General features: G+C 35.8%; 1 protein-coding gene across 1 annotated transcript; it reads left to right on the forward strand.

Moving 5' to 3' along the window:
* The first annotated feature begins 12,900 nt into the window (after positions 1-12,900).
* Positions 12,901-53,092, forward strand: LOC145277668 (DNA replication complex GINS protein PSF2-like). The gene is made up of 5 exons (XM_080129332.1): positions 12,901-13,134; positions 31,800-31,914; positions 37,505-37,604; positions 46,706-46,832; positions 51,297-53,092. The coding sequence occupies exons 1-5, from the start codon at positions 13,021-13,023 to the stop codon at positions 51,420-51,422; spliced, it is 582 nt and encodes a 193-aa protein (XP_079985458.1). The 5' UTR covers positions 12,901-13,020; the 3' UTR covers positions 51,423-53,092.
* Positions 53,093-68,380: the final 15,288 nt, after the last annotated feature.

Here is a 68,380-nt window from a genome sequence, read left to right on the forward strand (position 1 = left end):
TGCTGGGATTATAGATTAAAATAAAATTTTCCATCTCAAGCAGTCCTTATGGAAACTGATAACTAGTGTTGTCGTTAGACCATGTCTGTAGTTGCAATTATTACTGAATTTTTTAAGGTATTTTTTTTGTTTCCTTTTCGTTGTTAGTGATTCTCTTTATGCTTAAAGATTTGTTTAAGGTTTTTTTTTTTTTACTTTTTATTTTCACTTTTTCTTCCTCAATCATTACATTAACTTTGAAACAACAACAACAAAAAACAATTTTATCATAATTGAATGAGTTGCCAATAAATACAAATCTAAATGAATTTTTAACATTTATCCAGTTTGATTCCAATATTAAAAGATTATAATTGCACAAAAACTTATGTATCCATTTGTTAGGCTAAAAGAAAGGCTGCACATCAAAATTTATACACATTCATTCAGTATTATATTTTATTTTATAAAATCAAATCCAATTTAATCAGTAAACAAATTCTAGCCAGTATTATTATGATGACTGTGATATTTGAAATATTGAATTATGTCCCTTGGACATTGACATGATGTAATCAGAAAATGACAGACAAGGCATTTTGTCATTAATTTTTTTTTCTTCTTAAATTCTTTATGAATATGAATAATTTTTGGTGTATTTATTTATTTTTCATTTTATTTTTCTTCAACCTAACACATAATTACATAACCAAAATTTTTATATTCATTTTGTGAACAATTTTTAATATTGGATAAGGATAAGCACCAGATTTTCTGTATCAGAATGAAACTAGACTCTACATTTGACATTTTCAAGCCAGTCATTTTCCAAGGTTTTAAAAAAAAAAAAAAATCTGGTTTCGTATTTTGGATCCGACTCTCTCTCTCTCTCTCTCTCTCTCTCTCTCTCTCTCTCTCTCTCTCTCTCTCTCTCTCAAATTATTGGCATGTCATAGCAAAAAAAAAAAAAAAAAAGAATTAAGCCATATTTCAGTGTTTTTGAAATAGACTATTATTTTTAAAAAATTTTTGTGTGTTTTTAGATTATACTTACTGTTGCAGATACATTCATGTTTGAGCTGTTTTACTCTTTGGCCTTTTTCAGGTTCCTTCTATTGTTGTTGGTAACTTCCAAATTTTTTAGTGCATCCTTTATTTATCGGAATAGTTCCGTGTACATTCCATGCTTTTAAATGTGTCATTCGCTGCCTTCTTTGGGCGATCTCATCTTGCCATTTTTATTTGGTCATATGTGACTGCTTATCTTCAAAGTCATCTCTCTGAACAGTCGACGCTATAAGAGCACTGTTTTTGTTTATTTTTAATTAAGTTGAGGTCATAAATACCTACTTTAGAAGATGATCAGTATAGACATTCTATATGCATATCCCACTCACTTGGAAGTATATTAGAGGGCATTTATTTTTTTGTTCAGCTTCAACCATTGAAAAAAGGATATCTAATCTAGTTTTCCTATGGCATTATTATAGTCATATGTATCCTCATTTCATCCTTATAACTCCCTTGTGTTAATCCCCACATATACAATGTAAAAAGAGTTTCTTTTTTTTTTTTCTTTTCCTTTTCCTTTCTTTTCCTTTTCCTTTCTTTTCCTTTTTCTTTCTTTTCCTTTTTCTTTCTTTTCCTTTTTTTTTTTTTTTTTTTTACTTTTAAAATCTGGATTTGGGAGAGATTTTATATTCAGTTCTTAGGTTAGAAGGAACAAAGAACTTTTGGTATGTATAAAATTAAGATCAGAGGTGAGGGAAGGGGGGAGGCTTATCTAACATGGTTATTTCCTTTTATCTATATTGTATTGGAATACAATGGCCAGTTCTGATAATTTGAAACCTGTTGATGCAAATCAAATATTAAATAAAAATTAAATCTTTGACTTATTACATCTTTGATCATTCCTAAAGCCTTAAAATGTAAAAATGATATTTTACTTTATAATTAGTTTTTATTATATTTTTATTGTTTTTTTTTGTTTGTTTGTTTGTTTGTTTTGGTGCCTCAAAAAATGTTTTTTTTCTTTTCCTTATTTTACATACTATTATAAAATTGGGTCACACCCTTTAACCTTGTATTTCATTGACCAAACTGATCAGTATGGGTAAGGTATCAAACCATATCTCCTTTCTCTATAAAAGAGTAGACTAGGCCTTGCTTATGCAACAAAACTCTGAAATAACACTAGCATTTCTTTACTTGCGCCAAAATTGTTTCCAGTCAAGTAACTTCTCATACTTGGATTCAAGCAATTCCTTTTCTCAATGGGTGAGTGTTGTTAGAAATTGTGCAACCCTTTTTTGAATATCAACTCCTTGTTCAGCCACCCTTACAGGGTTATCATTATTTTTTGAAACTGACGGAGGTGTATATATATATATTATATACACACACTCATTTTCTGTTGTATTTATCATTTTTATAAATTAATGTACTCTTAAAATGCTGTAATATCCCCATCACCCCAACCAGTTGAGGAGAGGGTGTATAAAATGTGATCAGCATTTAATCTAGCCAAAGAAAATACAAATTTAATGTGATCTTTAAATTAAATCTGGGAAAAAATAGAAAGGAAAGAAAAAATATTTTTCCATATGTTTGATATTTGAAATGTAAAATAAAATTTGAATTTGACATTTTTCTTTTGTTCTTGTTTTTGTTTTTACCATGTTGTCATTCATTTTGATGTGGAAAAAAAAACTTCTCGCCTATCATTTCGGATAGGATATTAAAGTGTGAAGGATGGTTATGAGGATTTCAACATTCACATTTATTTTTTTTTATTACATTTTTTATTACAAAAGAAATAATACCTGTTTCCAGCTGAATTATTCCACTACAAACCTGCACACAAAAAGGGAGCTTTAAGTACTCCTAATATTCTCTGTAGTTTACATTGTTTCTTCATAAAAAAAAAAAAACAAATCTTACACCAACTGAAAACAAACTTCAAATCTTTTGCTATGTTACATTACAAATTAACCAATCAACTGTTGTAGGATGATGCAGTCCAAGAAACTACAGGGTCGGTAAATACAGAAGTACCGAATGCAGCAATAGATGTCTCATTTTACTGTAATTAATTACTAGGGCTATGACAACAGAATATTTTTTTCATTATGACTCAAGTATATATCACTTAATATTTTATGTTTTTAGATAGTGATGTGGTTCTCGATTGATTAACTGTGTCTAACTACGGCGGATATATATTCGAGAGTCAAAACAATAAGAATATTCTCTTATCATAACCCTATTAATTACCTTCGAATATCTATCTATAACAAATAACCTTGGACCAATCACCTTTAAATATTTGAATCTTTTGTTATTACTTGAATTTGTAACTTAAAAAAAAATTATTTTTTATTCTTTTTTTTCATTCCCAAACAATGCATATTGTCATTTGGACGTAAAAGGGCTACTATTTGGGATCATGTCTAACAATGGATTGCAGGGAGTTGAGATGTTTGTTCACATTACATTTCAACTTTTGCATGTTAGTACAGAGGGAACTCCGAAGTTTAGCAGTCTGGGTGGGGAAAAGCTATTAGAGTATAAGGCTTCCCAGCATCTAGGAAGCTTAAGAGTGAAGGAGTGGGATTTTGCTGCTTGTTGGGTTGGTTGAGAGCATGTATGTCAAGAGGGCACAAGTGCTATGAGTTCATCAGAGCACATTCTATTAAAGTACATGGAAGTAACCGACAAATTTTAAAAGTTTTGGTATGTAGGTAGGATCGAACCCAAAGCTGAGGTGAAGTTGGCAAATAAAATGTGAAAAAAGCATGACACTTTAACCAATCGAAAGAGAAACGAGAAAGAGTTACTGAAAAGAACCTTGATTCCAGTAAAGCAACTGGCCCAGACGGCATTCCAATTATAGTGTTGAAAAAGCTTCGACCAGAACTTGACCCCATACTTACAAAACTGTTTAAGCGTTGCCTTAAGAAATGCTTTCTAACACCCTGGAAAACCTCGTCAGTATGTCCTGTATTTAAGAACTTGGATGATAAGTCATCCCCCTCTCAGTACAGACCAATAAGTCTCTTGTGTGTCATGAGTAAGTTACTGGACTCCATATTAAATAAAGAAGTAGTCAACCGCCTCAGCAGAAATAACCTCCTAAGTGACATGCAATATGGTTTCCGTTCTGCTAGATCTACAGCTGATGTGCTAACAGTTATATCCCATAGGATTAGTGAATCTCTCGAAAAAGGCTTCCTTTCTAGGGCAATTGCTCTTGACATATCAAAGGTCTTCAATAAGGTTAGGCATAAGAGCCTACTTCACAAGATTTCCAGCTACGGTATAATTGGAAATGTTTTCTCAATAATTAAATTATTTCTCTCTGATAGGTTCAGAAGAGTAGTGGTTGATGGGCAGAAATCAGAGGCCCACAGTATTAATGTTGGAGTCCCCCAGGGGTTCATCCTGGGCCCAACTCTCTTCCTGATCTACATGAATGATCTCCCAAAACACATACTTAAGTCATTCGTTGACATCTATGTTGATGACACAACCATCTACAGCAACACATCAAAGGCTGTAAATGACAAAGCTCTCTCTGATTCCCTCTCCTCTGATCTTGAGCACGTGGTTCAGTGGGGAAAGAGATGGCTGGTTACTTTTAATGCATCTAAAACCAAGCTCCTATCTTTACATCATCAACGCTCTGTTCCTCATTTAGCATCAATTGAAATGGATGGCTCTCCTCTTGGGGAGACTTCATGTTTTGACAAGCTCCTGGGTTTGACCTTTACTCCTGATCTGAAATGGAACACCTATATCAAGTCCGTTGCCCGGGCCGCTAGGAAAATGGTAGGATCCTTCTACTGCTTCAGAAGATATCTTACTACTGATGCAATTCTCTCTCTCTCTATAAAAGCCAAGTACGTCCAAAGGTGGAGTACTGCTGCCACATCTGGGCAGGAGCTTCGAAAAACAGCCTATCCTGCCTTGACAAAGTACAAAATAGACTTTGTGGCTTAGTGGGGGATGTTCTCTTCTCTTCCCTGCAACCTCTCTCCCACAGAAGAGACGTTGCGAGCCTGTCCTTGTTTTATCATTATTTTCATGGCAAGTGCTCGTCCGAGCTCCAATCTCTTGAACCTCCCTCGCCAATCCTTCACGATAAACACCCGTCTAGCTAAAACCACTGTCAGTAATTTCCCCCACTCTTTAACTGTGCCTAAATCAAAACGTAGATTCCATGAACATAGCTTTTTTCTGAGAAGTGCACGCCTGTGGAATTCTCTTCCGTTTGCCTGTTTCCCACCTGACTACAACTTAGACGTCTTCAAGTCCAACATAAACAAATTCCTGATTAATCGCCCCCTTAAGTAAGACACTCTATTAAATCTCCAATACCAACTATTACTACAATATTATCCCATAGATTATTGTACACAAAATAAGCCTTATCCCCGAGTGGCTTACGCGCCTTGATAAAAAAAAAAAAAGTTTGAATTTATATAAGTTGGAAGAGAATTGACAGGTGCCCGCACCTAATGACTTAATGAGGTCAAGTGGAAATCGTGGAGTTAACATTTTCTGCGAGTGTTATGACGACGTAAACAATAGCTAGTCAGCAGTTAACATTTTCTGCGGGACAGTTTTTAATGAGGTCAATAAGATCTACCGCAGATGTGCTAACACTTATATCTCACAGGATTAGTGAATCTCTTGACAAAGGCTTCCTTTCTAGGGCAATTGCTCTTGACATATCAAAGGCCTTCGACAAGATATGGTATAAATGCCTACTTCACAAGATTTCCAGCTACAGTATAACTGGAAATGTTTTCTCAATCATTAAATCATTTCTCTCTGATAGGCTCATAAGAGTAGTAGTCGATGGACAAAAATCAGAGGCCTACAGTATTAATGCTGGAGTCCCTCAAGGGTCAATCCTAGGCCCAACTCTCTTCCTGATCTACATCAATGATCTCCCAAAATACCTACTTAAATCATTCGTTGACATCTATACTGATGACATGACCATCTACGGCAACACATCAAAGGCTGTAAATGACAAAGTTCTCTCTGATTCTCTCTCCTCTGATCTCGAGCGTGTGGTTCAGTGGGGGAAGACGTGGCTGGTTACCTTTAATGCATCAAAAACCAAACTCCTATCTTTACATCATCAATGCTCTGATCCCCATCTGGCATCAATTGTAATGGATGGCTCTCGTCTAGGAGAAGCTCCATGTTTTGACAAGCTTCTGGGTTTGTCCTTTACTCCTGATCTGAAATGGAACACGTACACCAAGTCTGTTGCCAAGGTCGCTGGAAAGATGGTGGGATCCTTTTACTGCTCTAGAAGATATCTCACTACTGATGCAATTCTCTATCTATATAAAAGCCAAGTACATCCAAGGATAGAATACTGCTGCCATATCTGGACAGGAGCTGCTAAAAACAGCCTATCCTGCCTTGACAAAGTACAAAATAGACATTGTGGCTTAGTGGGGGATGCCCTTTTCTCTTTCTTGCAACCTCTCTCCCACAGAAGAGTCATTGCGAGCCTATCCTTGTTTTATCGTTATTTTCATGGCAGTTGCTCGTCTGAGCTCCAATCTCCGGTCCCCCCCTCGCCAATCTTTCACGAAAAACACCCGTCCAGCTGAATCCACTGTCAAAAACTTTCCCCACTCTTTATCTGTGCCTAAATCAAAATGTAGATTCCATGAACAAAGCTTCTTTCTTAGAACTTGTGGAACTCTGTTCCGTCTGCCTGCTTCCCACCTGACTACAACCTGGATGTCTTCAAGTCCAACGTGAACAAATTCCTAATGAACCGCTCCCTTAAGTAAACACTTCATTAACTCTCCACACTAACGTACTGTACTTGCAATAACCCTTATCCCTGAGTGGCTTCGGGGCCTTGATAAGTGGTGACCACCGTGTAAAAAAAAAAAATCACTTTAAATCAAATCGGGTTTTCACAGGAATGTGTGAACTCAAAAACCAATAAAATTTCTTGTGTGAAATCAACCAAACCTATAAGAGAAAATCCTTCCAGGTGACGCCTACGTGATTTGAATCTCAACATCAACAACACTCATCCTAGAAGAATGTTATACTCTATACTGAAGGTACTTTAAACCTGCCATGAGTGAACTCAGCCACCCCCAAAACACACACACAGATACACACAACAGAACTTTAAAACAAACGTTTTAACCCTTTTGGTCTACTTCATATTCAAAAACTTTAAAACTTCTCAACAAACTTTGATCTTTCAAATTATATTTTACATCTCTGTAAAATTGATAGAAATAAGTAATTTGGAATAGTTTCTGATGAGGTTTTATAATTTGTGTGTTCCTTCTTTTACTGACTGTTATTCTCATCTTTATTGTTTCAACAGCTATACATATACTTTGTTTATTCAGGTTTTCTCCCTTTCGTTCCAAAATTCTTGTTAAGTTAGCACTTGCTAACTGGTGACCCAGTCATAAAATTCATGCTTGTATTCCTCTTTTTTATTCACCAAATTAACTATATGTCTATTAATTGCTAGTGTTGTTCTTGGCACTTTTCAAAATGCCAGAACGGCACTACAAATTTATTTACTGCCTCACTTGTATAGACAGTTTCACACTGTGACCTGACAGTCATTCAAGAGCGTAGCCAGCTGTGCTTTCCATGCTTTTTAGACCCCTTCCTCCCTTGAAGAAGTCAACCAAAATTTTTTTCCCCTAATTTAAAGCCTCAATAGAGCAGTCAGATACAGGCAAGCAGGTATTTGCCTTGTGTCGTAAATAATTTACCTGCTAATGAGGGAATTATTTACTGCTTGGGAATCTATTTTTGCTTGCCATTTCACAATAACGCCTTACAGTTTACCTACCTATAAAGAAATTTTGCAAGGTTAGATTTGTTTCCTTCGAAATATTTACTAATTTTCAGTTTTTCGTATGGAAACAACACAAAACTTAAGTTTTGTTTTATTTATTTTTCATTTTGTTTCGTACATCTATAAGTATTTAATTACAACCAGAATGTTGCAAAAGGTACCAAGGCTTAACAAAAACTATGAAACATAAAAAGTTATAATTAGGGCAACCGAAAAATTGCATTTATTAATCAGTTTGAGTAATTTGAAAAAGTAATTATAAAAAATTTCATAAATCAAAATATTTAAATTTCATGTTTATACGAATATTCAATGAGCATTAATTGCAATTTTATTATGTTGCGGTAATTATAATGAAACGAACGAAACATTTTGTAAAATTTTAGCTGAAATGAAACCATTTGCCCAATCAATATTTTAACTGTAATATAGAGTTGGAAATTGCGTTAGAGACATCTCATGGCTGGTACCACCGACCATGATGGACAGTTCGAATCCCATCTCTTCTAGAACTTTTCCAGAATTATAGGTATATGTATGAATAGATCTCAACTAGTTTCTAACAGGACGATAGAACGCTTCCATCATCAATTGAAAGTCGTTTGTATACTTAACTGAACCAACAGCCATGCAATGTGGACATAGTTATTGTTCTTCTTGGCTATCATCCAGCTAAAAAAAAAAAGAAAAAAAAAAGACTTTATTTGAGAATCTTAAAGTAGGATGACCCCTGGTGTGAATGTAGTATTATGGTGACTGAGAACTCTAGCTAGGAATATCTTAGACAAAGCGACAAGGATGACCATAGGCTTCCCACCTCCCCAATTTTTTTTTTTTTTTTTTTTTTTTATTACATTTTCACCCCAAACAAGGCAAATTGCCACTTTGGTGTAGGGGGCTACTATCAGGGGCAACAACTACTGGGGTACTATGTAGGGATTTGGGCAGCAAGATGTCGGTTCACGTTACACTTGAACTTCTGCACGTCAGTACTGTTGGGGAAGCAGGGACCTGGAATGGAATTCCAGAGTCTAGCGGTTCTGGGGAAGAAACTATTGGAATAAAAAGATCTTTTACATCTAGGGATCTCTACTGTGTGGGGGTGGGATTTAGCAACCTGTCGGGTTTGTCGAGGGTGCTCACGTCGTGGGGGCACAAGTGATTGCAGTTCGTCAGAGCATTCACCACTAAAATACTTGTAGAAAAGGCAGAGGGATGCAACATTTCGTCGATGGGACAGAGGCTGAAGCTTAGATGCCAGTTCAGGGCCTATCAGGTTTGCAACTCTCTTTTGAACCTTGTCAAGGAGCAAGAGACTAGTAGCAGATGCACCAGCCCAGATGTGACAGCAATACTCCATACATGGGCGAATGGTGGCCTTATAGAGGTACAGGATACTTTCGGGTGTTAGTAGTTTTCTAGCACGGTAGAGAGAGCCCACCTTTTATTGGCCTTGTGCCTAATTTTGTTTTGTAAAACTCTTGTTTGTCAAGATAAAGTATATAAATCAAAGAGGATTTTGGATACTCTTCAGCTGAACTCGTTAATGGAGTACCTCTATCTTTGCTGAAAATTGGCAGCGATGACAGAAACCACGCTGGCTTGGCTAAGTAAAAGGGGTGATAATAGATGCATACATAAATCTTACAATTAGGAATCGCATGCGAAAATTATACAGTTAAGCAGTAAAGTCAATTCTCTGGTTTTTGGTAACAATACCTTCAATGGACTTCAATACCCAGCATGGAAATTTACAACATATAGCGAGAACTCAAACCTAGTTTTGAATATTCTTATTTCAAACTACTGTTCTTATTATATGAATGCACACACACATATTCGCTTATATAATTTATGGACTGTTTCTCTAAAAAATAGCCACCTGGACTTTAAGCCCTCGTGCGGCATTTTCATCATAAAAAAAATATCAGTAATTTCAAGCCTCATGCCATACTTACAAAATCCTCACTTCAGTAATCCTTCATTATGAACATTCAACACAAGAAAACATATGTCTGAACACTTTGTTATACTATCTTTAACACATCAGAAAATATCATTTCTTTTATATAAATTCACCGATTAGAGTTGATGACTCTGTCGTGATGAATGCTCAGATGGAATACGGATTGCTCATTTCAAATAACATCACTAATAAAATAATGACGGTGAACATTTTATTAATTTAATAAATGATTACTCCTGCAGTATACAGACAGTGATAAAGGAATTATCAGACGATAGTTGCGGACTAAAACATTCACACAGTACACAACGGAGAACAACACAGTGTCATTAAATTTGACCATGCTTGAGATAGTAAAGGTCCCACCTTTTTTGGGTAGACAACCCTATGCTTTGGTTCACACATGTACAGACTCAAAGGATCCATACTGAGCTTACCAAGCTCAACCATGTCATGGCTTCACTATCACATGAGGTACTGGCTGAAGTGCGTGATTTAATCATCGTCCCACCTGCATCTGTTACGTACGACACTTTTAAGTCAGAATTGATTAACGAACATCAGATTCACAACAGAAGCACCTCCACCACGTCCTCACAGAAGAGGAGCTGGGCAATAGGAAGCCTTCTCAACTCTTGAGAAGGATGAAGCAATTTCTAGGCGAGAACCCACTTCAACCAGACATTTTGAAGCAACTATTTGTTAGACTGCCACTGATAGACTTTTTTATTCTTTTTATTCTTAAATGTTGAAAGCACTTTTTCTATAATACAAAATCGTAAAATTTAATTTTCTTTAAATCAATCAAGTATATATTTTTTTTTATCTTGTATATTTTCATCTAAGTTTTTCATGTTTGCTTATTAAAGTCTGTTTTCAAACGAAAAAATCCCCCCAGTGTTTTCGGCATTCCCTTTATTAAAAGAAGTCAATTTATTTATTTATTAAATAAGTTAATGTATTATATCGTATTATAAAAAAAGTGTTTTCGACATTTACGAAAAAAAAACAACAGGGTTTTGCAATTTTTGTTTCCAAGTCGATTGTCTGCCCTTGTTGATCCTACAGGTGTCGTTACTAGCGTATCAGTCTCAAACAAGATGGCGTGAAGCAATTCTTCGCTAAAGCGTGATATTTGATTTTCTTAAAAAAAAAAACTACTTGATCGATTTACGTGATTATTGGAATACAACATCTTCATGCAGTGATAAGTACGTACATTATAAAGATTTTTTTCAGATTTTTCTTGTAAAAAATTTTGTTCGGCCCAGGAATAGACAAGCACCAATAAATATTATCAAAGGCAAGATAAGTTACTTTTCTACCCAACTGGATAAGTTTTTAGTGTTTTTATTTAATGTAACATGTTTATTCAGCTCGAAAAACATAGTGTTTACTGATGTATTGGAAAATTTGAAAAGTGCCGGACTCTGTTGAACACAGTAAGTGAGTTAAAAATAAAAAAATAAAAAATACTGTTAAAAACCCACCGAATATATGTCAGCATATGTCATGGTAACATATATGGAGCGAGTTTCGAACAGTATTTTGTATAGTTTTTATTTTTAACTTATTTTCCCAAACTTACCGTATTCAGCAGAGAGTTTGGCACCATTTAAAATTTTCCAATATATTGGTAAACATGTTACATTAAATAAAAACAGTAAAAAAATTATCCAGTTAGATAGAAAAGTAACTTATCTTGCTTTTGATAACATTTGTTATATATTTGTTTTTTTGACAACTTTTTTGAATCTGTGTACATAGTAATACAAACCTGAAAACGATATATAAGTATGACCAAGCGCGCGTATATGGTCGACGCGCATGTGCCATGCACATACGTCGACCACATGCACGTGCTTGCACATACAAAATGGCCACCCGTGATAACATATAGAATTACATGGTTTAATATTTGGAAAACTGCTTGTTTTTCGTCGAATTTTAATTTTTCGCCAATACTACAGTGTGACAAGGCAGTTTGGTACGCGAGTGCACATTTAACAGCCTTCATTTATGCTCACGCGTAGCGTAAACGAAGGCTAAGCTGTGAAATGGAAAAGAGTCCCAAGTTCAGGTGTTAATACCATGCAAAAGAAATCAAACAAAAATCTTTTCGGTTTGTATTACTGTACACATAGATTCGAAAAAGTTGTCAAAAAACAAATATAGAACAAATAAATGTCATCAAAGGCAAGATAAGTTACTTTTCTACCTAACTGGATATATTTTTTGTGTTTTTATTCAGTGTAACATGTTTATTCAGCTCGAAAAACATGCAGTGTTTACCGATGTATTAGAAAATTTAAAATGGCGCCCGACCGTCTCTTTAACACGGTAAGTTTGGGAAAAGATGTTATAAATAATAAACTAGACAAATACTATTAAAAAACAACCGAATATATGTCAACTTATGTCACGGTAACATATATTGAGCGAATTTCTAACAGTATTTTGTCTAGTTTATTATTTATAATACCTTTTCCCAAACTTACCCTCTCCGAGAGAGAGAGTCGGCCGCCATTTTGAATTTTCTAATACATCGGTAAACACTGCATGTTTTTCGAGCTGAATAAACATGTTACACTGAATAAAAACACAAAAAATATATCCAGTTAGGTAGAAAAGTAACTTATCTTGCCTTTGATGACATTTATTTGTTCTATATTTGTTTTTTGACAACTTTTTCGAATCTATGTGTACAGTAATACAAACCCAATCTTTTTTTAGCCAATAAACACACAAAAAATGTCCCCTCTCTCAGGTGGCCCAGAAAGTGAGTGCTCATTTTAAGTTAAATTTACATTGAAAAGTGATCACCCACTTTTCGATAAAGTAATTTCTTTATATCATGGAAACTATTTATTTGCGACGGAAACGGTTTGCAGATTCGTTTTTAACACACTGAAATCTACAAAAAAAATATTTTGTTATATACGAACGTGCGACGGACCTTAAAGTAAAATAATACCCTATTTTTAATGACTCCGTGCAAAACAGAATATAAATATGTGCAAAATTTACTGTTTTGCATAACCACGTGGGTTTCATGTAAACCGGAAGCGGAAATGACGCAAGTTTGACCGCGAAAATAAAACTTCCGACGAATTAAATAACTTGTTTTGATTTCCTTTCGTGGGAAAACTTTTTAAGTTAACAAACTCTATCTTTTCTGTTTCTTTATTTACAATAAGATTTAGCTAAAATGATTTCTTCCATCGCAAGCAAAATGTCTGCTGCTGAAGTGGAATTTATTGCAGAGAAAGAACTTGTCGAAATTGAACCGAATTTCACTTATTCCAAGATTTATTTAATCCAGGTAAAAATTGGCCACGTTTTTCGTTTATTTATGTCAAGCAAATTTTTGTTGTTTTTTTTATCGTTATTTTTATTTTAACTTGAAAATATTTAATTTCGTAAACTGTTTTAAAGATATACAAATGTTAAAAAAAAAAAATACAGATCATTTTTTATCAACTTTCCTGTCTTTTTGTAAAGTTATAATGAAATAAAACAGAAATTGACAAATCTGTTTCGATTTATTTTTAACCAATGTAATAGAAATGTGTAAAAGTTTATAAAGTTGTGGCGGAACGTTTTATTTTTTTAGATTGAAAAATGGGTACTTTTGCATTTTAATCAGCAATAATAAAATACGACCAATACTAACCCTAAGTCCGAGTTCGTAATACGAAAGTTTTCACCTCTTTCAATACTTTGTTTTATGGATTAGTCCACGCAAAATATTCATCGTATGATTATTAGTTGGACAAGTTCTTCGGTAGTATTTTAGGTACAAATTCAGATTACGTATTGCATTCTGGCATTTAAACCCGTCGCGAATTTACCGTTTGCATTGTATTAACCCCTGAATGCTGGGACTATTTTGCGCCATTTCACCGCTTTCGTTAACGCTTTTCTTACATGATGCGTTCGTGTAGTAAAGTGACTAGTCACATCGCGGATGAATCTTTAGCGAACATTAGAAATAAAGTTTTGAAAAAAAATAAATGTTCACTTTTTTTGTGTTGTTACGTAGTTTTTAATGCTTTTGAATTAATCTAAAAGATTAAGTTTTCACGAGCAGTTTATAAAAAGATTTTTATGTTTTTCGTTCTTTTTTTGGGGGGGATATTCAGTTATATAACTTGTATAGTTTTTAACGGGTGCTTGCTTCTGCAGTTTAATTAACCGTTTTTCGGTAAGTAACGCAATGACATTAATCGAGCAGAAGAACCGTTTAATATTTCACACAAATTCTGTGTATACCTGAGAAAATTCACCACATCCTGCCTGCTCATCCTTTGGCAAACATCCACATTTGTGGTGACTTCAATGTCCACAATGTGGAATGGCTGACCCACCCACTCGAACAAGACAGATGATGAGGGGAGGTTCAGTCATGATTTCTCCATTGCCTATGACCTCACCCAGGTTGTTCACGAACCTACCCATATGTGCCCGATACTTCCGGTCAGTACACAAGCCTTCTAGACCTTTTCCTCACAACTTCCCCTGAGCTATGTTCATATTCCGTTCTGTCTTCTCTGGGATCTTCCGACCACTCGGTTGTATCAGTTAAGATAAAAATGAAATGTAATAAGTCTTCAGACGTACCTCTCCACCATACTATATATATCGATACTCTACGGCTGACTGAGTTAGCTTCCGTACATTTATATCTGATATACCCCTGCATTCCATGTTTAAAAAGGATGTCCTCTATAGTATCAGACCTGACTGAATGGTTAATTGTAGGCATAGACCGATTCATACCATCCAAAAAATTCCAACAAAAACCTAACAGCCAGCCATGGTTATCCCCAGAATGTGCTGCTGCTATTGCGCACAGAAATCACTTTTTCCATAGCTACCAACGTAATAGATGCACTGAGACTAAGGCTGCTTTCAGGACTGCCAGCAACCACTGTAAAAGAGTAATAAAAAATGCAAGAGAGCTATATGCTCAGTCCGTTAAATCCAAAGTAGCTGAGCAGCGGTTTGGTTCCCACCAGTTTTGGCAAATAGCAAACAGGATCCTGAACAGAAGCGTGCGTTCTATCCCAACCATCATCAATGGACCTGAGGTCATCTTGTCAGCATCAGACGAGGCCAAACTATTTTCCAAGAACTTTGCAGCTAATTCTACCCTATGCAACCAAGGCCATCAACTCCCTGTATTCCCTCCTATAATAGACAACACGCTATGCAACATACAAATATCTGTGCGTGATGTCGCCAAGCTAATCAAGAACCTTGATTCCAGTAAAGCAACTGGCCCTGATGGCATCCCAATTATAGTGTTAAAAAAGCTTCAACCAGAATTTGCTCCCATGCTTACAAAACTGTTTAAGCGTTGCCTTAAGGAGAAGTGCTTCCCAACACCCTGGAAAACCTCATTAGAATGCCCTGTATTTAAGAATTCAGGTCATAAGTCCTCTCCCTCTCAGTACAGACCTATAAGTCTCGTGTGTCATGTTTAAGTTAATGGAATCCATATTAAATAGAGAAGTAGTCAACCACCTCAGCAGAAATAACCTTCTTAGTGACATGCAATATGATTTCCGTTCTGCCAGATCTACAGCAGATGTGCTAATGGTTATATCTCATAGGATTAGTGAATCTCTCGACAAAGGCTTCCTCTCTAGGCAATTGCTCTAGCCATATCAAAGGCCTTCGATAAAGTATGGCATAAGGGCCTACTTCACAAGATTTCCAGCTACGGTATAACTGAAAATATTCTCTCTATCATTAAATCATTCCTCTCCGATAGGTTCATAAGAGTAGTGGTTGACGGGCAGAAATCAGAGGCCCACAGTATTAATGCTGGAGTCCTGCATTTATATTTACTCTCTATCGCCCCCACAACAGCGGAGTTACTATCTTTCAAAGCATATCTGAGAAAATTGACCAAGTCCTATCTGCTTATCCTTCAGCTAACATTCACGTATGTGGAGACTTCAATGTTCACAACGCCGAATGGTTGACCCACTCAAACAAGACCGATGATGAGGGGAGGTTCTGTCATGATTTCTCCATTGCCTATGACCTCACTCAGATTGTTCAGAAACCCACCCGTGTGCCCGACAATGATGGCCAGTATGCGAGCCTACTAGACCTTTTTCTCACAACTTGCCCTGAACTATGTTCAGTTTCTGTTCTGTCGCCTCTTGGATGTTCCGAGCACTCTGTTGTATCAATTAAGATAAAAATGAAATGTAATATGTCCCCAGACGTACCTCTCCATCGTACAGTATATCGATACACTAAGGCTGACTGGGATAGCTTCCGTACATTTATATCTGATCTACCTCTGCATTCCATGTTTAAAAAGGATGTGTCCTCTATAGTATTAGACCTGATGGAATGGTTAATTGTAGGTATTGACCGTTTCATACCCTTGAAAAAGTTTCAGCAAAAACCTAATAGCCAGCCATGGTTCTCTCCAGAATGTGCTGCTGTCATTGCACACAGAAATCACTTTTTCCACTGCTTCCAACGTAATAGATGTATGGAAACTAAAGCCGCTTTCAGGACTGCCAGCAACCATTGTAAGAAAGTAATAAAGAACGCAAGAGAGTTGTATGCTCAATCTGTTACGTCCAAAGTAGCTGAGCAGCGGCTTGGTTCCCACCAGTTTTGGCAAATAGCAAACAGAATCCTGAACACAAGCGTGTGCTCCATCCCAACTATTATCAATGGACCTGAGGTAATCTCGTCAGCATCAGACAAAGCCAAACTCTTTGTCAAGAACTTTGCAGCTAATTCCACCCTTTGCGACCAAGGCCGCCAACCCCCAATATTTCCTCCTGTATCAGAAAACACGCTATGTGATATACGTATATCTGTACGTGATGTTGCCAAGCTAATCAAAAACCTTGATTCCAGTAAAGCAACTGGCCCTGACGGTATTCCAATTATAGTACTCAAAAAACTTCAACCTGAACTAGCGCCCATACTTAAAAAACTGTTTAAACGTTGTCTTAAGAAGAATAGTTTCCCATCTCCCTGGAAAATCTCATCAGTATGCCCTATTTTTAAGAATTCAGGGGATCGCTCATCCCCCTCTCAGTACAGGCCGATAAGTCTCCTGTGCGTCATGAGTAAGTTGCTGGAATCTGTTAAATACAGAAGTAATCAACCATCTCAACAAATCAACAAAAATAACCTTCTTAGTGACACTGAATATGGTTTCTGTTCTGCTAGATCTACAGCAGATGTGCTTACAGTTATATCTCATAGGATTAGCAAATCTCTCGACGGAGGCAACCTTTCTAGGGCAATTGCTCTTGACATATCTAAGGCCTTTGATAGGGTATGGCATAAAGGTTTACTTCACAAGATCTCCAGCTATGGTATAGCTGGAAATGTCTTCTCAATTATTAAATCATTTCTTTCTGATAGGTTCATAAGAGTAGTAGTTGAGGGGCAAAAATCAGAAGCTCACAGTATTAATGCCGGTGTCCCTCAGGGGTCCATCCTGGGCCCAACTCTTTTCCTGATCTACATTAATGATCTTCCAAATCACATCCTTACATCATTTGTAGACATTTATGCTCACGACACTACTATTTATGGTAGCACATCTAAGACAGTAAACGACCAAGTTCTCTCCAATTCTCTCTCCTCTGATCTTGAGCACGTAGTACAATGGGAAAAGGAGTGGCTGGTTACTTTTAATGCATCTAAAACCAAGCTTCTCTCTTTACATCATCAACATTCTGATCCACATCTGGCATCAATTGAAATGAATGGCTCTCGTCTTCAGGAGGCCTCAAGTTTTGACAAGCTTCTGGGCTTGACCATTACTCCTGATCTTAAATGGAACATGTACATCAAATCTGTTGCCAAGGCCGCTGGAAAAATGGTGGGATCTTTCTATCGATCCGGTAAATATCTCACTGCTGATACTATTCTCTATCTATATAAGAGCCAGGTACGTCCAAGGATGGAATACTGTTGCCACATCTGGGCAGGAGCTGCTAGAAAGGACTTATCCTGCCTTGATAGAGTTCAAAATAGACTTCGTAGCCTCGTAGGAGATGTCCTTTTCTCTTCCTTGCAACCTCTTTCTCACAGAAGAGATGTTGCGAGTTTGTCTCTGATGTATCGTTATTTTCATGGAAAGTGTTCAACTGAGCTTCAATCTATGGTCCCCCCTCGCCAAACTTTCACAAGAAACACTCGTCTAGCTGTACACACTATCAATAATTCCCCCCACTCTTTATCTGTGCCTAAACCTAAATGTAGATTCCATGAACAAAGCTTCTTTCTTAGAACTGCACGCCTGTGGAATTGTCTTCCGTTTTCCTGCTTTCCGGCTGACTACAATATGGTTGTGTTCAAGTCTAACGTAAATAAGTTCTTGATGAGCCGTTCCATATAAGTTATCAAATTTACCAAATTTTCATTTCTAATGATTACTATGTTGTCCAATTTCTACTGTACACTCTTTAACCCTTATCCTTGAGTGGCCTCTTGGCCTTGATAAGTGGTGATGCCTATGTAAAAAAAAAAAAAAAAAAACCTCTCTTCCTGATCTACATCAATGATCTCCCAAAACACATATTTAAATCATTCGTTGACATCTGTGCTGATGACACAACCATCTATGGCAACATATCTAAAGGTGTAAATGACAAAGTTCTCTCTGATTCTCTCTCCTCTGAATTTGAGTGCACGGTACTGGGGGAAGAGGTGGCTGGTTATTTCCTATCTTTACATCATCAACGCTCTGATCTCCATCTGGAATCAATTGAAATGGATGGCTCTCGTCTAGGGGATACTCCATATTTTGATAAGCTTCTGGTCTTGACCTTTACTCCTGACCTGAAATGGAACACGTACATCAAGTCAGTTGCCAAGGTCGCTGGAAAAATGGTAGGATCTTTCTACCGCTCCAGAAGATATTTCACTGCTGATGCAATTCTCTATCTATATAAAATCCAAGTACATCTAAGGATGGAGTACTGCTGCCATATCTGGGTAGGAGCTGCTAAAAACAGCCTATCCTGCATTGACAGAGTACAAAATAGACTTCATGGCTTAGTGGGGGAGGGCCATTTCTCTTCCCTGCAACCTCTCTCCCACAGAAGTGACGTTGCGAGCCTGTCTTTGTTTTATCGTTACTTCCATGGCAAGTGCTCGTCTGAACTCCAATCTCTGGTCCTCCCTCGCCAATCTTTCACGATAAACACCCGTCTAGCTGAAACCACTGTCAAAAATTTTCCCCACTCTTTATCTGTGCCATAATCAAAACGTAGATTCCATGGACAAGGCTTCTTTCTTAGAAGTGCACACCTGTGGAACTCTTTTCCGTTTGCCTGTTTCCCACCTGACTACAACTTGGATGTCTTCAAGTCCAATATAAACAAATTTCTGATGAACGGCCCCCTTAAATAAGACACTTTATCAAATCTCCAATACTAACGATTACTAAGATACTATCCCATTGATTACTGTACATGCAATAACCCTTATCCCCGAGTGGTTTCCAGACCTTGATAAGTGGTGACTACCATATATAAAAAAAAAAGTATCACAGACATCTTAAAGAAAGAGTTTGTTAACAAACCCCAAACTTTGCAAGAATTGAAAAACATCAGGAACGAAACAAGGGAGTTAAATCACAATCCAGAGATTCTGCAATCTGTCATGAATAATGTTTTGGAAAAAGCACAAATATGCAAAGCTGAAAATAAGCAACATTTAAGACATTTTTCCATGAATAAAGATTGTTTGAATTTTGCATTTTTTTTTTTTTTTAATTTCCCAATTTCTTAGATTGTGTTAAAATTACAGAAAGATATCAAAAATAAAGAATCTATTTAAGTTCAAAACCCTTCAGTGACTTTTTGGGCACCGTGTGTGTGGGTGTGTGTGTGTGTATATATATATATATATATATATATATATATATATATATATATATATATATATATATAATCGTAGCCAAATTGAATATTGAAATGCACATATCTTTGGTTTTATGAGACGAAACTACATGAAATTTGCAAGCTTTTTGAAGATTTACAAATCTTACTGTTTTTTGCTCCTGGAACAGTGGCAAAAAAACAGGACAATAACAACAGAAGCTTACCTTTAAAATTCAAGACAATGTTTATTGCTCCTCAGTTGCACAAAGGGAATGCACATCTTTTGCCTCTGAAAACAAAACTAGTAAAAACCTCGAAAGGTAATAGTTTATTTTTAACAAGAAATGAAGCAGGTTTATTCTGTCTTCGCAGATATGAGTTTGCAGCTGTAGGAGTCGATATGATGCCTTCCGATGTAAAGGATCTAATATTCGCTCTGTAAGCATAGTACGGAAGTCCATGAAAATGTTAATGCAGCAATTCTTGCCAATTAAAGTCTCTTAATGAAGATGTGCCTATATTTAGGCATGAAATAAATTGATTCGAGTCTAGTGGACTCATGGTAATGAGCCTAATTATTTAGGCATAAGATAAACTGCCTCAAAGAGATGAAAGTTGGAGGCTCCATGCCTCCTGCAGAGTCAGTCTTCTAGAGTTCGGCTGGAACAAGGTGACTGGAACAGATTCCCTGTGTCCGTCCAGTTCAAGTTCTTAGCTGAAACCTAGTTTCAAGCACACAAAATACAAAAAGCCAGCAAAAGTGCAACGCTTCGCAGAGAAGAAAATCGGCTACACTGATTGGCCCCAAAACAATACAATGATAGGCATGATGTAATTGTCAAATTTCTGGCAGATTATGATATCGTCCAAATTTTATGACAATTGGTAAAAAAGAATCTATATTTTCAACCCAATAAAATATGCCCAAATTTGCCTATATTTGTATATATAGTGTCCTGGCAGGCCAACTTTAATTTTGCTGCTTTGGGATGAATTTTGCTTAGCGTTTTTTTTTTTTATTTATTTATTTATTTAATTATGTTTTTTTTTTTTTTGCTTGGTTGTCTCCCCTGTATTCTTGCCAGGCCAGCCAAAGACCCTAGTGTTTTGATGTGATGTTTTGAATATAATGAACTAGTTATGAACAAAGTTTCATTTCATTCGGACAAAACACTAAGAAACGAGCCTAATTAGAGTTGAGGTCCGTTTTTTTTGGGGGGGGGGTCACCCTGTATGTATATGTATATATATATATATATATATATATATATATTAGTTTGAAGTTGCTATTTTTCAAAAGTAGAGTAACCAATGAAATATAACGAGGTTAATACAAGAGTGCTCAATATGGAAGTAGAGCAAGTTACATTTTCAATTTGTCTTTACATAAGCAGTAATTTATTGCTACACAGTCATGACCATGTTTCGGTCTTCTAGTATTTAGTAACTAGAGACCTCTTCAGGCAACAACACTTATTTACGAAAAAATAAGCCTTGTTGCCTGAAGAGGTTTCTAGTTACTAAATACTAGAAGACCGAAACATGCTCATGACTGTGTAGCAACAAATTACTGCATATGTAAAGACAAATTGAAATGTATGTATATATATATATATATATATATATATATATATATAACTATGAATATTAATAATTGATGATGCAGAAGAATAAGTGACTGGAAGTCACCAGCAGTGCCAGATAAAAAATTCTGCATTTTTCTTAATCATTTTTTGCATGAAATAAGGGTTTGTTATACTATGCACAGAGATACTAAAAAGTTGCCAAAAATTAAAAAACATAGCAAATGTTAGCAAAAACAAGATAAATTTCTCTTCTACCTATCTGAAAAAGTTTTGATGCACATATGGAAACAGGTGGCTCCTCTAATTTTTTTTCTTCTTTTTTTTCAGCGGATCATTATCGAATGGCTATTAATCTACCAGATTATCAAAAAAAAAAAAAAATACAAAAAACTTTGGTACTTATGCACTTTTGTTACCGTGCTGAAATAATGTTATTTAGAAAGTCATTCTTAACATGGGGAGTGGAGGGTGTTTTCTAACTATTCTCTATTTTCACTTAACAATTTAAGATGACAGATAGTATTTAACTTGAAAATACTATTTTTAAAAAATTACCACGGTAACAAAAGTGCATAAGTACGAAAAATTCAATGTTTAACATTTTTTAAGAAGTGCTCCGCTTCTAATACAACGTTCCTATAAATCGATCCCCCATTTTGGAAACATCAACTTTTTGGGGCTAAATTTTGTGCGTTTAGCCTTTTTAAAGCCGTTTGTATTTCAAAACTTGCCCCAAAAAATGCTAAATTTGCAAAAAAAAAAAAAAATAAAATAAAATAAAACCCACTCAATATATGTTACCGTGACATATATTGAGTGGGTTTCTGTTTTATTTTTTAACTGATTTCCCAAATTTCACATATTTAGGGGTCAGTAGAAAAATAAAATAATTGTTTATCTGACACTGTTTGCTGCACACGTGTCGCCTATTCTTTTCATCACAACTCTGAGCCAACATCAGTTATGAGAATTAAGGGAAATTAAACACCTGTAAATGCCAAATGAGGGCACAATAAAACAATCAAGAGTGTTCTAACGAGTGGAAGTTATGAACATTGCATAACGCTAGTTGATTGCTTTTTTTTTTTACTTTTTATCATTTCTCAGGCAGGACTTAACTTTAGTAAGCTTAAAGGAGCTTATAATTATAAATATTGATAATTATATTTATAATTATAAATATTGATAATTATATTTATAATTATAAATATTGATAATTATATTTATAATTATAAATATTCATAATTATATTTATAATCATAAATATTGGTAATTATATTTATAATCATAAATATTGGTAATTATATTTATAATCATAAATATTGGTAATTATATTTATAATCATAAATATTGGTAATTATATTTATAATCATAAATATTGGTAATTATATTTATAATCATAAATATTGGTAATTATATTTATAATCATAAATATTGGTAATTATATTTATGATTATAAACACTAGTTTTTCATGCTTTCTCCAAGTTTTTTCACCAAGTGTTTTAAAATAAGCAAACGAACAAAAAAAAAAATTGATGATCCAATTTTATTGTTCGTTTGCCATTTTAAAAAATACAATTAAAAAAAAAAAAAAACTAGTTTAATTTTGCAGCTGACATCTCTGCACAAAAAGCATTCACAAACACTGGTAAAGAAGCTTGAATATAACCATATATAAAAAAGTGACCTTGTGTGTGTGTGTGTGTGTGTGTGTGTGTGTGTGTGTGTGTGTGTGTGTGTGTGTGTGTGTGTGTGTGTGTGTGTGTGCGGAACTGTCTTTACCAAACTACTCTGTCAATTTTTGGTCTACAGATTTGAAACTTGATATATTGGGGATTAGCTGCCAAGATGTCAAAATTCAAAAATTGGAACTTTGACAGGCATAAGGTGATTTAAAATGCTCCTCTATGCATGCATAAATATACATTTATATGTTTAAGTTGGTTAATTTGTAAAGTTTTTATATGCAGATTAGCTTAGATTGTGGCGAATAATGCTGGAGAGCTAAGCGCTTTGGTTTTAATCTTAGCTGATGGTACCCAAGTCACTTTTTTTTTTCTATTGTGTACAATATAATTAGCAATAGAGAATTGGCTCTATAATAATAATACGAAATTTGTATAATTTAAAATGTTTTATGACCCGGCAACACCAGGCGGCTTGCTAGTGTGTGTGTGTGTGTGTGTAAATGAAATAAGAATTACAGTTAAGTTTATGAAAATAATCTAAGATGGCAAAACTAAAGTATATTATAAATATTGAAGAGTTAATATTTATAAAGTAATCTCAACCAGATGTAAAAACTCGATAAAACCAAATAGGAAATAGAACTTATAATAAGAAAAAGTAGTTAATAAAACATGTTAAAAAAAATTCCCTCTTCCCTCTGCTTCACTATTTATTACCAAGTACTTACTTGTAGTTTCATCAAATACTTATCTAAAAGGCTTCCCTCACCCATTCTCAACAATAAAGCTGACCGGCAGTTTACCAAGTATCAGTCTCCTATTAGAAGCTATTTGTCCAACACATCGCTTCTAAAAATCATCTCTCAGAATATTTTGCTACCAAGACCATTATTGATTATCGAGGTTCATTGCACCATAGACATGCATATATAATTTCATCATCCATGGGAATATATGCAATATTACATAAACCAAAATGCATTCAACACATCAACGAATATGGCCGTCCCGTATACCTTTCAGAATATCAATAAGGAGCAACCACACATTTTTGTTATATGGGATTACTGCCTTCTCCCCTAGACCAATATTCTGCCTACTTGGAAATAAAACCCCAGAGTACATTATACTCCTTCCGATAATGGACTGCCCAGGTTGTATGAAATTCCCTCTTCCAATAATTATTTTCATATAACTATCATTCATCACCCAAAACTATTTTCAATATTTGTGCTAAAAAGCAAAATACATGTCTTTTCACAGTTGAACATTTTGCTAACCGCATTTCATTTCCTCTGATGATATGAGCCATTATTGAAAATCCATGGATTAAGGAAATTAATATAACCCCTTCTATATATTCCTTTTGTCAAACAATAAATTCTTAACTCGAATACATGTATCTATATTTTGATTTTCAGAATTTAAATTTAACCACTAAACTTATATATATATATATATATATATATATATATATATATATATATATATATACACTGTATTAACAAAACCAAGATTTCAAAAAAGGAATTGATAGCAACAAAAGTGTATTTCATTGTAAGTTACAATTGTTTCAATACCAGTTGGACAATTTCAAGCATTATGGCTTTTGAAAATTTTCACATAACTAGCATTTCTTCAGACTTCTTGAATAAAAAACACTTTGACAATAGAACATTGTTTAAAGAAAATTCTCTTAACGAAAATGAAGCAATGCTGGTTATGTGAAAATTTTCCAACTGGTATTGAAACAATTGTAACTTACAATAAAATACACTTTTTGTTGCTATCAATTCCTTTTTTGAAGTCTTGGTTTTGTTAATACAGTATATCAATGCTCAATTCTGAAATATGATAATTTTGTAGTTTACTTAAGTTATCTCTCTTTGGCTTAAAACTTATTGGTATGTAAAAATGTACTGAATTATACAAACCCAGTAAAACTCAGTATATTACAAACATATATATATATAGGGCTTGCCTATTGGGTCTAGCCTCCTAGCCGTCACTTACATGGCAGGCTTGAAAGGCAAGATCTTGACACCTGCAACTCACACACTCTTTTCACTAGATATATTGATGACATCATCATTATTACCCATTTCCTGCAAAGAGGCCATAAATATTTTTAATAACCAAGGTCCCCATCTACACTTTACTACAGAACGCCCTGACACTTTCTGTTCACTCTCATTCCTCAATTTCAACCTCGCCATCGATACAAATGACTCCATACATACTGAATTCTACAGGAAACTTTCCCGTAGGGCCCTTTTTATCAGCTTTAGATTCACTTAAAGACAAACTCTGTTACTCATATACGGAAATTACTTACAGAACAAGTGCTCCAAAACTGCTGACAAAATCAAACGCACCACAAACTTCTATCAAACTCTTTCTATCAATGGTTATCCTACTTCAGCCATATCGAACCTCAACAATAAAAAAACAATGCAGACACCACACCCTGTCTTAGACCTTATAGCAATCGCAATGCCCAGCCGGAATAAATTTCACAGCGATCACTGCTTGAATGCCCACACGTGTGAAGAATGCGTAGGTACATGATGCCGTGATGTGACCACCGCATGCATAAAATAAAAGGAACTATGTTACGCTCCCTCGCGTAAAAATACAGTGAACAGGCTGGAATGTTCAAGAAGGCCTGTATATAAAAATTTGCCCGCCAAAAGTCAAATCAGTTTCCTCTTCGATTTCTCAAGAACAGCACATGTTCAGGATAATTCCGTCACCGGGAGACGTTAAAACACCCATCCTGATATTACATGCTATGTACATGAACTTTAATTCCAATCATGGAAAGTTACCACATCGAACGAAACTTTAAATTTTCATTTAAACAATTTTATTTCGAACTACTATTCTTGTGATATGAACACACACACACACACACACACACACACACACCTATGTATTCACTTATATGGATTTTTGGACTGTTCTTCTCAAAAATAGCCAAATGAACCTTTAAGCCCATGTGTGGCATTCTGATCATAAAAGAAATCAATTTCAAACCTTATTCTCATAAAATTCTCACTTCGGTAATCCTTCATTATGAACATTCCACACAAGAAAAAAATTACGTTAGAATGATTTAAACTAATATTCTTAACATGTAAATAAATGTTGTTTATTTCATGTTAATACTGTGATTTTGTGTTCTTTGTCGTTATTTTCCAGGTTTCATTTTTGTTTTTCTTTATGTAAGGATGTGGATAGGTGAAATCTTTCTATTAATCAGCGATCTCGTTAAATTTACCTTTTTATGGTCCTGAGGATACACTCCTACTTTCAACTTCAATAAAATTGTGACACCTGCAATCAGGATCCTAAAAATTGATGAATCACGATTATATATGGTTGTCCTACTAATCTTACATCCTACAACCTGTTTCCTTAAACTACCTTTCTTATATGACAGAATCTCCACCACAATCTGCAACACCATTCATAGTGAGAAGTCAGACATCTAACTCATTTATACTGGTACCTCCTTACAACAACACATCTAAAAAAAAACAAAAAAACACACCACTAACACACCTGCTCCATCACTAATTGCCTAAACTATGAATTATGCTTACGCACCAATGTTGTCTATAATTTACAACATGCTAAGTGTAATAACTCTTACAGAGGCAGCGCCACCAGACATTTGCACTTATGCATCAAGGAACCTTTGAACACACATATCTCCTTCTTCTACAAACACATTACTTCATGCAAGGCTGGTGCATCTGCTACTAGTTTCTCGCTCCTGGACAGGGTTCAAAAGAGAGTCATCAACCTGATAGGGCCTAAACTGTCATCTAGGCTTCAACCTCTGTTCCATCGACGAAATGTTGCATCCCTCTGCCTGTTCTACAAGTATTTTAATGGTGAATGTTCTGACGAACTACAAGCCCTTGTACCTCCTCGACGTAAATACCTCTGACAAATCCGACAATCAGCAAAATCCCACCCCTACACAGTAGAGATCTCTAGATGTAAGAAAACCTTCTACTCTAATAGTTTCTTCCCCAGAATTGCTAGACTCTGGAACTCCCTTCTGGGTTTCTGTTTTTTCCAACTGTACTGACATGCAGAAGTTCCAGTGTAATGTGAACAGAAATCTTGCTGCTCAACTCCCTACATAATATCTCTGCAACTTATGTCCCCGATAGTAGCCCCCTACATCAAAGTGACACTGTGCCTTGTTTGGAATGAAAATGGAATTAAAAAAAAAAACCTTTGTAACCTAAGGGTTTCGGATTTCTCATCTCAAAACGCAAACCTTCCATCAACAACAGACTTAAAAGTTAACTCTTCCTTCATTACATAACTACTTTTCTCCCATTACCTTCCTAAATTGTTATTGTTTTTGTCATGTATATATGTCATTAATCACCCCCTTTAGTCTGCACTATAGCTACATTCCTGACACTACTCTCATTACACCATCCTATACATTGTGTATGTACATGTGTGTCAGTTGTCGTTTAGTACTAGAAATCATCAGCGGCTATATGCTAAACTTGTTACTGCATATATGCGGGAATGTTTTTTGTTAGTTGCAAAACAAAATCTGAAAGCTTCACATATTTTATTAGATCATTTGATTTAAAGTTTTACTTTTTTTTTTTTTTTTTTTTTTTTTACATTTCACCCCAAACAAGGCACATTGCCACTCAGGTGTAGGGGGCTACTATCAGGGTCAGCAACTACTGGGGCACTATGTAGGGATTTGGGCAGCAAGATGTCGGTTCACGTTGCACTTGAACTTCTGCATGTCAGTACAGTTAGGGAAGCAGGATCCTGGAATGGAATTCCAGAGTCTAGCGGTTCTGGGGAAGAAACTACTGGAGTAGAAAGATCTTTTACATCTACGGATCTCTACTGTGTGGAGGTGGGATTTAGCTGCCTGTCGGGTTTGTCGAGGGTGTCTGCGTCGTGGGGGCACAAGTGTCTGCAGTTCGTCAGAGCATTCACTATTAAAATACTTGTAGAACAAGCAGAGGGATGCCACGTTTCGTCGATGGGACAGAGGCTGAAGCTTAGATGCCAGTTCAGGGCCTATCAGGTTGGCAACTCTTTTTTTAACCTTGTCTAGGATCGAGAGACTAGTAGTAGACGCACCAGCCCAGATGTGACGACAATAATCCATACGTGGGCGAATGGTGGCCTTATAGAGATACAGGATACTTTCAGGTGTCAGTAGTTTTCTAGCACGGTAGAGAGAGCCTACCTTTTTTGCAGCGGCCCTGGCAATGTTTTCAATATAATTGTTCCAGCTCATGTTTCCTGTGAACATTAGGCCAAGCAGTTTGAAAGATGTACCCTCAGACAGGGAGTCACTGGCCATTGCTATTGGTGGCAGAGAAGGTTTCTTGTAGTTATTGAAGGAAACCAGTTTGGTCTTGGCAGCATTGAATGTGACCATCCATTTATGTCCCCATTCCACTACAGATTGGAGGTCATCCTCTAGTGGAGTTTGTATTTCATTGCATCCCACATCATTTTATAATGAATGGATCAACAGATTATTCACACAACCCGAGGAACTCAATTTCATGATTTAACAGTATACAATTTCTGCTTAATAATTTCCAATGTGTGATTGTGTGTGTATGCATATATATATATATATATATATATATATATATATATATATATATATATATACTAGCAGTTCAGTCCGGCTTTGCTTGGGCCTATGTACTGTTCATAACTTTATTTATTTTTTAACTTTGACCCTAATTTTGACCCCTTAACATTTATTGTTTTGGGCTCAAATCAAATTTAAAAAATTGATCCATCCAAGTAACCTACATCGAAAATTTCAAGTGTTTAGACCAAAAATTGGTTGAGGCGTTTGGTAGAGTTTTCAAAGGTCAAATTGTTGAACTTTGACCCGATGACAACTAAATTTCTGTCCGAAAACCGATTCAAAAGATTTTCCAAATCTCAATATCCCTTATGTTATATCTCGGGTCTGTAGACTGAAAATTGACAGAGTAGTTTGGAAGAGTAATGTACAGACAGACACACACACACACACACACACACACACACAATTTCACTTTTATATATATATATATATGGCTCATTCGATGTCAAATCGACAAGGGGTTAAACCATGTCTGACAAGGATTTTTTTCAAATTTGCTACACTTATAGATCTCCAAGAAAGGAATTGAATGGCACCTGTTACACATCTCAAGGTCAAGGGGTTCCTGAGATATGACCTTGACCTTTTTACAAAAAGGTGAATTTTTATGGGGAGGTGACCAACTTTAAAAGAGGATATCTCTGTTATTTATGGGCCTACAAAGTTCATTCATATATCATTCTAAAGTACTTGGATAGATCTACAATTTTATCTGGGGATATTTTTTTCAAATTAAAAAAGATGACCTTGACCTTTTACCTGAATTATCTCAAAAAAGGTCATTTTAATTTTTTTGTAATTTTGACAAAAGATTTGTCTAGCTTATCACAGTATATATTCCAAATTTCATGATGGCTTTTCCACTAGAACCATTCCTACAAGCGTTTTTAAGAAATGGGCTAAATTCAAAATGGTGGAATGTAGTATCTGCTACTTCATATAAAAACATTTTGATATTTCACAATATGGTCATGTCTGATATCTTTGTAATGCTGTTTTAATGCTGATTAATATATACATGAAACCATGGTCACAAAATCTATATAAAAAATTTCTGTTGATGAAACTGAATTTTCTTCATGTTTTTTTTAATGCAACACAGATTTTGTTATGGAAAAAAGTGATCTAATTAGTGTTGGGACAGTTATTCGGAATCTGGAAATCCGGAACTTTTTAAGGTATCAGAATCAGAAAACTTTTAGTCTAATATGCCATTCCAAAAAATGTTACTCTTTTCTATTGCTGATACTAAAAGATAAAGTGAAGAATATTTATTTTTAAGCTACCAGTAAAAGTAAAACCTAATGACATAAAAATGTGATGTGGATGTATTTTAGCTGTATAAAAAAAAAAAAAACATAAAACATGACCTTTAGGGTTTTGTCCAGTCCTTCAGCATTGACAAATCTGACAAGAAAGTGTTAAAAGGTATTAAAAAATACTTTGGTTTTTCAATAAGTTAATGGACTGAGTGAAAGTTTTATCACCTCTATGCCAGACAAACTTTGGTGACAACATTGCTTTGATTTTTGAAATCTGTTTGTTTTCTGGTTGAGGCTGCTGCTTGTTTACTGGTTATAAAAACAAGTTCTAAATATATAGTAGGGGATGGGTAAAGATAAAAAGCAATAAAAGATTATAAAAAATTAGTATTATTGAAACCACTTTCCCAGTTGAGTCTGTCTTGGAACAAGACACACAAATTCAAGATTGAAATACATGTAAGATTTTTTTAGATAATTCAGGTGAAAAGTTAAGGTCAAGGTCAACTTTTTAAAATTTGATCTTGTAAAAAGGTCAAGGTCATATCTTGAGATGTGTAACAAGTGCCATTCAATTTCTTTCATGGAGATCTATAAGTGTAACAAATTTGAAAAAAATCCATGTCAGATATGGTTTAACCCCTTGTCGATTTGACATGGAATGGGCCATATATATATATGTACACACATGCGCTTCTCTTCTGCCACATGAGTAAAAATAAAACAAAAAGGTGCCAAAAATTTTTACATGTTATGGGGGAAGCAAAATTGTAAGGCAGTTGCCACTCACAACCCCTGCCATCTGAAATAAAAGAAGTCTCCCTCTCCCTTTATTTTCAAACTTTCTACTGCAAGACTTTCTTTATTTAACCAATATAATAGATTTTAGGTTTATAGCTCAAAATGGTACTTATACAGAAGGACCATGCTTTTTGGGCAGTTTACTTAAAATGCTGCAAGGTGCCAAAACACTGAGCAAATTAAATCACACCATCTAACTTCTTTTAAGAAAACACTTATTTGTTATCAGTGGTTTATCATTAAAATTATCAGATGATGCACTTCAATTTCTTGTTCTCTCTCAGTGGAGGAGCAATCCTTCATGACTGAGACAATTTTTAGTTTTCTGGTGTCTAACTCTGTCCCGTGGGGAGACATTGTAAATAGGAACATAATCATTTTTTAAAATTCGAAATTGTTTGCCATCAAATTATCAAGAAAATATTTATTCATGAAACTTCCATTATGAATGATTTTTTTTTTTTTTTGCTGTGAATTTTAATTTTCTTAAAACTTCATAAAAATTATCCAATAATTATTCATTGTATTTTCTAAACAACAAAAAGAATACTGTTTTTATTTTTTTTCAATTAATTTCTCATAATAACAAATAATTTTCATTGAAAAAATTAGTTAAGCATTAGTGTGGGAAAAAATAAATGCCAAAACTTTCATTCGGCACCTTCCAGCATTTTACCAAACTGTCTGGAAAATTCTGATGATAGCATTCCTTATTCTGTATATATACCCTCAAAGCAGTATCTTAGATTGTCCTACTGGCCAAAAGAATAACAGCATTATTTATGATTATTTTAGAGTGAATTCTATCTAGAAGTTGTGAGTTGAATCCCTGATGAAGAAACTTAAGAAAACTTGTACTGGATATTATTGAATCTGGAATTAAGTGGATTAAGTGTGAAATTTCCATTCATTATCCAGGAGTACAACAATGAAAACATTGTGAAAATGGAAAGATGAACAAAAGTCCAAAACACATCATGTTAATAATTAAATCTCGTCTTGAAAAAATTGTCAAAAGTATAAAAGGTGTACAATATTATCCTAATTCTACAAATACTGTTTTCTTTTTGTTCCTTTTTTTTTTTTTTTTTTTTTTTTCTCAGGGAGAATTTGGCCCTTTTGAAGCTGGTATGCCAACAATTGTTCCAATGTGGCTAGCTGTTAATTTCAAACAAAGGCGACGTGCACGTATTCTGCCTCCAGATTGGATGAATGTGGGTAAGTAATAAATTATTACTTGTAGGATTTATGCTTTTGGAGGCAATATTGATTTTAGGAACTTTTGTTTGAATAAAAATAAATCGCTTTAAAACGACTTTTACTTTTTTTAGAGTGGGGTTCTAAAAATGAGGGAAAATTAAAATAAATCCAAAAAAAATCCTAAAGAAAATTATTTTCAATTATTTTTTAATATGTTGAATTTTCTAATATGTAGTGATAATAGTTGAAATCGCCCTAAATTCTAGAGCCAAAATGAAAGAGCCATTGCTCAAAACGAGATATTATAAATAGGCTGACTGGAAAGCCATCAGGGATCTCATCAGAGACGCCCCATGGCAAAATATCTTTTCACTTCCTGTTGAACAGTGCACACATGAGATGACTGAGTGGTTCAAAACAGCAATTGAAGCTCATGTTCCCACGCACAAGTTTTATAGCAAACCCCACTCTCCCCAATGGTTTACTTCTACTTGTGCAGCTGCCATCGCGCAAAGGCAGCATGCGTATCGCAGATTTAACCGGCATAAGTCCAGTTCAAACAGGCAGAAGTACATAGAAGCCAGAAGTAACCGTAAGAAAGTAATAGCGACAGCTAAGAGAGAATTTACTGAAACCACCAAAAAACACATCGAAGCACAGAAATTAGAAAACCATGACTTCTGGAAAATCTACAACAATGTAGTAAATAATGGGCAATCAACAATTCCAAGGTTGTTTGCTCAGCAACCGAGAAGGCTAACATGCTTGCCAATCGGTTTGCCTCCAACTCCACACTGGACCCTGCTAACCACCCCCTCCCTGACTTTCCTTTGCAAACAGACACCACACTAGACGATCTGAAAATCACCCCTTCTCAGGTGCATGCTATCATGAAAAATCTTGACACTTCAAAAGCATGTGGACCTGATCTCATCCCGGCTGTGCTATTAAAAAAGTGCTCTGTCGAAGTAGCTCCAGTTCTCTCCAAACTTTACAATAAATGCCTTAATGAATCTTGCTTTCCTGCCTGTTGGAAAACTGCTTCTGTGGTACCAGTTTTCAAGAATTCTGGCGAAAGAACTGACACAGTAAATTACCGCCCCATTAGTCTCCTCCCACTTTTTGCCAAAATATTTGAGTCCATAATTAATCAAGCTCTAGTCCATCACCTTACAGATGCTAAACATCTGACCGACCAACAATATGGATTTAGGCAAGCCCATTCCACGGCAGACATCCTAACTGTAATCTCAGCATATATATCATTCACTTGACAAAGCAGGGAAGGGTAGAGCAGTAGCTCTAGATATATCTAAGGCTTTTGGCAGGGTATGGCATGAAGGTCTTCTCAGGAAAATCAGATCATACGGTATCACTGGAAGAATATTTAACATAATTAAATCCTTCTTAGATGAGAGAAAAATCCAGGTTGTCCTCAATGGTCGTACATCTAAACAATCTATAAATATAAAAGCGAAAATGTATGTATGTGTGTTCGCTTTTTATGTGTGTCTACAAAAGACTTCTTTCAGAGAAGCGCTCGCTCGCTTTGCAACTTTTTAAAACTTTTTATATCACATATAAATTGTAATATCTCACAGTTAACAACGAAGCTCGCCTGTCTATTTAATTTGCTCGATTTCGGGAAGATAAATATTCAATATTTGTCGCTCACCGCATGTGGGTTAGTCTTTTTCCTATAACATCTTGGGGGCGAGGAAAAAAAGCGTTCAGCAGTAAATGAAATCCGGCAGTCAAAGTTGACCTCATTAACTCATTAAAACGAGCACCTACTAAATCCAAGTAATTAAATAAATTCAAACGTGTTTCCGTAAGCATGTCGCGGTGGGGCAATGGTTAACGTCGCACGTTTTTTGTTTTTCTTTTCACAACTTTGCCTCAACGGTTCGGGTTTGATCCTCATACTTACTTTTTTTTTTTTAACACCCCCAAACACCCGGGCAATGCCGGGTACCCCTCGCTAGTATGATATAAATGCAGGAGTGCCTCAGGTGTCTATCCTTGGACCTCTATTATTCCTAATATTCATAAATGACCTCCCTGACAAAATTGTCTGTATGGGTATATATGCTGATGACACCACGCTCTATAACAGACACGACAGGAAAACAAATGAACACATATCTAAAGAAATGGCAGAAACACTAGAAGACAACCTCCAATTTGTAGTGGAATGGGGACAAAAATGGAGGGTCATAATCAATGCTGCCAAGACTAAACTTGTTTCCTTCAATAACTACAAAAAACTTTCTCTACCACCAATAGCAATGGCCAAAGACTCTTTATCTGAAAGTACATCTTTTAAACTCCTCGGCCTAACGTTCACAGGAAACAGGAGTTGGAAAAATTACAATGAGAGCATTGCCAGGACTGCTGCGAAAAAGGTAGGTTCTCTCTATTGTGCTAGAAAGCTACTAACGCCCGAAAGTATCCTGTACCTCTATAAGGCCACCTTTCGCCCATGTATGGAGTACTGTTGTCATATTTGGGCCGGTGCATCTGCTACTAGTCTCTCACTCCTAGACAAGGTTCAAAAGAGAGTCGCCAACCTAATAGGTCCTGAACTGTCATCTAAGCTTCAGCCTCTGTCCCATCGACGAAATGTAGCATCCCTCTGCCTGTTCTACAAGTACTTTAACGGTGAATGCTCTGACGAACTGCAAGCACTTGTACCCTCTCGACGTAAATACCTCCGACAAACCCGACAATCAGCAAAATCCCACCCTTTCACAGTTGAGATCCCTAGATGTAAGAGGGTCTTCTACTCCAGTAGTTTCTTCCCCAGAACCGCTAGGCTTTAGAATTCCCTTCCGGGTTCCTGCTTCCTCAACTGTACTGACATGCAGAAGTTCAAGTGTAACGTGAACCGACATCTTGCTGCCCAACTCTCCACATAGTACCCCTGTAGCTTATGTCCCTGATGGTAGCCCCCTACATCAAAATGGCAATGTGCTTTGTTTGGGGTGAAAATGTAATTTAAAAAAAAAAAATATCCATCTGGTGGCTTCATATCTAAAAGGAAAAAAAAAATTCTCCAAATAGAGAAACTTGATCACATCTTTGGCAACATTATTTTGTGAATTTGAAAATTTTGAAAACCGAATTATGTTATATAATTTTTTATTAAATGATTTTTTTTTTTTTTTTGTTAAGACAACTTTTTCAAAGTAAACTTTTTTTGTTTTGTTTTCTTCATTTTGTTGGTATTATTAACTCTAAGGGGCCCCTTGTGAAGAGAAAAAGTATAGGCCTGATTGTAGCAGAGCACAAATGCAGGCTGTATGCAAATGCTGAGCCATGTGTAAAGTGATGTCATAGCAAAAAAGAAAAAGATATAAAAAAAATGAATGTGTGCACAGGCCGTGTAATGACAATCACATTTTATTCAAGAAATTATCCGTAAATAAATGTTATTGTTTTAATGAAAAAAACAACAACTTTTTTTTACATATTACTAGTTGCCTTTGCTGATTTGTGATACAAATTTATATTTTTATCTTTTTAAATAAAACTAAAAAATTAAAACAAAGAAGAAATAAATTTGCTTAAGCAATTGTGTGTCGGAGACTGTTTTAAAAGAAATTTTGGTTCTTGTAAAAAATTCCCAATATATTAAAAAACAAAAAGAAAAATTCATATGATGTATGTACCAGTGTCTCAACGAAAATATCATATTCCAAAAATCATGTAAATTGATCAAGCAGTTTTATTTTTATAAAGAAAATCATCTTTAAGTGATTAGTCAGAATTTATAGGCATTGCAACATTAATCTAGTAAGTATGAATTATTGAGTTACCTCCCTGGATTTGTCCATAAAATAAGAAAAAATATTTCTAAACAAAATGATTTGTTATATATTGAATCATTGAATAATGAAAAAAAAAAATGTCACTGCTAATGGCAACCAGAGAGAGAGAGAGAGGTCACCTTTCCCACTCCCTCTATGAACTCTTATGTCTTGTTGGTGTATCTTTCTTTCTAGCTAGCTAAAATCATATATTAAGTTACCATTGAAATTATCTCACTTGAAAATTAATAAACATAATATTTTAAGAATGGGCATTAAATCAGATATGATGATGAGGTGACTTTCATGAGATGTTCAATATAGTACTAAGATATTTATTTCAAATGCAATATTGCTTACTTGATAATTTCATAGGATGTAATTCAAAATTCTTTCTGATCTGTAAAAAGCATTTTTCTGTTCTTTTCTGCTTAGTTTCATGAAAGATGGAATTCACATCACTTAATTCTCTCACAACTGGTAATATGTGTAGTGAGATGTTAGTTGGTCACACATCTAGTTTTGCATGGGCAACTATCTTGTTTTAGTGGGTAACGGAGCAGATCGTGTGCGCTCTTAGCCAGGTCATTATGACATTGCTCTCGTGTAAAAGGAGACAGAAGTAAGTCAAAAATTTTAGAACATTCTATCTTCTGAAAAGATAGATTTAAAGGATGAAATTTCATTTTGCTTTGCTGCCAACAATTGTTTGGATTAAAGTTTCTATCCAGCAAATTGTATGGCATAATAAGAGGCCTTTTTGAATGAACTAGAGCTTCCCACATTCAAAAGCCTTATACCCGGTCTTCCTTGTTGTTTTGAGAAGACAAGTCAGTAAATTTACTTAGAGCTAACAAATGTATCTTTATAAACTAAAAGACAAAGATTGTTTAGTGATCAAAAGTACTGAACTTGTCACCTGAGGCTTGCCAAATAACAATATCTCAATATCTTTGTGTATGCATGTCTCTGTTTATCTCTCTCTTTCTCTTTTTCATCACTACAAGAGATTTGTTGATCCTTGAGATCTGATCGTGATTAGTGATGGTCATGAAAGTTGAAACCTGGTGCCTGTTAGCAACGGAGCATCTATCTCAACTCTAGAGTTCTTGAAAATGCTCCTTCATAAATGTTAAAAAAAGAATTTTTTTTTTTTTCTTATAAAACTTCTTTGTAAATTTATTTCATACAGCCTTCAATTTCAGCACCAAAGGTCCCAGCTCAGATAATTAATTCTCAGGAGAGAATTAATGACTATGAAAACCCTGTCACTTGAACTCAGCACAAGGCCTGTTAAGCAAACATAATAGACATCATATAAACCCCTTGACTTAGAGAGGGTGTGCTTATCATTTTATTGTTTACCAACCAGGATTCTAATTTTGATATTATATTACAGTTTTTACGATTTTCTAATATTTAATTGTAACATAACACGTATGTAAATCCATGCAAAATGATGTCATTGATAAAAAAAAAACTGTTAAAGAAGAGAACGATCATGAGAGAGACATGAGCAAGGAACGAGATAACGTTCAAAATCTCAAGAGATATACCAAGAACATTCTAGATCACGTGGGTGGTGTCACTGCTGTAACAATGAGGAAGTAAATGTTGCTACAAAGAAAAAGAAAATCGAAGTTATTTTCTATTCTTTGTCTTGGTCTTCTTTGTCACTGAAACTGCACACAAAGTGTGTTGGTTCCCAGACAACGTTACATAATTCCCTTAAGCTCAATCTTTGTTGCTGTTGTTTTTTCATAGTTTACCAATTTAACGCTATATATATTTTCTTCCAGAGGATTTGCAAATGAAAAAGCAAGAAGAAATGGAAAGCAAATTCTTTACGAAGATGCCATGTCCGCATTACATCGAAGTCGCTCAACTTCTCCTTAAGTAGTAAGTCCACTTCTTTCTTTCTCACTCCCACCCTCTTCTCTCGCTTATACCCAATCTACATAATAAAGTCAGTCTCCACTCCACCCCCCCGCATTAAGACAATAAGATAATAACCAAAAATTTCATGTGTTCTCTTCTGCTGTCCAATTAGCCTAAACCCTCATACATTGCTTCCAGAAATTATGCATTCATTTCAACCTTTTTTTTATATTTAGATAACCCAACATTCTTAAATTAGCCTTCAACTGACATTTTTTACTCGCTACTATTTATTTACTTTCACTGCTACCTGAAGCATTACGTTCTTTCTTAATAGAGGAGACTTTTCGTTAAATCATGTTAATTTCATTTTATCCTTAATATTGTCTACATAATAGAGTAGTTTTAAATCCAAATCACTCCCTTTCATGAATTGTGTCCTAAGTGGGGAGTTGTGCAGCAAGTTGTTTGTTCACATTACATTTTAAATTTATGCATGTTGACACAATTAGGAAGAAACAATGAGCAGGGATGGAATTTCAAAGTAAAGTTGTCCAACAAAAAAAGTTATTAGAATAGGTTTTCCAGCATCAGGGGACCTCTACGGTTAAGGGGTAAGATTTTGCTGCTCGTTGGGTTTGTCAGGTTTACAAGTGCAATAAATTTATTGGAACACATTCTGTGGGAAGGACTTGTAAAACAATCGCAGGGATGCAACATTGCAACAGCAACTGGAATGCAACCCCTATCTTTTTTTTTTTTTTTTTTTTTTGTACCTTGTCCATGAGGACACAACTACTGGTTATCCCATCAGAACAGATGTGGCGACAATACTCAAGACATGGACGAATAGGTGTTTAGTGGATTCTATTGGATCCTGTTTATAAATCTAAAATGTAATTGTATCATATTCTATCTAATGTTCGTTTTAAATACTAAAATGCATTGATTGGCTTTAAGGAAAAAAACTTCCAAATTGTTTTTCGTAGGTGTTGATTTAGCCCTTGCATCCATTTTTATTATCACTTGCTTTCATGGACATGGAAACAAGTGATAAAATAGTTCAGTCATCATAACAATTCAATTTGCACTTCCCGGGATTTTTATCCTCAGCCCACAAAATCAACAGATTATGCCATTCCTGTAATGACGTGGACCCTGTGTGTAATTGCTAGTGCTGTGCAGTTCTAGGAGGTTCACCCTCCCAGGCTTTGCTTTCTCTTTTTGACATGGAGTTAGTTTATTGCATATCGCCTGAGGCACTCTTACCTGAGAAGGCCACCGGGCCTACCCAGGCACTTTTTGCAGGTCAGGGTGTTCCCTTCTCAGGGGCGCTGGTTTCTCAATCCCACTTTGGGACTTGGTCGTAGGTATTGTAGTTGGAGAGAACTGATTACCTTCATGTGAGCAAAACAATAAAAATAGGAGACATTACTTTTTGAATGCCTCTTGTACAATCCTGTGATCAATGTTGGCTGAACCATTGTTAGAATAATATCCAAGATGTGAACACTAGTCTAAATAATCCAAAACTCAAAAGCAATAATCTTCTGTAGAATATAAAGCTATATCGTCATTCGTGGAAAAAAAGTTGGTGGAGAATGTCCATCAGAGCTCTACATTGGAAGTGAAACAGTCACATGTGCGAGTGATTTTTCAAAATGGCAACTAGAAATAATGAAACGCTTATCTTTTGGCGATTGTATTTCTTTCACCGACAATCTTCCAAAGCTCACTACTGAATGAAAAATATCTTTTCAACTTTTTTTTTTTTATAAAACAAACAAAGTGAAATTATTTAAACAATAAAAGTTTGATAGAACAATATACTCTTTCTTTTAACAAAGGCTGTTTAAAAAAATATCTTAAGAAACTAGAATGTTTATACCTTCAAGTATCGCCATAAAATTCGTTGTGTATTTAGAATTACACTTATTAAAAAAAAAAAAAAAAAGAAACACAGAAACATCTTTATGATGTACATACTCGTCACAGAACTAAGATATCATATTCTAAAAATCATGTGGGTTTGGTTAGTAACTTTTCTATTTGGCTAGTAAACGAAAATATTTAGTTGGCAAAGGTCAACTAAAGATGAATTTGTCTGTAGAGTCCTGTCCATGTTAAAAGAATGGATGAGAGCTGTTAGCTTAGTAGAACAGTTGAGGTAGCAGGTTATGATGATTGAATTTACACATTCATGAGCTGAAAGTTTCATCCTTCGGTTGCAGATATTGATGGTGTGAGGTTTTAAGAAAGCAAGCCGTTCAGCATGGACGTGCGTCAGAAGCAGAGATGTGTCGTTGAATTCCTGCCAAAAATGCACTGCGAATAGTAATGACTATGTAGAAAAAATAAATTCTGGAGCACAAAAAGTCACTCGTTTAATGATACCACTCCCATTTTTGTAGCTATTTAACTTTTTGAGTAAAAAAATAAAATAAGAGGCTTTACTTAAGGAATGACCCTTATAGCTTGGTATCTAACAGAACATTATTGCTTTTGTGATTTGGATTATTTTGGCCAACATGTCTGACAGGATTGTAGTTGTGTTTAATAGTCTATGGTTTAAGCAAACTGAAAAAACAAATTGATTAAATATTCGATATGTAACCAGTAAAGTATAATCTTGGTTATAACTCCACTGAGATGATTCACAGTCAGCAAAGAAGCTTGAAGCATCCAGCTCAGAAATCTAATCAGCATAGCAGGTTTGACGTAGTAACCCTTGTGAAAGGCACATATACATGCACTCCCCTGCCATGATTGTTTCACATGTTCTAACCTAAGGCCGTCGTCGAATAGAGTCAGCACTGTAATGAAGAGTCCTCATATCAATCAAAACCAGAAGTTCAGTTAATAAACAAATAGTGAATATTTATTTTTATTTTATTTTATTTTTTTAGTTTACAAATAGTACTCATCTACCTAGGTGAATGATAGACTTGCAGATCCGCTTGGCCAGACTGACATACTTAAGTCTCATTACAGTCTCTTGGCTGAGAACTCCGAAAGAACCTAACTAGGTTGGAGAGGTGCTGAACTGTTTTCCATGCTTAACATGACACTACAACCATTCCAATAGTATACAGCTGATGATAGAACAGTCACTCTTAGTGCTGCCAAACAGAGCGCCTGTACTGTCAGTCAGAAACAGCAGGCAAATTGTCAAAACCTGTACCCTCAACTTGTTAGACAATAGTGGTCCAGACTAATCACATGGTCATGAGTGGCAAGCAAGCATCACAGAGTTGACTTATTTAAGAGGGGGGGGGGCGACATTGTCTTAGAAAACTAAGCCAAGCACTCTGATGAGTCTCTGATTGTACTTCTGGGCCTCGCTAATAGACAAAGGAGAGTAAACGTTGGGTATTAATCAGACCCTTTTTTTTTTTTTTGTTCAAATTTCACCCCAAACAAGGCACAGTGCCACTTTGAAGCAGGGGGCTACTATTAGGGAATTAATTAGCGGGGTCATTATGAGGGGAGAAGAGTGGATGAGTGAGGGGGTGCTGGACAAGTAGTTGTGCAGAGTACCAGACATGCAATACAAGTAGACCATCAGCTGTCCTCACCCACAGGATTGTGGCCTCAGGAAAGCCCACCGGGGATGAGTGCAGAGACCCTACCTACTCCTTAAGCAATTTAGTTTGCAAACCAGATTATTTGTTATTTATTATAGTCACCATAGTTTGTTGACCGGGACTAGTTTGGTGCAATGACGCATGCAGTCAGTAGCATAGGTTTTACATCAGTTTTCTTTCTCCTAAATGGATGATCTAATAAAGTCGTCACATCGAGGGGAGATAATCCTGCGCCTGGGTTCTAAACAAGGTATTTCTACACTCTCACCAGAATAAATATAAATAAGTATCAACTTAATCTATATATGAAATCATCCAAATAAACAATTGTTAATACTTTCTGCTTTTTTTTTTTTTACATCGTTCATTTCCGCATTACGTTTAAGTTATTTTAACGCAATTTTCTTACAAATAAATCTACTTAAACCTTTTACAACGGCAATTTACCCACCGCCTTCCTCTTTTTTTAATTTATTGTCCATTTTTTTTAATACACCTTTCTTAAAAATATTCATACATTTTCTTCTACACTACCAACATAAATAACCGCAAAAAATTTATAATTGCGTTACAAATAAATAATCAATGCAACAATAAAACGTATTGTTTTACTGCGTCCCAATTGTTTTTTTTTTTGTTTTTTTTTTTCATGTTTAAATTAAAAGATATATCAAAATTTGAATTTAACTTTAAGTATTATGGTATCTGTTCAGTGCACATTTATATGGTAAACCACTTATAATTCAATGGCTGTAAGTTTTTTTTTTTTTTCAAAAATAAACAATTATGAACAGAACGACTCATAAAAATCTATCTATATTCTTTTTTCATTTTAATATACTTTCATAGAAATGTTTCTGTTATGTCACAAAAAACTATTTTCTTTACGTCACAAGTGTCACGCTCATACATTAATTCCATAGCTAATATAACATACTGACCCAGCGGGTCACGGGTAGTCTAGTATAGATATAAATGTAAAATATAGATGAGTAAAACTTAAATAAATTTCTAATTACTAAATAAATTAAAATTAGACAAACAATAAGTGCCTCTTTCATAAGAAGGAAGAAGTATGTAAATATATATTAATGGGAGCAAACTAATTAGTTTTTATTTATTTAGATTAGAAGAAATGATTTAACTGTGGTTAAAATATATAGTAGTAATATATATTGAGATGCAAAGGGAGAATGAAAATAAGATTAATGATGTCTCAGGATTTAAAGTAATGGTTATCATGCAATAAAGATACATGCATTTATCTTGGAGTCTAGAACTACCTTTTTTTTTTCCTTTTTTTTCTTTTCTTTTTTTTTCTTTTTTTCTTTTCTTTTTTTTCTTTTCTTTTTTTCTTTTCTTTTTTTTTCTTTTTTTTTTTTCTTTTTTTTTTTTATACTAAATCTAAATTAAGAGGCAGATAACTCTTTTTCTTCCCTGTCCTCCCCCTAATTTGCTAAGCAGTTTAAATCTAGAGTGTGCCAATTATATGAATATTATCAATGAAAGACTGCCAAGAATGCATGTGGATAAAAATACAGAGCAGAAGGAAGGATAGAAAAAAATTAATAATGAAGGCATACATGTTTTAAAGTCAAAACAATAAAGAAATAACCATGCTAATACTTACATGTATTAGGCAGACTTAAATAAGGTGTGGAAATCTTATTTTAAAATCTATTTAAATTTGTGTTGTGTTGAAAGGCAAGATTTTAAGATTATAGTCAGCTAACATACTTCCTAACTTCTGGTATCGCTGCTACCAGAACTGTGATAAGGTAAATCGTTTCCTTCATTTTTTTCTTCCACGCTTTTATCTCCCTTGTCTGTGTTTTTTTTTTTTTTTTTTTTTTTTTTTTTTTTTTCGTTTCTCCAATCATTGTCTTCATTTAATAATCATTGAAAAGTTTTTTTGGTCTTATTTCAATTAAGAATTATTGAAATTTTTTTTTTTTTTTTTAAATAATTATTGAAAACACATTTTAAAATCTTTTAAAACCATTTTGGGAATATTATGTATTGGATAGTTTGTTTGGTTTTTTTAATTATGTTTGGAATTTTTTTTTTTTATTTCAATAATTTTATTTGTTATTTTGATTTCAATTTTATTTTTATACTTTCATAAACATATATTTATTATATGAATTCAAAGAAAAAACTTATTTTTAAAATAAAAAAAAACAACTTCTTATAATTTCATAAATGTAATTTCTCATAAAATTTCAAAATTCAAATAAAATAAAAACTTATTTTTAAAATTTTATTACTAAAAGTTCAATAAAGACTAATTGTGTTACTTTTTTTCTGTATAACTTTAATTTTTATTGTATATTTTTTCAGTAATGTCCTTTCTTATATTTTATTTCAATAAATCGCTTCACAATAGAAATACTGAAGAACAATACAAGTGAAGGAACGGATTTGCTTTGTCACCACTTCCGTTAGCGCTATGCCGGAAGTTAGAAAGTACATTAGCTGACTATAACCATCTGACTGTTTAAAAATAAGGGTAGATAACTCTTTTCCTTGTTTAATCCACCCATCCTCCCTCTATTTTTCTAAGCAGTTTAAATCTAGAATGTGTCAGCCAGACCAACATTAATCCTTTCAATCTTATTTCTGGCTAAACAACATTTTTAATATAAATGTTTATCCCATTTTCTCATCAACTTTTTCATATTTGTTTATAAACACTTTTGTTTCTGAAGATAATTTTTTGTTCTATGACTGCGAACATTTCTGAAATTATATTTGTGGATGTTTACCCAAATAAAATAATTTAGTGTCCTATTTCATTTAACATCTCATTTACATGCTGGCATGTGTTGAATACCATTTAAAAATCGATTTCCAAACTAACCTATCTCTTTCCAGGTCTTTATTGATCTCTCTTTCTCTCAAATCCATCCATATCACTTCCTCTCATATTTTTATTGACTTTTCCTTGTCCACTGACTCCACTATTTCAACCTTTACGTCTACTAACCCAAGAACTCTCATCTACTCTTTCAATGTGATCATACCATCAAAGTGTCCTGTTTTGTGCATATCTTGTTGAAAATATCAATGCTAGTGGATTTTTGAATACTGAAAAGTTGTCTCTCTTTGATCCTTATTTCCAATGGTGTAAATAGCTTGGAGCTGCCTCCCTTTGTTCTTTAACTGATGGTATGAACTTTGAATTAGGCATTCTGAGTTATCTCTCTTTATTTTTGTATGAGAGGACACGTAATGCAAAGTGCCCTTTCTTTTCTGTGTACAGATGTTAAAAATAAAGGGACGTGTCTCTTGTGTGCTGAGAAAATGTTACGTTGTTAATTCATTTGTTTCTTTGTCATCGTCAAGACATACCTTCCACAAATGAAATTATTTAAAGAAGAAAAGGTTCATTCACTTTATTTGCTTCCCAATTAACTATGGTTATTAATTAAACCAACACATCTCTATATTGTCCCGATTTAATCTTCCTCTCAGATCAACTGATCTAAGCTTGTCTTTAAAATTGACATTAATTAAATGGTTGATATACCATTTAAAGCGAACAATGTTGAGTGATATAACCTAAGTTTATTAAATGGGAAAAAAATTTTATATATATATATATATATACACACACACACACACAAGGTGCCTTTAATAAGTTTCCAGACTTTTTTGTACAGACATTTAAAATTGTTGGAGACTCTTGAAAATTCAGTATGTTATTGCTATACATTGTATGAGATGACTGATCAATTTTTATGATTTCAGATTCAAATGAACAGCTACAGTAGGAATTAGAATACACCCTACTAAAGCCTGATTGTCACAGCTGGTGAATTTCAAAAATGCAATCCGAATGTGAGAGCATTTTAGAAGAATGATATGCAATAAAATTCTGTTTTAAATTTGGAAAAATGCCAAAGAAACGTATGGAATACTTCAGACTGCTTTTGGATTATCTAGCATGAATTAAGCATCAGTTTTTGAGTGGCATGAGATTCAATGATAACAGGGAGTCTGTGACGAATGATGAGAGGTGTGAGAGGAGTAAAGAAGTCAGAACACTAAAGTTGATCGGCCAAATAAAGAATTTCATGGATAAGGGCCGTCGTGTGTCTATAGAGTCAGTAAGTGCACAGTTTGATGTCAGTGTGGGAACTATACACACAATTATTCGCAAGGAACTTAAGATGTGGAAGATTTGCGTGAAGTTTGTCCCAAGTGTGCTCAGAGAAGATCAGAAAGAAAGACGTTCCCACTAGACAGACACTCAACAAGGAATACTACAACGTTGGAACGGTACAACAAGTGCATTGCAGCCAGAGGAGATTACTTCAAAGGGGACTAGAGTATTATGTGTTTACTTTGAGTAAAAGTGCCCATACAAAAAAATCTGGAAACTTACTAAAGGCACCGCATATATATATATATATATATATAAACACATACACACTACACACACCCACTCACCCCTGTAGAAATTTTACAGTTGTATTTTTAATCTGTTGTATATTGCTGCAACACTTAAAAAATATTTCTATTCTATTTTTCCAGCTGAAACACAGAACCTACAATATTATTGCATAATATTTAGATAGGACAGATACTATACTTTGATCTTAGCCTGAAAGCCAATAAAGTGTATTTTAGTTCAAATGTCATTTTCTATACATCATCTTAAATTTTCAATTTTTTTTTTTTTTTTTACATCTTCAGCAATCATGCAATTTCATCTTTATAAAAAGCTGGGTGTATTATGAACGTGAAATTTTTAAAAAGCTGTATGTATTATGAAAGTGAAATTTGCTTTGCATATTATTATAAAAAACTTACATTTTCAGAACACTGATGCATCTGCTATTAAATTAGTTTTAACAATTGGATTTTTTTTCTTAAAAAGATTATTGGACATTTCATACTTCAAGACTTACTGTACGGAATCCTCCCCCCTCCTCCATCGGTCCTGGATATGACCTTAAACTATATCTGATGGTGAGGCCCCAGCTTGTGGGCTTTGGGGAGTGTGGAGCCACCCTTTAGTTGCCATTGCTCTCAGGTCCACTCCGACCCGGAGTGGTAGTACCTGTTAGGGTCCCAACTATGGGTCAAATAGAAACCGACTTGCAAAAAAATAAATATATTCTATTAAAAAAATGTCTTCAAAATCACCGGATTTGGCATTAAATAACCTGGGAAGGGTTGATATGCCGTAAAACAAAAACAACCAACCAATCCTCCTCCATCAAATTTTATGAGTAACCAAAGAGTGGCCGTATTGTCTGCAATTTTAAATACAATAAAAAATAGTACAACAATAATTCAAACTTGCAAGATTTATGTTGTAATGCCATAAAAATTATTTTTTGTTATAAAAACAAGTGCTTGATCAATTTATGTGACTTTTGGAATATGATATTTTTGTTTTGTCATGGGTATATACATCATACAGATTTTTGTTTATTTTGGTTTTTTTAAAGTAGGGGGAATTGTAGACAAGAACCTAACTTTTTATAAGCAGAAGTTTTTTTTATTTATTTCTTTCCTACTTGCATTTAGTGCTCAAGAAGATATACCGAAAGCCGATGAAGTGAAAACCTTAATCAAAGACATTTGGGATCTTCGTGTAGCCAAACTACGGAGCAGTATTGACACATTAATTAAAAGTGAATCTACACATGCCAAGGTAAATCGGCTTGATTATTTAATTGTTTTTTTTTGGTTTTGTTTGTAGTTTTTTACCAGTAATATATTATGTACATCCCTAATTTCAAGTGTTTGTAGTTTTTTTTTTTATTTTAAACTCAATGGAAGAGAAGAGCTTGGTTTTTGTCTGCACAGAGCAAGCATGTCCAACCAATTGTTATTACTGATCTTGATTTTTGCTGATGACCTTGCATTACTGACTGAGGAAAGTGGCCAAGCCCAGGAAGTCCTAAGGCAACTGGAGGAGGAAGCACGATTGGTGGGTCTGTACTGCAATGCCAAGAAAACATGTTGACCAATCGCAGTGAAAGCACTTGATGTTCAAGGTTGTCGAAAACTTCAAGTACTTTGGAGCATAGTCAGAGAGTACTGAGAAAGATTTCGAAGTGAGAAAAGCACTGGAATGGAGTGCATGTCATAAGTTGAGAAAAATTTGGTCATCCATTGTCTTAGAAAAGTTGAAAGTAAGACTCTTTGTTGCCACAGTAGAAACAGTCCTTCTCTATGGTGCTGAGGCATGGACTCTTACAAATGCGCTGAAAAAGAAAATGGATGGCTGTTACACACGGATGCTCAGGATGGCTCTCAATACATCATGGAGGAGCCACACCGCAAACCAACAGCTTAATGGTGACCTACCACCAGTATCACTGAAAGTACAGCAGAGAAGGATGAGAGTAGCCGGTCACTGCATGAGACACAGCGAAGAGGAAGTCAGCAAGTTAGTTCTCTGGATATCAACAGATGGACACCCAAAACGTGGCCTGACAACGATCAAAAGGCAGTGGTTTGGGTCTTTAGCTATGACAGTATCACACATACAGAGCACAACTGAGTTATACCTACAATTTATATTTTTACCGTAGAACAATCACTAATGCGATCATCAAGCTAGAGTTATCACCAGCATTTCCTAGGAGTCTTTTGTCATATTTTTTATTTTTTTTATTTTGTTTTAAATGTTTTTTTTAATGAGATTTTGAAAGTTAAATTATAGCAGTATTGTTTAGGTATTAACATTAATTGAATCAAATTATTATAAAACTTTAACTCATTTGATGTTCTTTTAATCTATAAAATTATTGAATGTAAGTAGCTTGAAAATATTTGCATAAGGATTTGATAAGAATTTTAAAGCCTGAAATGATTTTCTATTCGACAGTCATTTAAACACTTCCAAATTTCTTTAGCATTTTGAACAGTTACTAATCTTTTTTTCTTTTTTTTTTTATTAAAAGATTAAAATGATTTGCATATTTCCAAAGAAATCAAAATGCTTTCTGGTTGATTTTAATTTTGTAAATAAATTTATTTTTTTGGTACTTCATGCTTTTGTCTTTTTTACAAAAAAAATTAAGTCGCATAGAAGCAAAAAACACAGACGAGACGTGATCACAAAATTCAATGAAGATGGAGATTAGATATTGTAGTGGTATGCTTAATGTATGTAAATTACGATCTGTTATGGGTATGTGACCATGATTTACAATTAAGTCGGGAGGGTATATTATTAGCAAATATTATTTACTTTAAACAAAATGGGACATTTTTGTTTTAGGTAATTTAGAAAAATCGAATTTGGTAGGAGATTGCATACAATAACAACTGATAAAAAATTTAAATATTAACTTGTGTATGAAGCATCTCCACCCCTTTCAACACTGATACTATTGGGATTTTTCAAGTCTAAGTAGGTATCACAAACCAACCAAGTTTAAAGTGTGAAATTCCCTTCATTTTCAACTTGTAAGATTGTAGTTATTTTACGACTTTTTGAATAAAATTCAAATGTAAGCAAAATTTTCATATTTTCTCTTTATAAATGTACAATTATTTTTCTTCTGTTGTTAATAGATTTTTTCCAGGCTATTTCAAATTAGGTTGGTGCAAAAATGTTTTATATATATATATATATATATATATTGTATACTGTATATTTATGTATTTAAGGATACTTCCATGTTAAAGAAATGTTAAGATAGAATAATCAAATCATTTTTCTTTTCTTTTTCATTAGAACAACAATTTAGCTTGTGCTATAAATCATGTTTAAGAAGATTCAATACATTAACTGGGAAGGGGAGAGTCAGAGCCTGCCGGGACATTTTACTGTGTTATAAGAGTTTTGTTGTTGTTGTCTTTGGCAAACTCATTCTACCAACACAGGCAAAAGGATGCTGGTGTTGTTTGTCGGAGGCCTATGACGGGGGCGTAGCTCTTACAGTATGGTAGTTGTTGCAGCACCTCTTGATGTCTACATAGGGAATGTTGATTTTCGTTGTTCTATGTGTTACGCTCTGCTTTCACTATCGCCTCTCTATGAATCTGCAGCGGAATGAGTCTGGACAGCTTGTAGACAGATGGCAGGGTGGTCGATTTTAGGCTGCCAATAATTGTCCTGCCTACCTTTTTTTAGCTTGACATCTACCTTTACAGCATGAGCAGAACAAGTTGAACTAATAGCAGACAAGACAGCAAATGGTAATTTCTAATGAAGATTCAGTTGATATCTCTGGTCCCCCCTCGCCAATCTTTCACGAAAAACACCCGTCTAGCTGAATCCACTGTGAAAAATTTCCCCCACTCTATATCTGTGCCTAAATCAAAACGTGGATTCCATGAATAAAGCTTCTTTCTTAGAACTGCACGCCTGTGGAACTCTGTTCCGTCTGCCTGCTTCCCACCGGACTACAACTTGGATGTCTTTAAGTCCAACGTTAACAAATTCCTAATGAACCGCCCCCTTAAGTAAACACTTCATCAAATCTCCACACTAATGTAATGTACTTGCAATAACGCTTATCCCTGAGTGGCTTCCGGGCCTTGATAAGTGGTGATCACTGTGTAAAAAAAAAAAAAAAAAAAAAAAAAATTAAGCTACGAGGTGCCTTCAATAAGTTTCCAGACTTTTTTTCGTATGAGCATTTTTATTAATAGTACACACATGGAACTCTAGTCACCTTTGAAGTAATCTCCTCCAGCTGCAATGCATTTATTGTACCATTTCAACAACTTCTGGAAGGCCCCTTGGAAGTCCTCTTGTGTGAGTGTGGCAATAACCCTTGCTACAGCCTCTTTCATTTCCTTGATTGTTTCATAACAACAACCTGTAAGGTTTTCCTTGAGCTTAAGGAAATAACCAAAAGTCACAGGGAGCAAAGACTGCACTATACGGTGGGTGAGGAACTATCTTGATGCTCATCTTAGTCAAATAGTCTGTGAACAAGGATGGAGCACTCTTTGAACAAACTTTGCGCAAATCTTCCGCATCTTCAGTTCCTCGCAAATAATTGTGTATACAGTTCCTACACTGACATCAAACTGTGCACTCATTGTCTCTATAGACACGACAGTCCTTATCCGTGAAATTCTTTATTTGGTTAATCAACTTTAGTGTTCTGACTTGTTTACTCCTTACAGACTCACTGCTTTCCTTGAATCTCTTATGCCACTCAAAAACTGATGCTCAATTCAGGCAAGATGGTCCAAAAGCAGTCTGAAGTATTCCATACGTTTCTGTAGCATTTTTCAAATTTAAAACAATTTTATTGCATATCGTTCTTCTAAAGTGTCTTCACGTCCAGATTGCATTTTTGAAATTCACCAGCTGTGACAATCCGGCTTTAGTAGGGTGTATTCCAATTCCTACAGTAGCTGTTCATTTGAACCTGAAATCATAAAAATTGGTTAGTCATCTCATACGATGTATAGCAATAACATACTGAATTTTCAAGAACCTCCAACAATTTTAAATGCCGTACAAAAAAGTCAGAAAACTTATTGAAGGCACCTCATACCAAAATAAATTTGGTACAGTTGTTTATATTTTTGCAACAATCTGTGTTTTCATGTTAGAAGTTTTTCAGATATAATGAAAATAAAACTTTGGTTTGAGGTGTCTACTCTAAGAGGAGGGGGTAGAGACGTTTAAAGTTTTGGTGTTTATTTCCATGTAAGGTGAGGTTTTGTTGATAGTTCATTGGAGCACATTCTATATGTATACCATAGAATGTGTTCCAATGAACTATCAACAAAACCTCACCTTTTCTCTGTAGAGATCGGGTTGATGTCGGAAGATTTTATACTCTAATAGATTCTTTTCTCAGACTGCTTGCCTTCGGAACGCTCTCCTTGATTCATTTCCTTGACCATATAAATATATTTTTGCCTAACAGTATATTTACATGGTTAAGTTGCCTCCTATAAATCTGGTCCCTATCACGATAGCCCCTTTTCAATGGCATTATGCCTTTTTTGGAATGAACAAAAGTAGAAAAAAAAATTTTTTTTAATTATTTCTGCTCATTTAAAATATTTTTAGTTATAACTGTATTTATTATTAGCTTCTTCTTTTTTTTTTATAGTTCCTATAATTTTTATTATTCAGAACACCAAATCTGATATGATTAACTTTTATTTATTTATTTTTTTCCCTCCCTTACAGTTGAACCACCTGACTTTAATGGAGATCAATTCTGTTCGACCAGTGCTAACAAATGCGATGGATCAACTGCATATACTACGAACTAACCTACACCACCAGGAATCTGCTTCTTCGCAAGATGTTTGAAAAATAAACAAGATGAATTTTTGGTGATCTTAATAAATTATTTGGTTTCTCTTTGTTATGATAGCAAAATCCAACAGTGTCAAAGAATTGAATTTTCATTAAAAAAAAAAATGTCATCTACTTATTTTTTATATCAATTTCAACTAAAAGCAATGTCATCTATTTAATTGTCATGGCGCAAGTAGTTACTGCGTTATTACAAAAATCATGTACGTTCATAATTTGTAAAAAAAATTCTTTTGGGCAAACATGAGAAGTAAAACACAGATTGTCAAAGTATAAAAAAATATTTTCCTGAAAAATTTGGCTTTAAATATTTTTTTTATATTCTGTTTTTACTTCTCTTGTGTTTACCAGGAAAAAGTGCAAAAAAAAAAAAAAGGGTTCTGTATTAATGCTAAGTAAAAATGGCAATATTAAACATATTAACGCTGAACTATATTGAAGACTAGTCTGGGTGTCCAGCGTCGCTCGGGTGTTTGTAGGTGTGTGTTAAGCAAAATAATAGAATAAAAAAGTTGTAGTAGGCAGGCAGGCTCGAACCTGTGACGCAAATTTAAAAATAAAAGTGACATCTTCGCCGTTGCATCCATTACCAAACCAAAATTGACGTAGGTTTAAATTAAAATTTAAGGCTAGTCAATCGAAAAGACGGCATGACTTTCGAAAATATTGACAAAAAGCGACCCCTCCTTGTAGAAAAGTGCCCAATTGAGGGTGAAGGAATTAATGTTTTTAGCCAATTTTTCGATATTTGTCATCTGAAGGGTTGAGCTTCAAAATGATACCGATCTCATGAAAATCTGTTGCCTCTGTCAAGTTTTAGGCATACATACATACATAAATAGATACATTTAAACAGACAGGTGAGATTTATATTATAGATGTTGACTTCCAAACATGTCTTTTTTTTTTTTCTTTTTTTTAATTAGTTTCATATTGATTTCTTAACAGTGATGAGGTAAAGGCGTTTCCTATGAAATTGAAATTGTTTTTTTATGTTTTCGGAGGAAATTAAATTTTTTTTTTTTTTTAGATAAAAACACTTGTGCTAAGTAATGTTAATAATACATTCTACCATTTTCATATTTTTATTGCAGGTCAAGGAAAAATGTATTTATTTAAAGATTTAGACTGAGAGGTTAGTTTTGTATATATATAGAGAGAGAGCCAAATTAAAAAAAAAAATGCCAAATACAATTCTTCAAGGCCAAACTGCTTCAAAAATGGCCAAATTTGTGAAATTTGGCTTTAAAAGTCCAATTTGGCAACTCTGAAATGACTCATAATTTTAAAATCTATTTTCATTAATAATTAATTTTGTACTTTATCGTTTTTCATAATTTTTGGATAGGTTATGAATTTCGACATGACGATTAAGTAGATAGTATTGGTTTTAATTGAAATTCAGTATTTCGATTTTCAGATTTTGTTATTATAACAAAGAAGTGGCAATTATTTTTCTTTAAGCATCAGTGACTTCATAATCAACCTATTCTAATATCAATCTCCTTTTAAAGCATCTGTTTTATAAATTGTCTTGTATTTCCATAAAAATATATTTAATAATCTCATTTTGTGTATATAGCATTTGGAGCAGAAAAACATTTTTTTACAAGATCCAATAATATTGGTTGTGGAAGACATTAAAATTTGTTATTTTAAATATATTTATTTCTTTGTTAGATTGTTAATAATTTTCAATTTATATTTTGTTCTTATTTACAATTCAACCTAATAAAAAAATAAAATATAGAAAAATATTTATGAGGCATGTATCCATCATGGAATGAACATGTCATATTCCAAAAGTAATGTAAATTGATCAAGTAGTTTTATTTTTAACCAAGAAAATCACATTTTATGAGTAAGCAGAATAGACTGTTGCCTTCTTGTAAAAAAAAAAGGGGGGGATAAGTCAACAATAATTCAAACTTGCAAGATCAGCCATGTAATGTTATTAATTTCACATGAATCATTTTAAATCATTGAAAAATGATTTTCTATTACTTAAAACAAAAATGATTCGATCAATTAATATGATTTTTGGAATATGACATTTCTGTTTTGTGATGGGTATGTACATCATAAATATTTTTCTGTAGTTTTGTTTTTTAAATGAGCTTGAATATTAAATAAGAACCTATGATTTCTAATTTTTCATCCTGTTGCTTTCTAATGTGTGTAGTGGTGGTGTGCGCACACATTAATAGTCATCTGTTTATTATTATGGGATTTACCGAACTCCATCATTTCAACTGGGGTTGTGAAAAGGTGAATCCCAAAACTTCTTCAGCTGAATCATATTATACTATAGAATCTTTAATTACCCTTTAGAGCTTTTCGGAGTCCGCATTGTGTCCTTTAGTGCAATTGTCTGGATCTCTCTTGCACTTGGTTTACCAGAAATATTAGATAGATAGGTCTGAAAGCTCTTCTTCATAAGCCCTGTGGCACCTATAATAACTGGTATGATTGATATCTCTCTAAGATTCCAGTTTCTCTTCATATCACATATGAACCTTTGGTCTGTTTCTCCCTTTCAGCTCTGTTCAGACCTTCATCATTAGGGAGACTCACTTCAACCAACATTGTCACTCTCTGTCTTATTCCATACTAGACTGGGTGCCCGGTGTTGCCCGGGTGCTTTGAGGTGTGTGTTGAGCAAGAAAAAAAAAAAGTGGTAGTAAGCAGACAGGTTCGAACCCTTACCGTGAAGGAGGAAAAGAACGTGAAAAAAAAATGTGATGTCTTTGCCGTTTCGTCCATCGTTAAACTGGAAGTGGCGAAGGTTTAAATTAAGGCTAGTCACTCAAAAAGAGGAGATGACTTTTGAAAATATCAGCAAAAAAAGCGACCCCTTCCTGTAGAAAAGTGCCCAGTTGACGGTGTAGGAATTAATGTTTTTAGCCAATTTGTTCGATATTTGTCGTCCGAAGAGTCGAGCTTCGAAACGATACCGATCTCGTGAAAATCCGTCGCCTCTGTCGAAAGTTTTAGGCAGACATACAAACATACATACATACATGCATTTAAACAGACAAGTGAGATTTATATAGATTGCTACGTCAGGTTTGACAGCAGCATTTTCAAGGTAGGTGGCTGTAGGGATTACATGGTTTTAATGTATGGTGTATGTCTCATTTCCAACAGTTCTTTCAGCTTGATGTTTCCAGGACTTGCTGTTACATTAGATGTTTAGTTTTTTACAGAGGATCCATCATGTCTTTCAAAAGAACCTTGCAACTTTTTTTTTTTTTTACAAGGTGGTCACCACTTATCAAGGTCCAGAAGCCACTCAGGGATAAGGGTTATTGTAAGTACTGTACGTTAGTGTGTATATTTAAAGTATCTACTTAAGGGGGCGGTTCATCAGGAATTTGTTTACATTGGACTTGAAGACATCCAAGTTGTAGTCAGGAGGGAAGCAGGCAGACGGAACAGAGTTGATACTAGGTGTCTCACACTTTCCACTTTCGTGTGGTAGAATCTGCATCTGTTGTTGTTACTTAGAGCTGACATTTTTTTGAAGGCATTGGTCATCAATTCTTGCTCTTGAGCAGCCATTATAACCCTCTCCCAGTTGTGTTAGAAGGCTCCCCCTCTTCAGCCAGTCCAAAGAACCTTCTTTGCCTATGCATTCCTGGGAGAGTTTCTCTAGAAAATACTTTGCATGCTGATGTTGACACCACTCATCAAGGTTCCTCTTTTGGAAGGTCTTGGTATATTTCTGCTGACTCTTTCTTGCTATTTCTGTGGCAGGCTTGTTTGGTGTTTCAACCTGATCTGTGAGACAGCCCTGTCCAAAATGCATGGCCAGTTAGGTAACTGAAGTAGTTCTGCTGGCTCTTCTCTCTTGATGTTCATATACCGTTGAAAGGGTGTGGTTCTGGGAGCTTCAGATACTGGCCTGAGCTCACTATAGTTGCTCTATGTTGGTGGTTGATCTCTGAGAGCCCCAGTCCTCCTCCCCTGGGCAAGTACAGTCTTCGTAGACACTGGTTTTTGTATATTACTCTATGAAGTGTTAGCATCTTTCATGTCTTTACGTCTATCCTATTGATGTGTTGTTGTGGCTGTTAAACACCTTAGTTTCTTCACTGAGTAAGCAACTGGAATAGTCTCTGTTGCTCGAAGACTTCTTCTGTTAATCTCTTGTGATTAAGTTATGTCTTGGAAGAGGCCCACCTGTGCTTCTACACACAAAGCATCTGCAACAAAAGAGAGAATTAGAGACACTTTAACAATCTGGCCTCTCTCTCTGTTTGCTACTCATCAGATTGGTTCGTTCCCAAAGGCTCCAAGAGGAACACACATTACCCCTCACCCATATCACCTGCATACATCTTTCCCGAAAAAAATAGTTATCAGTGAAACTAAAAAATTAAATCATCCTACACACCGATCACTTTGTAGAGTACCTCCATCATCAAACAAAAACTTAGTTTACTAAAACTTAAACATAGTAACCTTTCCTTTATATTGACTCCTTTTTTTTTCCTTTTTTTTCACAAGCTTGCTCAAGTGATTGATCAATATAGCTCGTTAGAAATGTCCTTTTTGGAGCACTTCACATACCTTGGAGCTATTGGCTCCAAATTTTTTTAACACATTACTAAGTTGATTTTCACCCTCGATCCACTCAACATCAATTTCCTGTTTGTCTATGGATTCTCGTATGCTTGAGATTTTGAATTGAAGACGTCTATCCTCAATATGGTTGCATGAATGAGCAGCATCGTATAAAGATTTGTTATCCATTAAGCAAGTGATGGGTAGAGAGAAATCCTTTTCGCCAAATATGATTTCGGCAATTAGTTTGGACCATAAATATGCATGATCAGAACCTTCAGCAAGAGCCAAGGTTTCAGCTGCTAGTGCAGATTTTACTACTCTTTTTGTTTTCGAAGAACTCCAGACAATGGGGCATGATAATTCACCATTTGTTAAAAATAAAATGTATGCAGCCTAACTACCACCGCCTTTTGTACTGTTAAAGCTTGCATCTGAATATATCTTCAGCATCAAGTTTGACAGAGTTTCAAACCTTGGAAATAATATTGAGGAAGGCCTTGACTTAATTTCTCTTACTAATTTATTTAGGTTTTTATGTTTTCTATAGTTGGTGCTTTTTGAGAGATACTTACTTGGTGTACACTGAAACTTAGATCAGGTCTTGATGTGTTTGCAAGCCAATTAATTTTACCTATTGTGGATCTGAGTATTTTGATCTCTTCAGTATTTAATGGAGAAGATTTATCTGCAGAGCTGTCTTTTACTATAGCAATTTCAGACAAACTTTAGCCATACTTATTCTGATTGATACAGATTGACTTATCAGCATATTGAGTTAACTCTATTGCAACATACATAAAGGCACTAGTGTTTTCAACACCCACCACAAACAACGACCTCAGCTTTTCAATAACTTCCTTTTCAAATTGCTGTGTACCACCCCACAGCTGATCATCTACATAAGTGACTAATATTCCTTCCAGATTGTCATTATTATGCCAGAAGAACACACCGAAGAACACACAGAAGAACAGAGGATCAACCGAACTCTTCCTACATCCAACGTCAAGAACAGCTCTTCTTAAGGTAAGGTACCACTCGCGAGGTGGTGCATCTTGAAGACCATACACGGACTTGTTCAAGTGCCAAACTTTTGATGTTTTTGCTTCTTTAGGTGGTTGAACAAAGATCTTTCTTTCAAGCTTTTGATTCTGAAGGAAGGCAGTTTTGTAATCAAGGGAATGCAATTTCCAACTCTTAAAAGAAATGATACATAACGCAACTCTTACACTCCCCTTTAGGCAGGTAGGGCTGTCTGTTCTAAAGGTGGCATTTTCTTCAAAGCCTCTAGTGACTAACCGTGCTTGAACAAGGTGTTTGCCATTTATAATTTTTGTTTTTAAAATCCATTTTACTTATATAAGGGTTTGACTTGTATTATCAACTTCGTTGTAAACATTATTTGATTTCCAACTGTCTAGTTCTTTCTGTTTTGCTGATAGAATTTCTTCTTTAGCTTCAGTAATATAAGTATAGCACATTAAGATTTCATCACCAATTTCATTACCAACCTCCTCTTTTGACTTAAGTTCTTCCGTGACATCCATTTTCCAATCTCGAATGTCCCTATCAAAGTCAATAACCGTAGTCTGACCATCCACTCATTTCCATATTTTCCACTTTTCCAGGTCGTGATACTAATTTTATAGTTTCCTGCGACTTAGAATTATTCTTTTTGATGTTTAATTCCATATTCTTCTTAAGTGGTGGAGAGGTGGTAGTCATTGTTTTGTTCACAGCACCTTTTAATGATCTATCTTGGAGTTGTAGATTATTGCCAGAGCTTTCATTTTTGTTGATACTTGCTGCTGGAGCAGTATTATTATTGACACACTGTTTACTTTCTTCACTATTGCTGTCACTCAGTGAATCATCGTCTGATATATCTTCAAATGATGTTTTATTTTCTGTTACCTGAAAATGAGAGTCTTTAGATTGTTCATCTGTAGTAGATTCATGTTTCAAAGTTGCCGAGTTCACTCTGCTTATCACCGATTTTGTGGGCTTTTCTAGTCGAAGGCGAGAAGGATGTACTCGGACATATGTGCTACCATGTTTCACCAAAATTTGCTGACCATACTGACCCAAAACAGTAGCCGGCCCCCTCCACCTCCTTCTGTCCAAACGTTTATAATATACAATGTCACCAGTGAAGTACTTGATGTCTCCTGAAGTTCTAACATTGTGTCTAAGCGCTCTCTTCAGTTTTTCTGAATTTTCTGTAGCAATAAATGCTTTCCGAGCTGAATGCAATGCATTTAAATTCTCTCTAATGATATCACTGGAAACCTCTGGGTTCAGTGCAGGAGGTTTATTTGTTAATAGAGATGGTAGTGTAGGATTCCGAGAAAAAACAAGCTGGAATGAGCTGAAACCATGAACATTTATCAGACTGTTCTTTGCACAGAGACCCCACATAACAGCAAATTCAAGTGAACAGCCAGAATCAGCAACTGTTTTCCGAATCATTTCCCCCATGATACGATGGTGTCTTTCTACTAAGCCATTTGACCAGGCAGATTCAGCCGCTGTTGTTTTTACGTTAATATTCAGTTGTTCGCAGAACTCTAAAACTTCTGCATTTGCAAATTCCCCTCCATTGTCAGTAAGTAAACTACAGTGAGTACCATAAATTGAAATCCAAACTTTCAAGAGCTCTCTGACAACTGTAGATGGAGATTTATTTCTTATTACTGTTCCTCCAGAAAGTCTGGTAGCATGGTCAACCAGATGCAACAGATAAACCTTCCCAAATTGTTTGAGGTCTACAGCTACACACTCATTGAACCTAGTTGCCATGGGTAAGCCAACAATTGGCCTTGGAGGGGCTCTTTGATATTCTTTGCAGATCTTACAATTCTTCGATATCTTATAGATTTCATTAATAATTTCTTGATTATCATTTCCCTCACTATGTAGCAGTTCAATGATTTTCCTCGGAGGACAGTGAGAAAACTAACGATGCAGTTTCAGGGCAGCATCCTTTGGAGACATATGCTTATTACAAAGTGTAACCTGGACCTTTGGATTCCTACTTGCTTGAACAAGAATTTGCTTTTGTTTAGACAAAGGAAGGCAGTAGTGACCACTACTAGTTAAAGATAGCAAAAGTTTTTGTCCCATAATTATAGCGGTATCCTCTTCACAATCAATTTTTGCTTTTGTAGATTTCAACTCATCTTGAGCCAGCAAAAGGGGAATGTCTGCATCTATAATATCAGTAATGATAGAGGTGTCAATCTTGCCCTTATACAGGCAGTTTTCAAAGCACGAATCCAGTTGCCGTCACCAAACTTGAATTTGTTATGGCTATCTTTATATTGTACACTTTTTCTATCATTTTCTGATAAGGAATCTAAATAACATGAGAACCACACTTGTCCACAAACTGTTTTTGTGGCACCACAGTCAAGAACAGCACTATTCATAGCTTCACCAATCAATGAAGCCAAAGCTGTATGTTATTACTGTTATGGCAAGTTGGTTGATGGCAGTTATTTTGTTCTTAATAATAAGCTGTGTTTTACATATCTTCCTCACACTGTGTGCATATTCTTTGCCAACCTTCTCCCTCATCTTGGCATGGTGTATGTTGTTTTCTTTAATGCCAAGGTACTTTTGTTTTTGTTTTTTTTGTTTTACATAGGCGTCACCACTTATCAAGGCCGATAGGCCAGTCAAGGATAAGGGTTAAAGAGTGTAGAGTAGTCAAAAGGACAATATAGTAATCGATAGTAATGGAAGTTCGGTAAATTTGTTAACTTAAGTGGAACGGCTCATCAGAAACTTGTTCACGTTGGACTTGAAGACAACCATATTATAGACAGCTGGAAAGCAGGAAAACGGAAGACAATTCCACAGGCGTGCAGTTCTAAGAAAGAAGCTTTGATCATAGAATCTATGTTTAGGTTTAGGCACAGATAAAGAGTGGGGAAAATTATTGATAATGTTTTCAGCTAGTCTAGTGTTTCTTGTGAAAGTTTGGCGAGGGGGGACCATAGATTGAAGCTCAGTCGAACACTGTCCATGAAAATAACGATAAAGCAGAGACAACATCTCTTCTGTGAGATAGAGGTTGCAGCGAAGAGAAAAGGACATCTCCCACCAGGCCACGAAGTCTATTTTGAACCCTATCAAGGCAGGACGAGTCTTTTCTAGCAGCTCCTGCCCATATGTGGCAACAATATTCCATCCTTGGACGTATCTGGCTCTTATATAGATAGAGAATTGCATCAGCAGTGAGATATCTACTGGAGCGATAGGATCCGACCATTTTCCCCAAGACGAGAGCCATTCATTTTAATTGATGCCAGATGGGGATCAGAACGTTGATGATGTAAAGATAGAAGCTTGGTTTTAGATGCATTAAAAGTAACCAGCCACTCCTTTCCCCATTGTACAACGTGATCAAGATCAGAGGAGAGAGAATCGGAGAGAACTTGGTCGTTTACTGTCTTAGATGTGCTACCATAGATGGTAGTGTCGTCAGCAAAAATGTCTACGAATGATGTAAGGGTGTGATTTGGAAGATCATTAATGTAGATCAGGAAAAGAGTTGGGCCCAGGATGGACCCCTGAGAGACTCCAGCATTTATACTGTGAGCTTCTGATTTTTGCCCATCAATTACTACTCTTATGAACCTATCAGAGAGAAATGATCAGGAGTTATGACGCTCTGGCATCTCAGGATTGGTCTCATTAAACCTAAAATCTTCAATCCACTGGGTCTCTTGGTTGTATATGCCCTGTTTCAAATAGAAGTCTCTAATAGTTTTCCGGGTTTTCCTCTGCAAGTGGTCTATCTACCTACAGTAATGATGTCTCTTATAAGCTGCCTGTAAAAAGTCCTTTGGTTGGTTTTAAACTGCTTGTTTTGATTCTGGGACTTGGTCTTGTTCTGGTTTTTAATCCTCTGGCCAAGTGCTGATATTTTGTCCTCCAGCTCCCTAGCAGTATTATAAATGTTGTAATGGCGGTATTTGGTACAGAGTTTTCTGATGGTGATCTTCAGTTGATCCTGTACCAAAAGATCTGTCGATGTAAAGCCCAGCTACATCATGTGTGACCTGGTTAAGTTCAGTGAGGGATACTGTTATTGGTATTAGCCTCTGGAGAGCAATGTTGACTTTGGCTATAACTGCTTTAGTCCTTCTGGAAGCTTGGTTCCTGGACAAACGAAGTCTGTCCTCCATCCTCATACCCCTCAATTGTGCTACTGAGCTCCTCCTCCACAGCTAACTGATCATCATCTGCCTCTGGTAACACAGCTGATGGTGGTGGTGATCCAGATAATGGCATCCGGTCAGGTGATGTACAGTCCTGGGTCAGTGATAGTGGGGTTCTCAGCAGAGAATCTATGGAAACAGGTCTTATATCAGTCGGAGACTCTAGAGACACACAAGTTCCAATGGTGGTAAACATGTGCCGAAGCAGCTTGTTGGATTGTGATGAAGGTGAGGTTGGTAGTGGTGGTTGTTGTTGTTGTTGGAGTTGGTTTATTGTGGGAATTGTGATTGGCGGTGGTGATCCAGATAATGGTGTCCGGTCTGTGTTTCACATATCTTCCTCATGATATCTCTCTAAGATGCTATTCTATTGTATATCATACAGACTTCTTTTTGTTTTTTAATATTCAGAGGAACTGTATAAGATAAGAGGGGACATCTATTGCTCACCACAAGGGCTGCTACTTTTGATAACATGTAGTCGGGTTCTTTTGTGGCGAATAATTTGAGGCTGTTGTGATGTCATCCTACCTGGAGGGATGTTGGATTTTCCTGGATAAAAGTGGAAAAAGATCCTCTCGTCCGGTTGTTGTTCTGCCCTTTTGTTTTTCATACTTTGATTTGGCATACTCCATTGCCTATGTCAGTGTCCACCTCCTGTCTGCTCATCTTGTATCCTAAAGTGGTTTTCTGTGGCCCTCAAAGCTTCACATCTGATGAGGTCTGTTTCCTTTTGTGGTATGTATCTCTTCTTCTATGAGATGAGGGATCGCAGGTTGGATAAGGATGCCTCCTTTTTCTCCGCTGGGAAGTTTGATACTCTTACCCACTTGATTAGTATCTCTCCTGCACTGCGTCCTCATTTCTCAAACCTTGAGTAGTGGTAGCCATACAGGAGGACCTTCTTCTGCTCAGTAGATCATGACCGAGTTGAGTTTTAAATTCCTTTTTGTTTCTTCTGGGGTCTGTCGGGTAAGATGGAAGAAGGGCACTAGGACCATCTTGGTCATGGACTGGTGGCTGTCCTAGTCTGGCCTCCGGAGTGGCTGTGGCACCACCCTCTAGGGCAAGAAGGTTTGCACCATTGCTTTCCTCTTTCTGCCTGATGTATAAATGGGTTGAGGGGTCCTTTTTATGCCGGACGATGGCCAGCCAGTATGAATCCCTTTTTCTAGACATTTTTCATCATGGCCGTTCCTCATTGTCCACGGGTTCTTATTGGTTATTCGAAGCTGCCTATCTGATATATTCACAACCTGGGGGATGCACTGGATTGCTGGAGGAAAATGGCACCTCAGTGGCCAGAGGAAGACGAGACCTCAGGGCCAAAGGAAGATGACATCCAATAGTTTGTTTAGAGCATCCATACTTAAAACTAATTTTTTTTTTCATGATATTCATCCCCATCAATGTTATGAGATAGACCTGTTGAATTTTTATGTGCTTTAGGTTTTATTACTTTACTATGTTTGTAGAAACATATGGAAATGCTTTCAATGTATTTGGGTGATGCATTAATTTTAAAATTGACAAAAAAAAAAAAAAATCGATTGTTTTAGCTCAAGAAAAACAAGAATTATTGGTTCTTTTTCCCCCCATATATGAAAAAGTAAAAATAAAGAAAAATCTGTATATATTTGTAATAGAATGGAAATATATTCCAAGGAAAAAAAAGTGATTTTATTTATAAAAATAAAACTATGTTTAAGCGATTAATAGTAATTTGTAGGGCTCACAACATAAATCTTGCAAGTTTGAATGATTGTTATCTCCCTTTGTTTCTTGAAATTGTTTTCAATATGGTGGCATGAGACTGTCACTGTTAATCATAAAATTTGATTTTCTTATTTAAAAATAAAACTACTTGATTAATTTAGGTGATTTTTGGAATATATGTTTGTTTTGTCATGGGTGCATATATCATACAGATTTTTCTTTTTGTTTTTTAATATACAGAGGAATTCTGGATAAGAACCTATCTTTAATTGTTTACTCTTCAAATCCTTTGTAGAAATAAATTTGTTGACAACATAAAAGATTTTAAAGGTAATATAGTTAAAAACAGTTTCCCTTGGTTTAGCTTCTCATTTGTGGCATGTTAAAAACAAGTTGGTATTTAATAGAAATTATAAGTATGTGAAGTTGCCTTTAGAATGGCCTATAATTTAGTTAATTGTCCATTGGCTGGAACAATGGAACTCATGTAGTGAAAATAAATTATACGAAGTAACACCTATCATCAGAATAAATGACATCAAAAAAAATAAAGTAATAATAACTGGACTCTGAATAGGACACATTTATTGCCACTTGCTCATATATTTACTGAAAAGAGAAGAATCACCATTTTGCATAACATGCCAATACTGCATATACTGACGAGTTGTGTGGACTTTGAGCAAATCTGAATGATACACTGTCAGAAAAATAAGTTAAGGGAGATATTTAGCAAGGTCAACCCTGTCATAATATAGGCTAAGAGACTATTAGTCGCCTAGAGTTATGCCCCTTGGCCCGTGACATATGAATCTCGTCCGCCATTGTTTCTCAGTGCAACGTTTACTACTAGACAATAAAGAACGCATTTTACACCACCTTCGAGTCTGTTTATCAATGCTTCCAAAGTATGTATTATCACGACATGGTGTCTGAAGTGGGATCCTCTAAAGAATCAAAGGAATAGTAACAATATTACCCTAAAAAAAAAAAAAAAAAAAAAAAAAAAAAAAAAAAAAAACGAACATTTTCGGGATCTAAAAAAAATTAATACAAAACACACGTGGTGCCGGTATTTTTCTCGCAATCGACGATGAATACATACTCGCAACTACCACCTCCAACAATCGATTGGAACACTTCAAATTTGGCCAAATCAATGGACCGATTTATCAGGCAAGTTCATTTATATTTCGACGGCCCAATGAAAGACGTAGATTCAGACACAAAGTTAAATTACTTGCTAATATGGTCTGGTATCGAGGGCCAGGAAATAAGTGACACTTTTCCCTTTCGACAGGGAGAAGAAAGGACATTGGATAAATATATCCAATTTTTTAAGGAATATGCGAATCCGCGATCGAACTTTCGTGTAGCTAGACACAACCTACTAAAATGTAAACAAAACGCGGATGAATCGGCACACGCATTTCTAAGTCGGCTGCGTCAGACAGCCAAACAGTGTGAATACGGTCGGACGGTGGAAGAGACCATTGTGTTGGACCTATTCATATTCGGTATTTATTTACAGTCTGCACAAAAGTCCCTAATAAGAGAAGGGAGCGATCTCACGATCGAGAAAGCACTCGGAATCGTCGAGACAGAAGAAGCCACGTGTAAACAAATGGAAGCATTACGTACAACAGCAGTAGAAGACAGCTCTACACTCGCAGTTAGAGCCAGACAGCCCAGTGGACCTACCACATGTGGTAATTGTGGCACAAAACACCATCAATATAAATGCCCAGCTAAAGGCAAATACTGCCTAAAATGCAATAAAAAGGGACACTTTGCTAAAGTTTGCCACTCTAAAATGGGAGACGAGGGGCACACACGCAGACAGTCATTCCAGCCACAGAGGAAATATAATAAGAATAAAATCCACATGGCAGCAGCACATATGGGTAGCAACGACGATAGTTCCACAGAGGAGCTGTACTTTCACACAGTAAAGGAATTACCGTTAGCGACCACAGAAGCTTTCACAAAACTGAAGATAGGCAACAGCAAAGCCCAAATAGAGGTTGACGCGAAAATCGACACAGGTGCAATGAGCACCCTGTTACCTAAACAGGTATTCAAGGAACTGAAAGGAGTACCACTGGAAAAATCAGCTATAAGGCTAATTGCGTTTGGAGGCTCAACGATAGACCAAGAAGGGACCTGTCGTTTAGGGGTCAGATCCCGCGACAAGTTCGTTAAAGCGACCTTTCATGTGGTGAAATCAAGAGACCCTATACTAATAGGACTCCAAACATCAAGAGAATTAGGGCTAGTCACCCTTAACTTGGCTATAAAAACGGACACAACTCATGTGATGGACAAAGCATCCCGGCCTACTCCCCCGCACGACATGAAACCGGTCCCCGTGCAGGAACCATGTACGATGGGAAACCTTGGAGAAAGGAGGAAAATCATTGAGGAATTTCCAGACGTATTCGACTCCATTGGTTGTCTGCCAGGTGAACACACCATCCATTTAAACCTCGAAGTACCACCAGTTGTCCACCCACCACGTCGAGTCCCAATATCCCTAAAAGGAAAGTTGAAATTGGAGTTGGACTCCTTAGAGGCCCAGGGAATAATTTCCCCTGTAAAGGACCCGACGCCCTGGGTAAACTCATTCGTCTGTACCACTAAAAGGAACGGATCGGTCAGGCTATGCCTCGACCCCCGAGACTTAAATAAAGCAGTGCACAGACCACACTATGCGACTCCGACATTCAAAGACATCACTGCGGAACTAGACAACGCTAGATGGTTCACAAAAGTCGATATCAAGTCCGGCTACTGGCACTTGAAACTGGACGAAAAGTCGAGACGTCTCACAACATTCATTACCCCACATGGCAGATACATGTACAACAGGTACCCCATGGGAGTCAAATCTGCCCAAGATGAGTTCCAAAGAGCCATGCAGGAAAACTTCGGAGACCTCGAAAATGTCCTATCCATATGCGACGACATAGTAGTGTACGGATTCGAGGAAGACGGCAGTGACCATGACAAGGCACTGAGGCAGCTAATGTTTAGAGCAAGGGAAAGAAACTGCAGGTTTAATTCAGAGAAATTTGTGGTGAAAACCTCCGAAATCCCTTTCTACGGCCACATAATCTCAAGAGACGGTGTCAAGCCAGATCCCCGAAAAATAGAGGCGATCACACAGATGCAACCCCCCGAGGATGCAAAGCAGCTCACCAGCTTCCTAGGCCTGGTGAACTACTTGAACAAATTCTCTCCACGACTCGCGACACTGACAAAACCCCTACGTGAGTTAACATCGAAGAAGAATGACTTCACATGGTCTTCACAGGAGCAACAGGCATTCGAAGAAATCAAAAAAGAGATCGGAAATCATACGACACTCCGATACTTCGACCCTAAAGAACCAATAGTGCTACAGGTAGATGCGTCTTCAATGGGTATAGGCGCGGCTCTGCTACAAAACGACAGACCAGTAGCATTCACGAGCAAAGCACTTTCCGGACCAGAAACACGCTACTCAAACATAGAGAGGGAGATGTTGGCTATCGTCTTTGGCCTGGAGAAATTTCACAGTTACGTTTGGGGCCACAAAACGACAATTCATACGGATCACAAGCCATTGGAGTCGATAGCATTGAAAAATCTAGCACAAGCACCCCCAAGACTGGCTAGAATGTTATTGAAGGTCGAGGGATATGATTTTACTGTAAAATATACCCCAGGAAAAACAGTTCCAATTGCAGACTGCTTGTCACGAGTAGCACCCAGACCCAGTGGGCACATTGAAGGGATCGATCTCAACGTCCATAGCATGATCTCATACCTCAACTTTGCGCCGACGAGAGTTGAAGATATAAGAGTGGAAACATCCCAGGATCCACTCCTAAAGCAACTTGTAAGCATGGTATTGACCGGCTGGCCTTCCAACCGGGCTGACTGCCCAGGAATTCTCCTGCCATTCTGGAATTTCAGAGATGAGATTGGGGTCCAGGATGGAATTCTACTCAAGAGAGAATCATTATCCCAGCCTCGTTGCAAAGAGGCATACTGGAAGAGCTGCATGCTTCACACCAAGGAGTAGAGAGAACGAGGTTACGAGCGCGTTCAGCGGTGTACTGGATAGGGTTAAATAAGGACATAGAAGATATAGTCCGAGAGTGCCACACATGCCAGAAATACCAAGCCAGTATCCCGCCCGAATCAATACTCCAGCACGAAACCCCTACGTACCCCTGGCAGTACGTCAGCACAGACTTGTTCACATTGGCAGGGAAAGAATATCTGCTTGTGGCAGATCAGTACAGCCGAAACCCCTTCGTACGACGCCTTCCGTCCGCCTCATCAATATCCATTATTAGAAGTATTAAGACGATATTTGAGGAACAAGGAGTGCCGGAAATCTTGTACTCGGACAATGGTCCACAATTTACAAGTAAAGACTTCAAGGATTTCGCCAGGACGTACAGCTTCCGACACAGGACATCGTCCCCACATTACCCCAAGTCTAACGGATTCGCCGAAAGAATGGTGGGAACATGCAAGAAAATTTTGACGAAGGCAGGGGAAACTGGTCAAGACAGCTACCTAGCAATGATGGCTTACAGAGCCACGCCACTGTCATCAGACATTAAGTCCCCGGCAGAGTTACTCAACGGACGAAAAATACGGACACCCCTAGTATCCAAGCAACAACTTGGCGATGAGCAGACTAGGACAGCCATACAGAAACAGAAAGATCAGTCTAAGGTCTGCTATGACAGGAAACATAACAGACACCACTCCCACCTACATGCAGGACAGAATGTCTATGTCCAGCAGGAAAAAGCAAAGATATGGGAGCCTGGAAAAATTCAGCGCTCCAGCGTGACACCCAGATCCTACATAGTTGAATCTGAGAACGGTAACACCTATAGAAGGAACAGGCAGTTCCTCAGACCAGCTGGGAGGAGATCAACAACCGCAAATAGATCCGACCAACCTCGCCCCAGCGACTCTCCACCGGATCCCACCCAGAAGGAAGGTCCCCCCCCTAAACAAATCGAACAGCCGACCACCGAACAACACTCCAGCGGCACGCCTCACACCTGAACTGAGAAACTCACCCCCGAATTAAGAAGATCTCAGAGACGAGTGAATGCTCCTCAGAAACTGAACTTATAGGTTACACTATCCTAAAAAAAAGAGACAATACCATTACCCTAGAACAATGGAGACAAGCTAAATAATATATTAGAGACTATGTTATCCCTTAATCAGATAAAGGCTAAATATCGCCCTTGGACTATATACATATATATGGAAGGGAAGGGATGTCATAATATAGGCTAAGAGACTATTAGTCGCCTAGAGTTATGCCCCTTGGCCCGTGACGTATGAATCTCGTCCGCCATTGTTTCTCAGTGCAACGTTTACTACTAGACAATAAAGAACGCATTTTACACCACCTTCGAGTCTGTT

Source organism: Euprymna scolopes, chromosome 6 (assembly GCF_053919585.1).
Source record: "Euprymna scolopes isolate OS-2025 chromosome 6, ASM5391958v1, whole genome shotgun sequence".
NCBI classification, from domain to species: Eukaryota; Metazoa; Mollusca; class Cephalopoda; order Sepiida; family Sepiolidae; genus Euprymna; species Euprymna scolopes.

What these genes read in the sequence shown, in the direction of transcription:
- LOC145277668 (XM_080129332.1), top strand. Translation starts at nt 13,021, where the DNA reads ATGATTTCTTCCATCGCAAGCAAAATGTCTGCTGCTGAAGTGGAATTT. An exon ending in TCCAGATTGGATGAATGTGG is followed by an intron (nt 31,915 to 37,504) that starts GTAAGTAATAAA and finishes ATTTTCTTCCAG; the next exon opens with AGGATTTGCAAATGAAAAAG. An exon ending in GCTCAACTTCTCCTTAAGTA is followed by an intron (nt 37,605 to 46,705) that starts GTAAGTCCACTT and finishes ACTTGCATTTAG; the next exon opens with TGCTCAAGAAGATATACCGA.